Genomic DNA, 72,089 nt, shown 5'->3' with positions numbered 1-72,089 from the left:
CACTCCCTATACTCACACTCTTAGACCAAAGATAGAGAAGTTCATGAATCAAAGTTAGTGGGAGTAGAATATGCTACAAGAGGCAGAAGAACAGGTGATATCCACGACTACCTCACAAACTCCAGTACCTCAAGGAAAAAGGGACAAGAGGCCAAGGGAGGATGATTCCCCTTCAGTGACAGAGGTTGGAGTCAAAGAATTTCTAATATACAAGAAGAAGCAGAAGACTAATACTAAACCATTTTTCTGTAGGAGGATGAGTAGAAAGCCACAATTGTCCTAACATGCCCTCAGGTTCTACAAGGGAAGAAGATATCATCACAGGATCCCCAACATCCTTAGCTTCCCAAGATCCCCCAAATACAGTTCAAACAACAGAGTTGGTTCAGGACCAGGATGAACCAAATATTTTTGAAAAATATAGAGAAAATAAGAAGAAGAATGAGTTGCTCAAAGCCACCACATACTCCCAATTCTGGAAGCAAACAACCTCCTCGCAACATAGGATTCTTTCAGCCTTTGACACAGAAAAGGGGAAATGCATATTGTGTTTCTTCAATCACATGTCCCATTTACAAAGACACCAGCTGAATACAAGAAGTCCATATTTTCCTTTGATGCCAACTGGATTCACACCATTCACCAAATGGACATGCATAAAAAAACTGGTGAAATGTTTTACTCTACTTTGACCAACACTACCATGACAGCTTCCAAGTTGCAGGCCTTAGTCAGCAACATACAATCACAATTGAAACTTGAAAATATCTCATCTTTGGCTAAGGACACCAGGGTCAAATCATTGGAGGATTTGGTAATTAAACTAGGATATGCCCCAAAAATGTAAAAGCAGCAGAAGAAATTGTAAGGAGGAAAAATGCAGACATAGCAGCATTGAGGAAGAAACTCAAACGTCCCTCCACTGAGGATCCCCAAGCTAAGGAATTTGGGGAGCTTGAGAAAGAAAAAGAGGACATGTTCAAAATCATAATTAAACAAAATAGCTAGATTAAGGATGTGGAAGTGGATATGGAAAGACTGCTCACGAAAAAGGAGCAGTCTTCACAACTAGCAATAGTTCCTCGAACAAGAATTCCTATTTCAGTTGCAACCACAAAAAGAAAATCTACATCGACAACAACAGAAGCACAGACTACAGATTCCTCATATGAGTTGGTTAAATCTATAGAAGACATGTCCATCAGAGGGCAGGAAATTGAAAAATTAAAAACCCAACTTAAAACTTTGCAAGATCAGAAATTGAAGATAGATAATTCATACATAGCAGAACTGCAAAAATCTCACAGGATAACCCAAAGGATTGAGCAGCTAGAGAATGAGTCTTTGATGGCTCAAACACTAGCACGGGCTAAAGAATGCATATGGGTTGAGATAAATGAGGCCATCACAGAAATTTGGCCTTCAATTGAAATAATATTTGAACAGGAGGACTTAATACAGAGATCAAAGGAGTTAATGGAAGAAGTTATAAATAGCCTTGGATAGAGGCCATGGGAAGCTAACACTTTAAGTAAAATTTTGAATTCAAAAACCAAGGATGAGTTAGCAGATTTTGAAATTCCAGATACGATAGAGACTATCTTGGAAGTCAAGAGAGTCCTTACTAAAAGGAACTTACTAGTATAGTTGGAAAACAAGTGCCAGCATTTGGAGACCAACATCCAGATGTTTCATAAGAAATTCAATGCATTACATTTGAAAGGATTGCCAAGACTAAAGGGAATTGGAGACGAGTTAGTGCCCCTAACAAATTATCAGCAAAAGTTGTACTCAATCGCCCGGAACAAATCAAACTTTTCAGCTATCAAGGCTCAGTCACGAGAAAAGATTTCATGGAGGCTTTGGAATTCGATCTTCTTCTATGAGCTGAAATCAAGCATTTATTTTTGGTCAAACCAACTTTCCATAAATACACTGAGGTAGATGAGACTTACATAAAATTGGTTAAAATTCCAATTCCATATGAAGACAGATGGGACCAGCTATGTCAAATTTTGGAGTAAAGACTGCTTATCTTTACTAACAGAGCAACACTTTTCTAGGCCCAGTCATTAACAGCAAGCCTCGAAGATAGTGCCATATCATCACAACTGTTTCAGCTATCTATATTTTTGTTCTATTTTTACAAACAATTTAGGATATTTTGTAAAAAATCTTGAGGTTTTCACTCAAGATATTTTTTTATAATTTTGTATAATTACTTCCCAAATCAAAGTACAAAGGTTGGGACTTGTAGAAAGAAAGGACTACCATTTGATGTAAATTTGTTCATTGAGCTAAAGTGATCATTTCTCATTAATACAGACAATGTTCCAGGATTCATGTGTCAAGCTTAATTGGTGATATTTATTCTACTTATAATTTTGTAATATCTCTGTTTTTCATATGTGTTTCTTTTCTCTATTGTTTAAAAGAAGATTATGGGTTGAACTTGTTTAATTACACTCTATCCTGGCTTTTAAGAAATATATATGTTTTCCAACTTAAATTAAATATAGAATTATTAATTTCTCTATGTTTAATTAATTTTGAACCTTTTTCCTCCCTATCACTCCATCAAGCTCTGAAGATCCAACGGCCTGCCTACCTTGCCCTGTTATTTCTGGTCTGATATTTATGCACTTGATCACTCTAAGACTTTGACTCCATTTCCCAATGGCCTTACCTTACAGCCTCAACCAAACAATTCAAAAAACCAAACTCTGAACCTTACATCTAGCCTAAAATCCTACCACAACAAAGCTAAATCTAACAAAAGATCCCTCTCTAAGTTTCGAAGGGCTAGCTTCTAAACTTAAAAGTGGTTCTATGGTTACGTCTCGATTTCTTTCACAGCCTTAAGAAATTATGAAGTGATAAAATTTTCCATGAGTGCTTTTACTCCTACATGTATTACAGTTATAAGAAGAATTTCGGCGTAAATCACATGTAGAAAACCTTTTTCGATGCGTTTCGAACCAACTAGTGTGGTTCATCGTCAGGACAAGTTGAGGAGTCAAATCATGGCTGCATATTAAATAGGGAGAGCAGATCCTCCAAATGGCTAGGTTGACTAGGTTGACCATCAACGGTTAAATAGAAAAATAGCTAGATAATATTATAAAGTTAAAAAATAAAAATAATATTATAATTATAGTAATTAAATTATTATATATTCGAATGTAATACCATTTTATAAAAAACTAATATTATAATTATAGTAATTAAATTTTCTCCCTAATAAATAAGTAAAAATATTATAACATATTATATATTATGTATTACAGTTGTTGATCATTTCTCTTCATTAGTCACTACCATCATGGCACTAAAGAGGTTTGGTTCAAAGGAAACCACTAAAAGCAGTATCAGGGAGGAAGTTGAGAGTACGCCAGTGAACTTGCCAGTTTACGCAGATACTCAATTGTTCATAGAAAATGAGTCAGATATCACATGACACAAATTAAATGAAGTTTTCTCAAAAAAAATCTTCAAATTAGATCTTGAGGACCGACATGTGTATATTAATTTCCAAAAGTCAGGGCTACATAATGTTGCATGAAGGTACCCGACTTTCCCATGTGCAGATATTTTCAATTGGATAATATCACATATAGATTCCAAGGCTATGACTCTAAACAATGCCAATGGACAAAGGCTTGCTTCTTTTCTGGCACCAAATTATCATCTCATATATCATTTGTCAGAGTCAGAATCACTCATGGATTCTTACTTCTATGCTGCTACCAACTACTTAAGCACAAAGGAGGTTTTCAAAGGCTAGGTGAAAGAGCCAACAAATTTATGTCGGACACTTGCCAACACCTACAAGACAAATTTCTCAGGAGGGCCTATCAGTTGTTGATAGTTCTATGTTGAATAATATATGGTCAACAAAGTACTGAGACCTTTCCTAAAGGGTGGGCATGTTTGCTGAATCAAATTGTGAATGAAGGAAAACTATTTAACTAGTCAAAATTGTTGGCTCAACAAGTGAAGATCCATGTAGCTAATGCCCAAAATCCTCCCAAGGGAAAGCAAGCCGAATTTTACATGTTTATCTATCTATTAGATGTAAAATGCGTTCACAATTCATTTCCTAGAATGAAATGGACCTCAACACTAAGGGAGATTGTTGTGCACATTTACTACAAGTTGCTTTTAGAGTGCAACCAAAGAGGAGTAATAAAAAAGCTGGTTGATCCCTTCCTCATTCTATTGTACAAGTTGATCTTTGAGGAAGAGATACCTTACATGACACATGGGGAAATGGAAGCAGCGTTGGAGATAACAGATTTGTTTACCTCACCGGATGGCACTTTCCTCAGAGTATTCGACGGATAGAAGTCTCGGCATCTTCTACTAATGTATGCCACCAATAAGCTAGTCATGCAAGAAGTTTCCTACCATCTTTCCATAGAGTTATCAACAGTTTTGCACATGAATAAGAAATCACCTTGGCCCACTCTTATTATGCAGATTATATTGTACGAAATCAAGAATCTGAAAGTTGCAGACACCAAAGGTAAGGAGATAGAAAAATTCACGTTTGGTAATTTGGAATTCAACCCGTATGATCCTAGGAATGTTTGCAAAGACCATTGTGCTAGGATTCATTATCAGTAGCCAAGCGGGACCTTTCACAGACCCGAGGAGGAAGCATGGAAAATTGTTATAATACCTCCAAGTCCCACAAATTAGTCAAATTTGTTGGAACATCACAGGTTACTCTACATGAAGAAGTCACCCTAGAGGAAGTACCAACGAAAAGGCGCAACCCAGTGCATGAAAAGGGAAAGAGGAAGATTTCATGTAACCCAAAGGGGAGAACAAAGCTGCAAGATGAAAGTGGATCCAATCATCTTGAAAGCAGTCATAGCAGTAGAAAAGAGGAGGAAAGAGAAGAAGCAGGAGGAAGAGATGAAGCAGAGGGAAGAACAAGAGTAGAGGAGATTGGAAAGAAAGATAAAGGCGAGAAGAAGAAGAATAAAGATATAGACAAGAGGAAGAAGAAAGGTGAAGATTAGAAGAAGAAGAAGAAGCACGGAAACAAGCCAAGGAACCAGAGCAGAACCGGCGACTATGAGAGGAGAGCGAACAATAGCAAGAGAAGGAGCTCACTCAAGAAATTGAGGATTTTATTGTGATTCAAAACATGGAGGTGGAACCAAAGCCATTGAACCAAGATGTTGATCTAATGATGAACACTCACTAGGTCACCATTCAATCTCCCCCTCCTCCAATAGCAGAGGAAGCTCCAAGCGAGGAAGAGGAACTTGTTCCTCTTGAGGGTTTGGTTATGGACACGTACAATCTGACTTATGGTGAGCTTCAGAAAATGATTGTACAAGCAAGGAAGAAACATTTTTTGGATGACCTCACATCTTTTGCATTCATTAGAGAAAGGGTGATTGTGACAAACACCAGAAGGAATCTGAATGTCATTGTCGCAACCAACTTGGCCTTTACAGGTGCTACAAAGTAAAACATGGAGTATCTGATGGCCGAGAAAAAACAATTGGAAAAGGAATTACAGGCTATAAGGCAAGAAGTTGAACAACTCTGAGCAGAGGTCTAGAACGTAGCTTCCACATGAGTATATCTAGAAGAACTTCAGGCAACAATACTTGGTGAAGTATTGGCACTGGAAGAAACCATGCAAAGCCTTTATGAGGAGCTTTTCATCATGCATAAGGCAGTTGTCCGCTTGCACATGTAGAAGAAATGTAAGAATAATGTAAAATCCCTCAAGGTTATCCATACTTCCATTATTGCCATGTATGAGTGTTCAATGCAATACAAAGGGGCACCACCCGAATTGGAAAATAAAACAAGGCAATGGGCAGAGTTGGAGAATCACAAGTGCGAATGAGCATTCAGAGTAATAAAAAACTCACCTCGTTCATCGCCAACATTCAGGCCTGATATGCATGATTGTATAACAGCATGGATTTCATGGTGAAATCACATCAGATCCCTTCAGTTGGCTAACTCACTGAAGCCAAATGCAAGAATCAGATCAGGCAAGAGATTGAGGAATACTTGGAGCAGTTGAGACAGATCACCACCAAGGAAGATCTTAAAGTGAACATGCAGAACATGCAAAAGTACATTGGTGGCCGTATCCATATCAATACTATGTTGCTCTTGCTCAAGAAGGAAACACAAACTGGTTCCAAATAAGTGTACTCGGATGCCATGGAGGCTAGAGTCCGCTTCCACACTGATCCCATCGCACATTTTGGGGAAGTCATTACGCAATACAAAGCTTGGTACCATCATGTGACCGGGAACCTACAAGTCGAAGATAATGAGTTGGAGTTTCCCCAAACTCAAGCTTAACTTGTTTGTCTTATTGGGTTGTCTAGTTGGTTCTACCCAATTTTGTCCTATATGGGTACGACTGTATTGTAATATTCTTTTGTAATTAATTTGTAAGTGAAATTCCAACTGTCAATTGTGGGATGTGAAGAGTCATATGTAAATAAATTAAGAGTCATGAGGGAAGTCCAAGGGTCACAAAAGGGAGATGAATAGTCACCCCTTTTGTTATAAATATGTCCCCATAACTCATGTAAATGGATTTTGGGAGCCAAGCTTTTGGCTAGGATTTTTGGCTTAGGATCAGGAGCTTCGAGTTTTGAGCCTTGGCTTCTCCGTAGCATAGAGGGAGTATCTTTATTTGGAGGAGAAGGTGTAGACTTCATGTTCCACTGTTGGGACTAGTGGTTCATCAATGGTATATGTATGTTGGGAACTTTCACTTTAATAAAAACTCAAAGTCGTCACATTTTCATGCATATGTTTTGAATGTAGTAGAACTATTCTTGTTATGTTTACAATATACGTTGTTTCACTTACGCTAATGCATATGAACTACTTCATTTGCATTAGCATGAATCTTGTTGAATGTGTGTTGTTGTATATTTCTATCACAGTTAACTTGTGAATTATTTTACAGGTTGACTTGTGATGTATTTTATGCTCATGTGTTCCTTTCAAGATGATTATTATTACAAGCTTCTAAGGGGACCACTCATTTCCCCTTTTTTGTGTTAGAACCTTTCATACATCAAACTTGACCCTTCACAGAGTCACACACTTGCTCACCAAGGTCACGAATACATCATTCTATGTGTTATTGCAGCCAAGGCACATCATTAAAACCCACTGCTTCGGCAACTGGGTTGAATTCGGAATGGGGCTCCTACTCCAAATAGTGTGAGGTCTAATTGGGACTTCATATCGGGGAGACCCCCTAAATGTTGGCGGCTCCAACACCGTCAACAAATCCATGAGGTTGGGACATGTATTTTTTTGAATAATTTTTTACTATTGTTCTAGCCACTGAGAGGATCTAGGAAGATCCTTCAGAATACACACTTTGTTGTGTATATAAAAAATGTAATTTTATTTATAATTATGAATGGAATTACGAGTTTTTTCCCAAGAAGAAAAAAGGTATGGTGTGGTTACTATATCATGTTGCACCTTGCATCCTAATGCATTGATGCTTTTATAGGTATATGCCATGCCATAGATATTTAAAAATATATATTAACCTACTTTAATGTGTGATAGGTTTACACACTTATATACTTAACCTATTTGGTGCATCAATAATTTTTTTTTTTTGAAAAATGGTAGCTCTAGCACGGTGCGCATGGTATTGTACACAATTGTCATTAATTTATGTAAGCATCACCATCTATTTTTTAAATTGTTTTTATGATATTTATGTTTCCTTTTATAACTAAAATTGATGTGCCTTGTAACATAAAGCAATGATGATTTTTATTTATTAATAGGCATCGATGTGTGTATATTTTTGGTACATGCAATATAACAATATTTTTTAATGTTCGTATTTTACAAAATTTGAGTGTGGGATCAATGTTTTTTAATTGTTATATTCAATGCATTTGTGTGCAAATGTATGTGTGTGTGCACTCACATATGTAACAACACAATGTTTTATATGATATTAAAGTCCATCAATCATTAGGGGAATTTTGAGGTCTAAAATCACTCTCCTAAGGAAATTATAAAATAATAGAATAATAAATTTTAATATTATTTTATTATAAAATAATAAAATAATATTAAATTACATCATCAAATTTTAGAGGGAAAAAAATAAAAAATAAAAATATTTTTTCAACTCATATTTTCAACTTATCTCCCTATGGGTTTACTCAATTTTTGAGCATAAATACTCATTGGATGCAAAATTTGATTCCTCGTCCAAGGAGTACCCATGTTGCATACTTTTGATGGACCTTGCTACATGAAAAATGAGAAATACATGAAAAATGTGATTGCAATAACATTTTTCATGTATTTCTCATTTAACGTTTTTCATGTATTTCTCATTTTTAATCACGTTTTTTCATGTATTTCTCATTTTTAATCACGTTTTTTCATGTATTTCTCATTTTTAATCACTTTTTTTCATGTATTTCTCATTTTTCGTGAAGAAGGGTCCATCGAAAGTATGCAACATGGGTACTCCTTGGATGAGGAATTAAATTTTGAACAAGTACTCCCTCTCAAAACTTGAGTAAAATCTTAGGGAGGTAAGTTGAAAATACGAGTTGAAAAAGTAGTTTTATTATTTTTTTATTTGTTTATCTTTTTACTTTTTTACTCCAAAAATGGTGAATCAACCCCCATGGTTGACATCATCATCTTGAATCCTATTGGTTCTTATAAAGTTTATTTTGGTTGACATTTTTCATAGGAGACCCGTTTTAGACCTCAAAATTCCCCTAATGACCCCATAATGATTTAGGCACAGTAAGAAAAAAGTCTTTGATTACTTGGATTTATTAAAAATAAAGAAGAAAAAAGTAATTCAACTAAAACCTTTACTAATAGATTCTTTCCTTATAGTGAGAGTTTTAAAATGCTACATTGGTAAATATTTGGGAAGAGTGTATTCATTCTCTTTGTAATTATCAAGTGTTAATGCATGGAAATGTTGTAATGTTGTCTAATGAGCACGTGTATTGATACGCTTAATACAATTGTAAATGTACATGTAGTGTCTAAAACCACCATTTTTGGGGCATTTTTATACATGTAATGAGACATCAATAATGAGGGTTTAGCATTTATTTGTTAAGTGGCCACATTTACAAATATAGTCAATTCCATTGTGAACAGTTATAACATTCCAAGATATGACATTTATGTACATATAATGCCACATCATTAAACTTTTTGAGGTCCTTTAGTAGGGTATTTATGTGGTTCCGTGTTATTTAATATAGGTGTATAAGTGACTTGGTATGTGATTTTTTTACTATCTCATATTTATTCATTACGTGAGTGTGAGTATGTGAAGTAATATTTATAATGTTAAAACTTGTATATCTGATAGGTCTCTAGGTCATTATCATCCATTAAGGTGGCCTTGTTCTTGAGGTGTATCTATGGATTTATTGTAGGAAATTCAACTTTTCTAGCTCACTTATAAATTGTAGGGTTTTACCGCTAATCTTTAAATAGAATTTGGAATTAAAAAATTATATGACGACATTACCGATGAAAATGTCATTTGGATAATACTCACAATCATTCTAAATTTGTTTTAATAAATATAAACATATTTATGTTTTTCATAAGAAAAACATACAACAAAATACATGAATGATAATATACTTTGATTATTAGTTATTTTGATTACTAGTAAGTTTAAAATTAAAGAGCTAAATCAAAAGAATATGCATAAAGGACATAACTACCTTTAAGCAATGTTTTTTTTGTAAGCAAGTATGTTTTTTTATATTATCAAAATATATGTAGATTACGGGCATGCATGTTTGGATTTTTCTGAGTGCAGCACCTCATTGTGAGCAAAGGAATGTAGGGGAGGCCATATGCCCATGAGAGGGAAACCAGGTGGTCTCCCACCCAACTTAGAGTCTAATTGTGAACATAGAAATAAAAGAAATTAGGAAGCTTGATGCTAGAGACATCTGCCTAAAACTGGGAAACCAGATGGCTTTCCAATAAGTTCAAATACAATACATAGGAAACCAAACTCAAAATGAATATAGATGAAACTAGACTTACTAGAATGATAATGCAACAAAAAAGCAACAACATAGTAACCTCTGAGAGAGACGAATCTTGGAGAGAAGCCATGCCTAGGCCAAGTTTGGGTTGAATTGACGTAATGCTAGACCGACTTTTCCACCTAGGCATGCATAATATCAAATCACCTACTTACCCTTGGAGACAAATGGAGCAGGTTGCACATTATTGTTGTCTTCTTCATCTTCCTCAACTCTTAAGCAGCCATAAGACCTAGTATCTTGTTGGGAGGGTGCTTTTGCAGCAGTTTGCACAGCGTTGTCAGGCGGAAAGAGTCGATTGTGCGGACACAACCAACCTCCCTAGGAGCCTAAGACTCTCTAGTGACAAACAAGACAAACTAGAACTATCCTTCTCTAAACATGCATTATAATATGAGAAATCAAGTGTTTTGTTCTTACCTTTGTCCAAACGTTGTTGTAGAAGTCCAAGCTTTGTTGATCTGGATGAGCTCCTCCTTTTCTCCAAAACCTGTAATCACCAACAGTCAAACAATTAAATAGCACCTGATTATAACATAAAACAAAGCATATTCAACATGTAGACCAAGGAGTACATGAAATAACCCATAAACAACAAGTTATTGAGAAGAATGGACCAATTTGCATTAAAGGTAATCAAAAGGAACCATTACAACCTGAGCCTTGGTGTTGTGCAAGCTCCTTCCAGGGTCCACAAGAGTTCTCCTTTACTTTGAAAAAGCTCACCCACTTCCAAATAGAACAAGCAAAGATGGCAATCTCTCCTCACAAGCTTCTAAATGGGAGTCCTAATTCCTGCAACATTTACCCTTAGAAAATGTATAGCTTCAACCTCTCCTCCTTCTGGCCCAATGCCTGTATTTATAGTGCTCAAGAGGAGGTTAATCAGGTCCACCATCAATGGGATAATCCCCTCTTTGGGTGGGATAGCTCCCTTATTGATGGGATAAGTTCCTCTTTGATAGGAGTGCATGAACCATCTGGAGGCGCCCAATACACGTCGAACAACCTTCTAGAATGCTCTAGAAATGACCACAAGTAACTTTTTAAAGATGAAACTTGTGCATTCTAACCTTTACAGGGGGACGCACCTGTCCCTTTACATACAGAGCGTCTTTGGACGCAGCTTTTGTGAACATTAGGAGCGTCCCCGCAGGTAAGGTTGAGAGAACCTGCGTCCCCAGAGATAAATACATTTATACAAGACTTTCTCTCTTTTTTGGAGTTTTGACATGGAGAGCAGAGGCATAAGACTTGCCTAAGAGGGTAGCATGACTGTTGATTGAGCCATACTAACTGTAAATAGTCATGGTGACATTTTTTAGTGTAATAGATTGCCCCCTAAAGTGCGAAGCCTGGAATAGATTAGGGTTTGTAATATCTAGGAAGGGTGAAGCGCTTTATCATTTCAAGGATTATCCCGTGGAGAGCCTGGTCAGAACCTGCAATTTTCAACACAAAATACATGTATAAGATTATATCATCACTGAGGTAGGCATTCCCATACTCAGATCAAAACTTTAACTAACAGACTAACTACTCTGATACAGGAATGATCTTGCAGTACATCACAATCATAGACTTTTGTAGACACAGTATGGACGCAGCCACCTGTTTATGATTAGTCTACTTAGATAATGAATACAAAACTCCTCGCAGCCTGGATGGTGGAAACTAGATCCAGGGTCTTCATTTCTACTTCCCGAATTGGTACGATTCTAGCCATGCGAATAAATGAGTTGATGTCGAACATGGTAGAAACCACTTGATTACCAGTCGATGATGTAAACTGTTAACAAGCGTGAGAGAGACCACCAGTAATGTCAATGGTTCTCAAAGTACCCAGTACAATCCATGAGATGTGAATGAATGAGTTGATGTCGAACATTTCACGGAATCCTTCGATCGAAAGTCAATGATGTAAACTGACGTCAAAGGCGAGAAACCTGCCATTGATCCATGCAGACTTCAAGGTACTGACGATTTCTAAGTCATCTCTCTAGATAATGTGCTGATATCGATAGAAAGCGACCCGTTGCAGGCAAGCCCGCAACACGAAATCATTGTTCAAGTTGAAGAAATGTTGCTGTAAGGACTGACTCAGGGATGGTCAAATGGATGACAAGTATTTTGCAGATGAAAGTTTTGCTTGCAGACCTCTTGAACACATAACGACACGACAGATGGCTTGGTGACGAATAACTCAAAGTTAATCCCCGGAACCCGGTTAAAGACTTTCAAAGTGGTTTGATCAACTGTGAGGTAAAAGATTTCCCAACCCAGGTGAATGAAAAGTGTCGTGTTCAAGAGTGGTAATAAAGTTTCTTTTGAGACAAAAGGTAACAAACAGGTTCATTCTTCTCTCTTTTCCCCCACCATTTCTGGCAAGTACCTCTTTATTTTTAACAAGCTTGAGGAGGATAACATATGCTTGATTATAAGCTCATCCTTCGGATGAGTCCAACCTAGTTTTGATTCGAACCCTAGGAAGGAGTGGTTCGTTCCTGTTTGTAATTGAACAGGTCCTTTACTGTGAAATGTTTAACGAGCCCAGTATAGGAGAAACTCGGTGTTTTTCAATTTTAGAGAGTCTGAAAAACTTAAGAAGACTCCAAGTTGAACTTTTTCGTAGATTTGTGTCCCTCAAGCCCGAAAAAGTATAAAATAATACCTGGGGGAACCGCTTGATCTTGCGACCAAGGAGTACTTTCATAATTAGTGCCACTGACCTGAAAAGTAAAAAGCGATCAAGGACACGTCGTTTTATTTCCGTATCGAGTTTGAAACGACAAAAACCCGGCAATCTTTTCCTGTTTTTACGGTCAGAAAAGGGGTATAAGGGGACCGTCTTTTAATTCCATTTTAACGAGTGTAAAAGAAACGCTCGGCAATCTTTTCATATTTTAGGAGTCAGAAAAGGGCTTAAAAGATGACTCTGAGGTTTCACTTTTTCGTAAGTTTTAACGAGTTCGAAAAAATGATAAAAATGTACTCATATGGCCGTCTTTCAATTTAATTTACGAGCAGGAAAAGACAGAAAGAACTCGGCATTTTCATTTGTTTTACGAGAATGAAAAATAGCAAAATAATCTCGGGATTTTCATGAGTTTAACGAGTCTTGAAAATAACTGAAATTGACTCGAGATAGGTTTCATTTTTACAAAAGCTTGAAACAGAGAAAAACTATTCTTTAAAGTAGTTTCATTTTTTACACAAGCTTGAAACAGAGAGAAAACTGTGCTTGATGCCCCGTAAGCGTAACTGCTAGAGCGCATGCCCCCCAGCCTCATTTCATTCAACTACGGTGGATGAAAATAAGGTTCAAGTACGAGATCATTTGAAAGACCCGACCTAAAATTACGTAAAAAACTGAAATAACTAACCTAAACATACAACCTAACATATATGAGATCTAGTCAATCTCTCGACTCAAATCTGAAGGAGGATTTGTTTCATTTTTTAACGAGCTTGACACAGGAAAAGAACTATGCTCGAATCTGGTTTCATGTTTACGCAAGCTTGAAACGAAAAACTATGCTTGTTATAAGTTCACATGCCCCCAGCATAATGACGCAAATCGAGGTACATGCCCCCAAGCTTCATTGCATTCAATGAGGTGGATGGAATGAAGCTTTACTTTCAAGATCTTGGAAAGACTTGTGGGAGGTGTTTCATTTTTTAGTGAGGTTGACACAGGAAAAGAACTATCCTCAAAACCCTTGTTTCATTTTTTAAACGAGCTTGACACAAGATAAGGAACTATGCTCATAACTACTTTCTACAATCTACCTAACAAAAACTCTACTCTAAAAACCTTGATTCATTTTTTAACGAGCTTGACACAAGACAAGGAACTATGCTCTAAAATCCTTGATTCATTTTTTAATGAGCTTGACACAAGACAAGGAACTATGCTCATAACTACTTACTTAACCTACCCTTGTTTCATTTTTTAACGAGCTTGACACAAGACAAGGAACTATGCTCAAAAAGTTCGCATGCCCCCAGCATAATGATGCAAAGCGATGTACATGCCCCCCAGGCTTCATTGCATTCAACCGGCTGGATGAAATGAAGGTTTACTTTCAATATTTAACTTGAAAAGGGAGTTGTTTCATTTTTAAGGAGGTTGACACAAGAAAAGAACTATCCTCATACCTGATTCATTTTTTAACGAGGTTGACTCAATAACAGGAACTATCCTCAAAACCCTTACTTTCTATAATCTACCTACATATCCTAAAAACTACCTGATTTATTTTTTAATGAGGTTGACTCAGTAAAAGAACTATCCTCATGACCAACTGATTCATTTTTTAACGAGGTTGACACAGGAAAAGAACTGTCCTCGTGGCAGCCTGTTTCATTTTTTAACGAGGTTGATACAGGAAAAAACTATCCTCGCAACTCCTTGTTTCATTTTTTAATGAGCTTGACACAAGACAAGGAACTATGCTCATGACTTCCAGTTTCATTTTTTAACGAGGTTTAGACTAGAAGAAACTATCCTCACACTCACTGATTCATTTTTTAACGAGGTCGACACAGTAAAAGGAACTTTCCTCACAACATTGATCATGGCTTCCAAATGGAAGAAAGACATGTCAATGGACACACCTTGATCATGGCTTCCAAGAGGTCTTCATCAGAAGGAAGAATAGTTCTCTGGAATGAACACATGTCAAGGGACTCAAAAGGGATAAGAACATCGTGTTCAAATAATCCCATAGAGTTTTCCATGTCAATTACCGGATCTAAATCAAAGGAAGATGAGCAAACAGTGAGAGGCTCACTTACATCGGTAACTGAAAACATGGGACCAGTTGCCACATAATTAACCCGTGGCAGGGTAGATACCACTTTAGAATCAGGAACATTTAGGGGTGTCATATTATTGGTAGTTGAGACAAGACTAGGGAACGAAAGCTGGTCTACAGTCACAATATTTCCATTGTGAGGGAAAGACATCACGCGAAAGAGTGGCGATACGACAACTTTCATTGCATAAACATAGTCTCGCCCAAGGAGTAAATTGAAATCCAAGGGACCTCGAACTACCATAAGATCAATACAGACAGTTTTACCTTCCAAGGTAATAGAAAACTTAGGAAGGATCCCTAAAGGTTCACTAATGGTTCTGTTAAAAGCTTTCAGATTCTGCGTAATAGGCGCAAGCTGAGGGGAACCCAAAGCTTTCCAAACAGTTGAGGATAAAATACTAACAGAAGCACCTTCATCTACCTGAGTACGATGTATGTCCCTACCACCAGCCTTGACAATGATTTGGAAAGGGATGGAGGAAGGAAGACGAGGTTCTGTCAATCTATTCCAATCAAAGGGAAAGACCTCAGTACTTGGAGGGGGTTCTGTAGAAACAAGTGAAATGCCCCCCGGCATAGAAGAATCCGATGTAACAAGAAGAACATCAGCGGTATGAAATTTACTCTCGAAAGGGAGAGTGTGATCGACCGAATGTGAAATTGAATCGACCATTTGATCAACTAGTGGATCATCAACCTGAGTGACATGAGTTTCACTCTCCAATGGAAGAGTGTGATTGACTGTACTTGAAATTAGATCAATCACTCCGTCAGTTGACGGTAGGTTGGGAGAAAGTTTACGGTAACCAGTTGGAAATTCTTGCTGTGGAACAGTAAGGTTTTCCAACAGTTTTGAGGCTTCATCCATGTGAGGGCAAATGTGAGTTTGATGACTGCCTTTGCATAACTTACAAGGAAACCTAACTTTACCCTTTTTCCCAGGAACCTGACTATCACTGGTTGATGGATCAATGGAAAGTTGATGAGATTTTTCTGACCATACTTCCAAGACCTTTGGAATACCAGGACAATTGACAAGGAAGTGGTCACCCTTACAAAGCCTACAAGGGTATTTGGGTTTACGATGCATGTCGGAATTTTCCTCAACACAACTAACACTTACAGCCACGGTTGGTTGGTTGACTTCTTTCTTATCTTGCTTCTTCTTCTTCTTCTTCTTCTTCCCTTTCTTCTTCTTCTTAGACACCTGGTTACTAGCATCAAGGCTTTTACCAAGCGAAGAGGAAGAAATGGAGGAAGAAAAATTAGGCGAAGAAGGTAAAGGGTCAACAAAAGGTTGGTTATGTTGAGATGGTGAACTCTGTGAAGCATTCGGCTGAGGTGGAACAATTGGAGTACTTTGGGCCAACGAAGTTGAAAATAACCATATCGGTAATCCTATTGTAAATCCAGGTAATGACAAAGTAGCCATATAAGGAGGACCAACATTTCCAAAGTAAGGAAAAGTACTAGGATTCTCGTTAGGAGGGGTTCCTAGGTTGATAAATTCCGGAACATTTGCCATTATATTCAACTTCAGTGAATTTTATTAACAATTTAAAACTAAAATTAACAATTCACAATGCACACCTAACAATTAAAATTCACAATTCACACCTATGGTCTCTAAAAGTAAAAACAAACAAATTAACACACGCTATCAAATCTAGGAGTCAAACCACACACAAACAGTAAGCTCTCCGGACCGAAAACACTAGTTGGTGATGAAGCCCAACCTCGCAGAATCCAGTACAGAAATAGTGGGTGGAACAGTTACCCCGGCAACCTGCTTAATGAATAGACTGGACCAAGTTCCTCCACTTTAACCGTCTCGAGTGAAGTGAACCCCCAGAAAATCCAAGTGAGTATAACCGACGTCTGCTCCAGGTACAGTGGGATCTTCCCTCCACCGTCACCTTGGGTAGAATCCTAAGATAATGGTCACTAAGGTTACCAACAGCAACAAATGCACCTGGGGGAACAGTCTACACTCCGACAGCACGCAAGGGCAGAGTATCAAGCTCAATCCCCTTGCCGGCTCCTTGACAATAATCCAAGGTTTACCGACAAGTGACCCCTGGCTCCTCGACAATAATCCGAGGTTTACCGTTTGTAATACGTGCGTGTCTGGCGTCGTTCCCAACGAGGGAGGATTGATCCCCTCACTGGTTCGGACACGAGCTCGTGCTTCTCCTTTAAGAGGAGCTTTCCCAGAGTACAAATGAAACAGTTGGATTTATCCTACCACAAGATAAGCTACTTGTTTGGTTTTGCTGTCTTGGAGAGTTAATTACTCTCCTACTCCAAGACACTAGCCTAAGCTATGTTGGTGTTTCAGAGCCCTAGAAATGTAAAAATTACTAGATGAATTTTAATTAAGCGCTGTGTTATTAAGGCTGTTATTACTCAAATGGGTAAATGGATACGAAACCAATGGTGTTATGACCCGACTCAACTGAATGCAATCGAATATGATAATGTAATCTTTTCAATTCGATGAATCCTAACTAAAGTAAGGAGAGAGTTTCCATTCACTTCCAACAATGCAAAAAATTGATCACTAAGAGAAAATTTAACAAATTCTCTAATGCACTAATTTCATCAAGAAAAACTAATGCAAATCAATTCCAAACCAATTTTTTATTTTTATTTTTGTGTAAATTCAAATCAAAGAAAGCTGATCTAAATCTACGATTGATTTTTCAGAATGTAAACTATGCAATGGTAATCTAAGCACAATTCACTTGAAAAGTATGCAAATGTAATCTATGCACATTTTTCAATAATATTCTGAAAATGAGAATTCTAATTATGCAAATGTGATCGATGCAAGAGAATCCTCAAACACAAGATGATTCTAATGTAATCTAAGAACCAATCAAGTGCAAGTCGAGAAAATTGGGTGAGAGTTCCAAAGATCAAAAAATAAAAACACTCAAAGGCGATTAACACTCATACACAATTTAGCCCCCCCCCCCCCGGGCGAATGAGGGGGAAATTTTTTTGCAAAAACAGAAGCAAAAAGATGCAAAATTGTGAAAAGACTGAGACAAACCTCCAAGTAATGACCAAAGGAAAATAAATCAAGAATTTCTCAAGAAAGAGACTCAAAACACCCAATTGATGAAAGCTTAAAGCAGGAATGCCAATGAAACAAGCTTAGGTGAAGATCTTTGACATGAGACTAATGGATCTGGGCAGTAAAAACTAAGAAAAAGCAAAATCTAAGAGCAAAAATGCAAAAAATGGAATTTTCTCAAATTTTAGCAGGGGACGCAGGCAACCCGTTAGCACAGGTGCGGGCCCGCTCTATGCACACAGCTACAGTGCGTCCTACTGGAAAATTCAAGAAAAACCAAAATGAATCTAACCCTAAGCTAACCCACCCAAAAACAAAGTCACAGAGCCAAAAACCAGAAAAATAAACCAATTTCTCAGAGCAAAGTTCACACAAAGGAAAAGACTTTTCACGTCAATGGAATCCCCAGTGGAGTCGCCAATTTGTCAGGCGGAAAGAGTCGATTGTGCGGACACAACCAACCTCCCTAGGAGCCTAAGACTCTCTAGTGACAAACAAGACAAACTAGAACTATCCTTCTCTAAACATGCATTATAATATGAGAAATCAAGTGTTTTGTTCTTACCTTTGTCCAAACGCTGTTGTAGAAGTCCAAGCTTTGTTGATCTGGATGAGCTCCTCCTTTTCTCCAAAACCTGTAATCACCAACAGTCAAACAATTAAATAGCACCTGATTATAACATAAAACAAAGCATATTCAACATGTAGACCAAGGAGTACATGAAATAACCCATAAACAACAAGTTATTGAGAAGAATGGACCAATTTGCATTAAAGGTAATCAAAAGGAACCATTACAACCTGAGCCTTGGTGTTGTGCAAGCTCCTTCCAAGGTCCACAAGAGTTCTCCTTTACTTTGACAAAGCTCACCCACTTCCAAATAGAACAAGCAAAGATGGCAATCTCTCCTCACAAGCTTCTAAATGGGAGTCCTAATTCCTGCAGCATTTACCCTTAGAAAATGTATAGCTTCAACCTCTCCTCCTTCTGGCCCAATGCCTGTATTTATAGTGCTCAAGAGGAGGTTAATCAGGTCCACCATCAATGGGATAATCCCCTCTTTGGGTGGGATAGCTCCCTTATTGATGGGATAAGTTCCTCTTTGATAGGAGTGCATGAACCATCTGGAGGCGCCCAATACACGTCGAACAACCTTCTAGAATGCTCTAGAAATGACCACAAGTAACTTTTTAAAGATGAAACTTGCGCATTCTAACCTTTACAGGGGGACGCACCTGTCCCTTTACATACAGAGCGTCTTTGGACGCAGCTTTTGTGAACATTAGGAGCGTCCCCGCAGGTAAGGTTGAGAGAACCTGCGTCCCCAGAGATAAATACATTTATACAAGACTTTCTCTCTTTTTTGGAGTTTTTACATGGAGAGCAGAGGCATAAGACTTGCCTAAGAGGGTAGCATGACTATTGATTGAGCCATACTAACTGTAAATAGTCATGGTGACATTTTTTAGTGTAACAAGCGTTGGTGAAAGGATTCTTTGAAATGCTTGCAATTGCTTCAGGCTTTTGGCATGGAGAGGCATGAACTACCAGATCTTAAACCAAGCATTTCTCTAGTTGGGGATCGGTGAGAGGAGGGGAGCCAGGCTGGCGAGAATAATTTATGTTATGAGATTTATCCAATGAACTTGAACATGTCAAAGAAAGAGGAGTAGGTGACAAGTCAATACCAATAGACGTGGATAAATTGCTTAGCGAGAGGCGAGTTATGTGGAGTTGAATACTTGTCTTAGCCACCCTTTGTTCAACATTGTCTCTGGCTAACTTCGTGGTCTAGAGGTTGCGCGCAAGCAAGTCCCAGATCATCCAATGACCATCGCTTAATCATCTTAATTCTTCTACTTCCATTGAAGCTACCATGCATTGAATGTGGACAGGGATATAACGGTCAAATAATTCCACATGTTTGTCATGCTAGGGATTGTGACGAGGACACACATGACCTCTGCGTGCACTTCGTGCCCTGCCTCTTTCCCTGACCATGGCCTTAGACTGTGATTCAATGAACCTAGCGTGAAGACTTATGGAAACAATGGTAGGAAGAGTGTTTGAATGGAAGAATCTATCAGTTTCAAACATCTGCATGAAGGGATGAAGGGGGAAACCAAAAGGTTTAGGCCGGTGTAATAACTGATGTATCAGAGTGATCGTAAAGCCAACCATAAAGAAGATGCAGGAGGAATGAACCTGACACTTTGCCTTAACTCGATTATCAATCGCATGGAGACTAAAAACGATGCATGGCTGCCACTTGGAGGTCTTAATCATGGCGTGAATGAATGTTGTCATGCCTCATTTGATAGGGCTCATTGTTCAAAGAGACACCCAGGCCTGGGATCACCTTTAAGCAATGCTACTATTTAGTGTAAAATACTATTATTGAATAAACTTAGGATTTACATCTCAAACCCATTTTTTTAATAAACTTATTCTCATTTTATTGAAAATATTATTGCATCAACTTGGAACTTGTATTTGGAAATTAATGTTTAGATAAATCCATTCTCACCTCGTAGAAAATGTTAATAAATCAACTTAAAAAGTTTTTTACCAAAAAATAACATTTGAGTAAATATATCCTCGCCTAACCCTTGCCTTATTAAGATAATATCACATCAACTATAAATTTATATTAGAAAAGCAATTTTCATATAAAAGTATTAGTCACCTCATCAAAGATGTTATGAAATCAATTTAAAAATTATCCCCACAAATTAACTTGTAGGTAAATCCATTTTTTTGTTAATTAAAATGGTATCCAACTAAGAAAACACAACTCAAACTCTTTAAAGTACCTTAAAAATATATTATTACACCTTAATAAAATATTATATTATTAAATCATATACATCAAAATTAAATATATCTTTTAATCAAAAAAAATTGTTATCAAATCCACTTGTCACTCCATAGCCAAATGAAGTAGGAGAGAATGTTTTAAATCAATTTAACACCTACATTTCAAATCAACTTTATGATAAATTTATTAAAGAAATGCTATCAAATCAAGTAATGCCAAAGCCATTTTGAAGAATCCATTTCGAACTTGTACTCTAAAGTAAAATGAAATATTTAATTAAAGAAAAAATATATAAAAAGGAATTTTTTAAATCAAAATTAATTTAACATTTATATTTTAAAATCAATTTAACATTTATCTTTTAAAATCAATTTTATGATAGATTATTCTTATTTAATTAAGAAACATTATTAAATTAATTAAAGGTAAAATCAGTTTTGAAAATTTTAAACCTGACCTTATTGAAACCTTAAAGTTGAATAAATCCATTATTGTTTTATGAAAAATAATATCACATCAACTTACTATTTGCATCCCAAAATCAATTTCTAACTCAATCCATTCTCGTTGCATTGAAAATATAAACAAATCAACAACTCACCATCTAAATAAATCCATTTTTGCATATCAAAGACATTATCAAATCAACTGGTAACTTCCATCTCCAAATTAAATTCCAAAAAAATCCAATAACACTTCTATCAAATATGCATATCCAATCAATTCACGAATTATGCCCTACCCAACTTCTAAATAAATCCATGCCCACATAAAATTATGTTTTAATGTGATTTTATATTTAGAATAATGTCTTCCAACTTAGATTAATTGCTTTGATTTAGGATTTTATGAGTCAAATTACGATTTTAGATAATACCCATATAATATAAAAAGCACCCTAAAAGAAAATGAGTTTTATTTTCAATCTCTTTTAAATTGTATAGATTATTGATTTATTTTTTTGAAGAATTTTTAAGAAGAGCCCATTTGCAAGTTTCATTGTGCATTTCTTGTACGTTCTTTAGCGTTGATCATTTTTTGCTTAAGGCATGCAACGTTATTATGTTGGCCACATTTTGAAATTTATAAATTTTTATAATAATATAATTTTTTTCTTCTCTTTCATATCTTCCCAACTTCATAGAAATTTAGACAAATTATTTTAAAATATTTTTATTATAGGATAAGATTATATTCTCTTAAATATCTCAAAAAATTTAATTATTTATCAAAATATTTATATCAACAATGCAATATTTAATGAAATATTTACTATAAACACACAATATATATAGATAATAATGCAACATTTAAGAAGTGCACTTTTTAATAACAATATGTAAAGAATAACGCAACTTTTAACATGTGTTGCATGGTAGCTTATCTTAGTTAAAAAACTTAGAAAATACATAATGAATAGTCAAACTTAATATCGTACACAAGTAATGAGTGTTCTTTGTCAAAAGACAACTAAATTACTCATAGTTACTACAAACGAGGATTGAATGATCTATCCTAAAAGCAAAAGTAGATTTAAGTCTTCTAAAAGGCAAGTTCATATGAATAGTTATCAATTATAAATTAGGAATTGACACCATCATAATAGCTAAATATATTCATACTATCCAATATATATTGGCTATTAATAATGTGCAGCTAGTAAGAGGTTTTATATTATAATAATTATATTATATACATTAATGTATATAATGTTGCCAAAAAATCTTCACAATATCAATTTTTTTATAAGTTATACTAACTTTGTTTTAGTAATAAAAAATAAGCATTATAAGTATATATCTTCTAGTTTACCACTAGGGAAACCAGAGGAGAAGTATAGAGATAAGTTTACAATCACAAATATCACACCAAGAGTTTTTAAATATTTAATTAAAAACCTAAGTCTATAACTATTTAGATAGGTAGAATAAAAACCAAAGTAGTATTAAGTCTACAATGATATCATGCTTGTGAATTATCCTAAAGAGCAAAATAAATAGAAAAATATCACAATTAACCATGAGAACTAGTGTCCACCTAGGTGGTAACTAGAGCTAGATCATCTTCTTCCCTGCCAGGGAAGTCCAAGTTGGCTAGTTTCTTCGTTGGCATTGAAAATTTGTTCCCACCTTGCTAACATGTTGCTACAAGGTATTAATGAACAAAAGAATTTCCTCCTGGACTTCATTTATTTCAACAAATAATTTCTCCATATGGCCTTTATTTCCAATATAAATCCATAGTATGCATTGAGCTTGTCTAGAACAGGTGTTGCTTATGTCAGGAATGCACTACTTGACATTATCCTCCACCTCAATATCTTATAATAACTTCATTCAATTTCTGCTTATTGTTGTGCAACATATATCTATTCATGAGTAGACTGAGTGGTAAACTCGTAGTAGCGACTTGCAGAGGCCTCTGCATTAAACTAAGTTCAAGTTCGAGGAGGTATCACACACCTATTGCAACCTTAGAGAGAGTGAGAATTTCATCGGAAAGGCATTGTAAGACACATGGAGTAGGATAGGAAAGAGATAGATGGATAAACACTTTGAAGAAAGGGGAGTTGACAACCAATGACAACTATGTAAAGAATGAATAAATATGGAATACAACAGAAGAATAAAGGCCATAAATTAGAGGAGAGGCAATGGAGCACAGGAAAAAGCAAGAGAAAAGCACTGGCAGAATCAAGGGAAAAAGTAGAGGATGGAGTCTATCAAGGAGTCGACAAAGCCTCCTAGAAAAGAAAATTAAAATATGGAAACAACAGAGGAAATAGAGAAATGGAGATGTACTTACCCAAAGCAGGTTCCATGAGAAGAGATCAACTTTAATTGTAGATATTTTGGTCACTTCATACCATGAGTAGTTTTGGAACTCGATCCTTAATGAATGACTACAACCACTCCAAATGAGGCGATTTTTTAATGTGGCGTGAATCACAGAAGTAACCAAAGAGAGGTTGAAATGATTGGCCTTACCATCAAGTAATGACCTTGTTGCACACATGTTATTAAATGATACTAACCCTAATCCATGAACAAAGAAGGTGGTGTTATTAGTGTACATGGGATCATGTCTTATTATCCTTTATAAATACCCATCATGGGGGAGAGGCATAATCATCTAAAGCAATTTGACAGAATTGGTCCCTTAGGAGGGGGGATGGACTCATTCCATTGAATATCAATGGGGGATTGATTATGAGACAGACCTTAATTTGCTTGTTTACTAGCAAGCTTATTCCCTGAGCATATAATGTGGGAAGGGAGGATAACAAGCATTCATGAAAGAAGTTTGCTAACATTTTTAATGCCACTTGTAAGGAACCAACTATTTGAAACCTTAGAGAGAGGAGTACCATTCAAAATATTTTCAATAATTTGAATAATAAGTTGTGAATCCCCTTCTATGATAAGAATGGAGAGGATATGAAGAAATTCAATGTGAAGTTCGTGATCCAAAGCATATAACTCCACAAAATCATTAGTCTTTATGCCTAAGGATCCTATTGTGTTCTCAATACTCTACCATAGCTTTCCTACCTTATATTTTCTTTTGAGGCACCATCAAAGACTATTTTGGTAAAACAAGGAAGAGGGGGTTGCCATGTATTAGGGATGTAAGAGAGGGGAAAGTTATGGGGGACAACGAGAGGGATAGGTGGAGGGAATTAGTCTAAAGAGTGGAGGATGATGGATAATGAGGGATTACTCAACCAGTCCTGGGTAGACTAATGATTCAGATTGGATCATTATATCGTTTTTCATCCATCTTGATGCTTTTAGAGTGTAAAAAGTGGAGGAATCAGCTCACGGGACCATTTTTACTAGCGGGACCAAATTTGACAAATCGAGGTTTAAAACCTTCTAAGAGCATTTTAAGGCATCAAACGGTGTTTTTTTGGGGGTAAAAATTTTATGCTTTAGCACTGCACCTTATTTTCATATTCTACACATGGAGAACTTTCCAACGATGCAAGGATCACCTCAATCGGAGTCTATATGAAAACATTATGCCACTCAGAAGTTAATCTTCTTGTTTTCACCACCATAATTGAAGAGGATGCCACGTTGGCCCCCATTATTCATGGAAAATGAGCTAGCCATGTGACTATGATGAAGACGACTCTAGAAGAGTCCATATTATGACTTTAGTTAATATTTGAGTATCCCATGGGCCACAAGAAATACTTCCTTGTACTCGCAACCATTTTCTATTCAGAGAGAGAGTAAAGTGGCCTACCTTCTAGCTGGGTTTTATCCAGAAAGGTTTTCCCAAGTCATATCTTGCATCAAATCGTGGTTTGTGAGTTTTTATTTCATTGTTCTCTATTTTTTGCATAATTTTAATTTGCATACATAGACAACTAAGAGTAATCTAAAGATCTAGAAATATAAAAAGAAATAAAACCCTAACAGTGTAGATTTCAAATTTTTAAATTTATTTTTATTAGATCTGTTGCGATGAAATGTCTAGTGGAATATCTATGGCCTTATGGTTCATATTGGTATCAGAGCACGATTATTTGGATATATTGGGGAGATTTATAGGGGATTTAGATCGTCTAAGCCAAAAATCATAAAACCCTAGATCATCTAAACCAAAAATCAAAGCAAAGAATAGGTTTTCACTACTGGAAGCACAAGTCACAGATATAAACTGTAATGTAAATCTCTTCATGTTGGCCCTAAGAAATAGTCTTGGGCTATTTGGAGAAGATGGGGATTCTAATACAGAGGACAAATTAGAGGGGATATCAAGGGGTCGGGAAGAAACAAAGCATCAGACGAAGAAAGGACCTAAAAAAGATCAACCTAGTTCAAGTGTCATGAATCATTCACAGTCCCTATTCAAAATGGAATCAATATCAAGATGTATTAAGGTTATATTGATGCTTTGAAGCTAAATCATTGGTTGCAACAATTAGAAGTGTAATTCAATATCCAACATATTGAGGAAGAACATAATATTTTATTTGTGAAACTAAAATTAGAGGGTCATGCCCTGGCTTGGTGGGAAAGCCACATGGAAGCCTTGAGGTTGGAAAGAAATCCTCTACTGATTGAGTGGTAGGACTTCAAAACCCTCATAATGTCACAATTTTACCCCATTAGGTATAGAGGAATAGAGGATCTAGTGGCACTACTTCAGGAAGAATCTGAGGTAGAGCATACAAGAGTACACCACAAAGTTTAGAAAGATGACCATAATGTTGGGAATCTCACAAAAGAACCCATATTTACCCCTCAAGCATTTGGGGCCCCTACACGAACATTTGTAGATTCATAAAATGATGTTATTCAAGCCCATATTGATGGACGAGTGTACAGGCACAATACCCAGAGAACATAGGCCTGAACAAAGGGAAATCAAGTGGATCGAAATAGAAGGAGAAAAATAACACTTCTAAGGAGGGGAATAAGAAGTGGAAAATGGGAAAGATAAAAAGACAACAACCACAACACACCAATGCAAAGATCCCATCAACCATTGCAACCACTACAACATTGATGTCCATACATAGGAGAAGTGATGGAAGTTGCATCCATAGCTTAACCCAATAAGCAAAATAAAGATGATAAGAATAAGAATCTCATGGCCACTGATTCGAGCAACCAGGTTGAAAGAAGCTTGGATGTGGATGAGAATATCCCTTGTACGCCGGCGTAGAAGGAGGTGAATCTGAGTATCCTCAAACAATAGGAAGAGAAAGAATGATCCAAACTTATGGAGGAATGAAACAAAATACAGATATAAACATAAACACAGAGATGCAGCAAAAACAAATTTTCATTTCATTAATATCAAAGAATTGAAATATGCTTACATAAAGAATGGAAATAAAATCGCCCTCCCGATGGTAGCTTATCTCTGAGAAAATATCTAGTGGCTACATGCCTCTGAACTATGTTACAATGAGGCTCAAGGGCCTTTTTATTATCGAACAACAAAGGTAAACAATAAACAACCAAAACCCTAACCCTAGGAGATGGAACGCCAAGAGTTTGTGGGCCTCGTTGGGGTTAGTTGGACATCCAACTTCCAGGGGTTGTAACTTGGTCATATGATCTTCATTTGGTGTGTATGATACCTTGTTAGAAATTTCTCTCTAAGTACTACAATATTTTTAGTATACCCCTACCTATGGATATGGGCCTACTAAGGACCTCAAAAAAACGTCATTTAGGAGGTCAAAACAGTTCCGGAAGTTCAAGACCCTAAAAACGGCTAAAAACAGTAAATTGTGCTATAATAAAGGAAAATGATGAAACCAACTAGAGGTCCAGGTGGATAGGTAGGTGTACACAAATATCCACCTGGATCATTCCTCCCCCATTGTGTGTAGAGCCTCCATGAAGTGAGGATTTTTTTGTTCAACCTGGTCCCTGGTGAGCCACTTGTCCTGGTGAAGGAGTTGGACTGCTTTGACAACTCAATATAGCTTGATCCTCTACTGTAAAGTGTTCTTGATATATGTGTTTGTGATCCTATTGATCGTGGCTTGTTTGATATAGCTTGGGTTGAGATTTGTTGTTGTCAGCTGCTCAACAATGTCTGATGTTTCCAACAATCGGGGAAAGTATGGCCGCAACCAATCCGTATTGAATACTAGGTGTGAGCCAAGGAACAGTGGAATGTTGAGCTCAAAAGAATTGTATCCTACAACCTTAGTGATGGTGTAAGGCCCATATCAAAGCGGTCGAAGCTTGTAGTGGACGCCAGTGAGGTGCTCCTTCTGCAAATGTAACCAAACTTTTTCGCGCACCTGGAACTTCTATGTCACCTGATGTTGATCATGACTTTGTTTGTAAACATTTTCTTTGTCCAATATGTCATGGATCTACTGGAGGATGTCCTAAATGTGTTCAATCAAGTCGGTAGCTCTATTAGCTTCAAACTAGACATGAGCCGAATTTTCCTGGGTAGCTGCAAGTGGTATGGCAACATCAATGGGACATAGTGATTGGAATCCCAACCCCACCCGAAACGCATTGTGGCTAGTTGAGTTTTGGAGAGATATGTTGTAGTTGTGTTGGACATAGGGGAGGATTTCATCCCATTTGCATGGATGCTTCGAGTTGTACATGCACATGATGTGCACGATCATCCTGTTGATGACCTTTGTTTTGCCATCAGTTTGGGGGTGGAAGGTCGTGGACTTAATGAGCTTGGTATCCAACAACGACCAGAGGCTTGACCAACATGTACTTAGGAACTTGTTATCTCAATATGAGATAATGGACTGTGGGATCCCAAAGTGTACGCATACTCGTTCAAAGAAGAGTTTGGTAGTGGCTTCTATTGTGATACTCTTCTTGCAAGCCACCAAGATGGCTATTTTAGAGAATTTGTCAACGACCATGAAAACACATTCATTTCCATGCTTTGTAGAAGGAAGGCCCGACATGTAATTAATGGAGATTGATTCCCAAGGCCAGAAAGGAGTAGGCAGAGGAGTATATCGGCTTTTCTTCTTTATTGTAGGTTTAGAAATGGCGCAGACAGTGCAGGATCTGAAGTACTTTTCAACATCCTGTCGAAGGTTCGACCAATAAAAATATTGTTGCATCACTTCCATTGTCTTTTCTACCCCAAAACGTCCAGCGACCCGACTGTAGTGCACAAATCATCTTGGCATGCTTGCTTGAAGGAAAACAGAGATGTCCCAAGTGGCATAACAATGTGTCCTAAAGGTGAATGTATGGAACTTGCTTCCCTTCTAGGAGCATCTCATATGTGGTACCAAATTATGAATCACTCTTGTAAACATGCAGCAATCCCGAAGTCTCATTTCCATAAGAGTTTAGCACAGTGGTCAGCACCATAACTGGCGATCAGCTAAGGTATTCTGTAACATTATTGGTGTTTCCCTTCTTGTACTTAATGTTCAAATGGAACTGTTGTTATTGAAAATGCAGCAAGAAAGTCTCAATTTTTATTTTTTCCTTAATAAAATTGAGGAAATTCGAAATTCCACATCAATAGACAACTTGGAGGAGTTAATTGAGGTGACATGGATCTTGTCACTTAGTTAAGAACACTCAATTCGAGTTAATGAATTCAAGTGCAATTTACTTGCGTTGATTCCTAAAACATAGGAGTCTAGCTCAGTTAATTCAAGTTAGGGGCATGAAGTTCAGTTTTTTGCAATGATTCCTAAATTTTAGGAGTCTAAGTTGAGTAATTTCAGTTGTAGCAATTTAATTCAGTTAAGTTGAGTTATGGTCAGTTAAAATAGCTCTAACTATTGGAGGAACTAGTGGAAGGTCAAGCTATGGAAGTGGAACTTCAACCACACCCAGTGATCATCCAGATAAATGACCAATCAACTTAAAGTAGCTCATGCATGCATAGAATTCGAGTTACCTAGTTGAGATGGAGATTCTAAGGCAGTGTAATATAAATTGTATACTATTCTAATGTGTACATGTGGTGCATGCAGTCAGAGGAAGGGCTTAAATGAATTGAGTAATCCAGATGAGGGAATTTCCTAACTAATGCATAATTCCTCGAGGAACAGCGCAAGGAAATAGGATCTTGGAGGGCTTGAAAATTGCCTAAGTGTTGGCCAGAGTCACTCAACGAGGAAGAGGGATAGATTATACACTTGCAGGTTGTGCTCTGGCTTGAGAAAGCTTATGTATTCATCTCTATTCTTTGATTAATGCAATACATATAGGAAAGGGTTTTGAGTTGTTGCTTTCCCCTAGATAGATATTTGTGCATGTGTGATTTTTCCTTTTTCATGTCTATGATTTGTGTTCTAGATGGTGAATTAACTTCCGCAGATTAGTAAAGTAGCTTCGAGTCTTATGATTTAGTAAATTTCATGAGCAATTTCGAATCTACACATTAATTTATTCATGGTGTCATAGTAGAGCAAAGATTTCGAAGTTGTTATTGCAGGAGGATCGTATTTGTAGGATTAATTCTTCAGAGCTAGAAGGATGGATTTTTATGGACTAAGAATCGAGTATTCCCTTGATGGGAGCTCAAATTATGTTGCTTGGAAGGGCTGCATGGAGGAAATGTTGGAAGATAATGGATTGAAGGAATTCATTGACGATGATATCCCGAAACTATCATCATTTCATGCTCAGGATCTAGCAGAATGGAAGAAGTGTGTAGCCAAGGTGAGGAGAATCATATTGGAGGGAGTACGAGAACATATTATCTCAAATATCCACGGGAAAGAGACTATGTATGCAATGTGGAAAGAATTAACAGATCTATTCCAAAATAGTAGTGACCACAAGAAGCTGGCACTCAAGGATAAACTTCGAAATATCAAGATGCAAAAGAACAAGATTATTCTAAAGTACCTGATTAGGTTCACACAATGTCGTAATGAACTTGGTCAAGTTGGTGTTATTGTAGCATAAGATGATTTGGTGAGCCTAGCACTTCTAAGCCTTCCTAAGAACTGGTACAGCTACCAAGATTCAGTGAATGGGAGGGAGAAACTACCAAATTGGGAGAGCCTATGGTCCAACTTGGTGCAGGAAGAAATAAAGCGAAATACTAGATATGGGACCTCATCCAAAGAAGAGGAAGAGGAAGTTGCATTAGTTAGCAAAGGAATGAAGACAAAGGGGAAGAATTCCAAAGGTGAGGCTAATTCTAGCCAAGAGGGAAAGAAGAAAAACTTGTCCATAATCAAGTGCTTTCATTGTCATGAATTAGGGCAGTATGTCACGAAGTGTCCACACAAGAAGGAAAGCAGGAAGGAGCCTGCAATAGCAACAGCAGGTGAAGCCTTGGTGTCACAATTCAAGATTGACTTCACTCTCATCGCATGCATGGAGAGCACAGTGATGGGGAGTGTGTGGTACCTAGAAAGTGATGCCTCATTCCACATGACGGGGAATAGATAATTTTTCAGTGACTTCGAAAAGAAAGATCTCCAGATGAACATTGAGTTTGGAGACAGCAGAAGGTACAACATGATCAGGATTGGTACAGTCACCTTTTAGAGGGAGTCAGGCTCCCCTCTTAAACTAAACGATGTCATGTTCATTCTAGGACTAAAGAAAAATCTCATCTTTATAGCAGTGTTTGAAGACCGTGTTTACGATGTGATTTTCAACAAAGGAAAGGCATTCCTGAGACACATAGCCATGGGAAAAGTGAAGCAGAACGGGGTTTGAGTCAAGAACCTTTATGCACTTGAGGTAGAAGATGCATGAAAACCCTTGAGGAGCAAGGTAGAGACTAGAGACATGGTGGTTTAGAGGCAACATAATTTACCTCTCAAAATGGATCCTTAGAATCAACCTCAAGAAGTTATGGAGCAGCCACAAATGGAGAAGCAAAGAGGAGGAAGTGTGGAGATATCCACTAAAGAAAAGACCTCCAATGAGGGGACAGTTGGAGCCAAGTGGGCAGAGGGATCACATGTAGTTATACCTCCAGGAGTGAGGTGGAGCAATGTAGATCCTTAGTCCAAGAGTTGTAGAAATTTGAGAAGGGTCCATTGAGGTGTTCTCCTCATGGATCATTACCTTGCTACAGGGGCCCATACTATTCAGTAGCAGGAGGATCAGTGTCATTCAAATATTGAGGAGTGCAAAGGAGTGTTGAGAGCAGAGCAAAAGGCTCAGTAGCAAAGTCAGTAGAAACACAGTTTTCCCAGTAGACAGTTGCAAACACAGTTGATTTAGTTTATTTTTTAGATACTTCTCAATTGCAGATGTTGCAGTAGCAGCAATAATAGTGAGAGGTGTTGAATGCAAGTACATTCCATAGGTGCAGGATAGGGATGGTTGATAATCCCTTTCTTGTTGAGAGGGAGTGTTGAAAATACAGAAAGAAAGTCTTAATTTTGATTTTTGCCTTAATCAAATTGAGGAAATTCTAAATTCCACGTCAACGGACAACTTGGAGGAGTTAACTAAGATGACATGGCTCTTGTCACTTAGTTAAGAACACTCAATTCGAGTTAATGAGTTGAATTTTAGTTTACTTGAGTTGATTCCTAAAAAAGAGGAGTCTAGCTTAGTTAATTCAATTTAGGGGCATGAAATTCAATTGTGTGTGGTGATTCCTAGATTTTAGGAGCTTAGGATGAGTTAATTTCAGTTCTAGAAATTTAATTTAGTTAAATTGAGTTATGGTGAGTTAAAGTAGTTATAATTGTTGGAGTAACTAGTGGAAGGTCAAGTTGTGGAACTGAAACTTCAACCACACTCATTGATCATCCAGATAATTGATCAATCAGACTAAATTAACTCATGCGTGTAGAGAATTTGAGTTACCCAGTTGAGATGGAGATTCCAAGGAAGTGTACTATTAGTTGTAGAATATTCCAATGTGCACAGGTGGTGCATGCAGTCAAAGGAAGGACCTGCAGGAATTGCGAATCCAGATGAGGGAATTTCCTAATTAATAGGGGCATAATTCCTCAAGGAATAGTGCAAGGAAATAGGAGTTTGGAGGGCTTGAAAAATGGGTAAGTGTTGACTAGAGTTAGTCAGTTAGGCAGAGGGATAGACTATACACTTTCAGGTTGTTATCAGGCTTGAGAAAGCATATGTATTCATCTCTATTATTTGATTAATGCAATATTGATAGGAAGGGATTTTGACCAGTTGCTTTCCCTATATAAATCTTTGTGCATGTTTGATGTTTTCTTTTGCATGTCTATGATTTGTGTTCTAGATGGTGAATTAAATTCCATGGATCAGTAGAGTAGCTTCAAGTCTTGTGATTTAGTAAAATTCATGAGCAATTCCGAATCTACACATTAATTTATACAATTGCAAATATGTGTACCAATTATGATGGCGACCATTTTGCAACTTTCCTTGTGTCTGTATGAACTATAGGGGTCGATGGTCTATGTGGATGACCATTTCCTTCCCCGCGATGTAATGCTTCCATTTTCGGCAGGCCTGCACAATGCAATACATCTCTTTGTCATAAGTGGGATATTTTCAGACTGTATATGAAAGTGTCTCACTGTGATATGCCACCGGATTCCCCTGCTAGGTAAGAACCGCACCAATAGAATAATCGAAGGCATATGTATCAATCTGAAATGGTTTTTGTAGGTATGATAATGTGAGCATTTTTGCAAAGTAGAGATGATGCTTCAACTCCTAAAACACCTTCTGTTGGGAGTCATACCAAAAGAACTTTTCTTTTGCTCCACCCTTGGTGACTGGACTCAAAGCCCAAGGGATATGAGAGGATCCCAAAATGAACCTACAATAGAAATTGGCAAGACCCAGAAAGTTGTGAATCTCTGTTAGAGTAGTTGGGGCTGGCAATCTTGAATAACTTAAATCTTGGTTGGGTCGACATGAACACCCCGCTCATTAATGATGTAACCCAGATATTGAACCTAGGTCATACAAAAAGTGTGTTTCTCCAAATTGGCACACAATTTGTGTTGTCGCAGGGTTTGGACGACCTATGCTCTTTCCAACTCTGGTTGAAGATCAAGATGTCATCAAGATACACTACCACGAATGAGTTTCTAAAGGGCTGCAAGATGATGTCCATCAGTCGCATGAAGTTTGTGGGGGTATTCTTCAACCCAAAAGGCATGACCAGCCATTCGAAAAATACCTCCTTGGATTTGAAGGTAGTCTTCCACACATCAAAAGGTTTGATTGGTACCTGGTGATGATTAGACTTCAAGTCAATATTGCTCAAATATTTGGCACCCTTGAGCTGGTCCAGAAGGGGATAAATCCATGGGATTGGATACCTATTCCAAACAATGATCTTATTCAATGCCCAATAGTCAATATAGAACCTAGAGGTTTCATCCTTCGTCTGTACCAACACGATCAAGATCCCACTGGGTGATTAACTTGGCTTGATGTGCCCTTTCTACAACAACTCATGAATCTTCCTCTTGATTTCGTCATTCCCTGAAACAGAGCTTGGTAGATCGATCCATTGGGTAGCAGCACACCCGAGGTTAGATCGATGGAGTGCCTAAATTGACAGTGTAGTGGTACCCCTGTGGGTGAGGTGTAGATGTCCCTCTACTCCTCCACTACTTTTTCCATTTGTTGCTACCGTGCGGAGGAGCCCTATCTGGAGGTTGTGGATGTGGCCATAATATTCCTCTTAATCTGAGGGTGAATCATAAGGAAGACAAATTTCCCGGTTTGGGAAATGATATTACTACTTTGTTTAGTAGAGATCAAAGAAAATGAGGTATGTTGTGCTACCTCTAGTATCCTGTATAATTTTTGACCCAAAGTAATAATAACAGAACGAGGTATAGATTCATATACAAAATGACGCTTTCATAGGTATGGATGACCTAATAAAACATCATGGAATACCAAAGGGGAAACATCACACAATACCTCATCTATGTTGACGGTGCTAGAAATCCATCAACCAAGGCGGTCTCCCCGATGTGAAGTCCTAATTAGACCTCACATCATTTGGAATAGGATCCCCATCTGGGATATCGGCTCGGATGCCATTTCTTCTTATAGGTTTGGCTTGGCTACAAAGTTTAGCACAAGACAATTATGCACAGATAATATTGGATCGGCAAGTGAGTATGCCTGGTGAGTGTTCGGTTGTAGGTGTGTCAAGATTCTTCTACTACGGAGGGAAAGGAAAATGAACCTCTATGAGAGAGGTAATAGTACCACCCTAGTAGAGACACACACACACATAAAATATCCATATAACATCTAGCGGAATAGTCTGTAAGGTGCGACGATCATTGCAACCATTATAAACAAGAAAGATCTATCTAACATCCAGCAAAATAGTCCACAAGGATGTGATAGTTATAGCAACCATTGCAATACATCCTCAATATGATAAGTACTAAAATAACTGAAATAGTTCAACTAATTTAGCACAGATGAAAGAAAAAATGAATTACAAACATCCACAAAATAGCATAAAAAATATTCATAATCCATGAAGGAAGAACATGTTGGCCATGAGGCTTCTAATATTAAGTAAAAGTCACAAGACACATGTATACAACAAACATCACTAGCCCTAATAGTGGAGCATTAGAGCCACTCCTTGCTCCCCAAAAGAACTAGCTTGACTCTCTAATGCCTTGCAGGATGAGCCAAGGTGAAAAAGTCCTTTCTCATACAATGAGGGTGTATATATAACCAATGGGGTGATGCTTCACCTCCTTTGTGACTCTTTGACTACCCTCATGATTGTTTGACTTCCTATGATTTTTCAACTTTATATGAATCTTTATTTTTTGTACATTTCCGTTAGACTTCCACTTTACAATACATTTTGAATAGGTAATTATATAATCCACAATAATGATGTGGCATATGACGACTCATGACATGACACTGCTAACATGGACTGCATGATGACATGGAAATTTCAAGCCATTCTTTGTTAATCCTCGTCTTCAACAATAGATGTGAAATGCTTCATCTTCATGATAGATATTATTTGTTCTTCATACACAGCCTCTAAAGGGTTGTGAATCATATGGAGTCTCCATGTGGTCCTAATATTTGATCTTTTGTTGTAATCTAGTGTTCCTTCGTCTTCTCGCATAATGATCATCTTATTTCTTTAGCTCCATATGTGTCTTCTAGCATGTCCTCCTTCTCCATCTCCTTCTTCATCATCTTTCCATAGCATGATAGAGTTCCTACATCTACAATCAACTCATGACAAGACAAAATTAGTCCTATAAACCCTTAGTCTCAGATGATGCATATTGATCCACTCGCTAAGTCGGAACTAGTTTGCAAGCTAAGGAAGAGACTCAATGACTACGCAATTGTGCATCTCAGGCAGTCATGGGTGAATCATGAGTCTTGATACTACGCAATGTGTAGTTCAGGATGGAATGGGCAAGAAGATTGTGCAGTTTTGGGACTCAATGAGTCGGGATGAGGGGTTTCATATTGTTTCATCCAACTGCGCAATTCTGGAAAGCAAAGCAGACTTGGTGACTATGCAATTGCATATCTCACTAGCTCAAGAGTTGGGGTTAAGCTCAGATATTGTGGAATGTGTAGTTAGGGCCAGGCTGGAGGGTTCAATTGTGCAGTTTTGGAGACCAAAGCCTGGGCTTGAGCACTGAAAATGTGAAATGTGCAGTACTGGAAGGACAGGAGGCCAGGTGATTGCACAGTTGTGCATTTCAGGGGCTCAAGACTGATGCTTAAGGACTGAGACTGTAAAATACATAGTGTTGGGTTCGCTGGTGAGAAATATTGCACAGTTATGGGACTCAAGGGCACTCATGTTGCGAAATGCAAAGTTCTGGGAGACAGAGACTACGCATGGCGCAGTGCTAATATGCAAGATTACTTCTTAAGGACTAAGACTGCACAGTGCATAGTTTAGGACGGTTGGATGAAGCTGAGTGGCCCGGTCTAGAGTTTTTTCCAATTTTGACTAAGTGTTGGATCAATGAGAGGAAGTTGAATAAAAGAAAGACTTGAACATGATCACACCCTTAGTTCACTTGAAGACACAACGCGAAACACTCATAACACATAGACAACATACTTTCCTCAACGCAACAACATTTTGACATCCCATTCCAAGTGCGACACGAAAGATACACTTTGCGACAACAATGACGACACTTGTGCGACAGTGTGTGAAAAAATGGAAATGAGTGCGGAACATGTCTACATGATAATAAAAACTCATTATAACATGGATTTCCCCTTGAAACAAACCAAAACTCCACTTTACGATAAGTGACAACTCCCACGCCAAAAAACAACACTTTCTATATGAAAATAAAAGTGCAAACGATACTTGTGATATGCAAATCATGGTGAAAACAACACATGCCAGGGTGAAGATAACATGAAAAAAACAGTAATTAAAGGGAAAGCAAGTGAAAGTGACAACCAAAAACATGAAAATGACACTCACGAAAACAAAGGTGTGAAGCAACAGTTTACAAAACTCACTGAAATGGAAGTACAAACGCAGCTAGAAGTGAGAAATTGTCGATGTCAGTGCGCACTGACTGTCGACATGGATTGGACATTGCGTGAGCACAGTCTTGAAGTACCTTGCTATACTTGTTCAAGCTTGCGTAAAATAATGCACTCATGCACTTGTTACAGACTGAGAATGTGCAAGCAAGTGACTTCGATGCTTCCAATCCAAGAAGGGAGCTCAAAATAATCGACTGACCGAGAAGGAAATACGGAACGACTGATCGCAATATCCAAAATAGGCTCCAAAATTTGAGTGTAGGAAAAATTTAGAGGGTGTTTTTCATAGTTGCAACACTTGGCAATACACTAGTATAACTCCAACTTCTCTACCTTGGTCCATTATTTCGTGCAGGGTCTAGTTCTTCAAGGAGTATTGATTCATAATTGAGATTAACATGGCTTCCCCATTTACCCCGTGCATAAACATAAGGTCAGTGATCACACAATGTTTCAAATCAGAAAAGGGTAATGAAGTTCGTGAGCTTTAGATATTCATAGTGTAGTTTTTCACCGACAGTACCCCAATGGAGTCACTTCAGGAACACAAACATTGCTCTATTGCTAGCAAGCTTGGACAATACCCCAGCAGAGTTGCTTGCTTCACCTCTCTGCGTAGTAAGACCTTCTCTTCTTTCACCTTATTTGTTTATTTATATATGATTGTGCACCGACACTTATTTATTTCATCGGCAGAAGAGGGATCCCAACTTATTGAGAGCAAGAGAGGTTATCCCTTCAGAGAAGCATATATAAGACCTTTGTATTGGTTTGCTAGTTTAGATTTTCCTTTGCCCTTCTCTACTCGATTGGATCAGCCTGAAAACACCAAAACGTAAAGGTCGAGTGTAGGCATGAGGTTTCCAAAAATAGACGTGGAGATCATGGTTTGACACAAGGCTTTCATAACACAAGGATCGTATTTTCCATCAGAACATCATCGACCAAAAGGAGTAACAAAGAAAAAGAAGAAGGATGGAGAGTTAGCCAAATGTTGCAGTGTCACAAAGTCCTTTTCTATTTTTCCATATTGTCTTTTTAGCCAATAGGAAGATCCTTCAAGAAAATCCTTATTAAAAAAAACAAAAGAAAAGTCAACAAATAACAATGGAGCAAAACCAAAGACAAAATAGAATGCGAGACAAAAGTTAGAAAACAAAGAAAGACTACAAAAAGAAAGTGCATGATGAATGCAAGAAACGGGAAACTAGAATGCAATTAGGCCTACTCATAACCTAAAAAACTAGAAGGTCATGGTCACATATAATGAAACTTCCAATGTAGCCATTGTAGTTGTTCCCTACTTGCATCCACAAAGATACGAAAAATTAAAAAATATATAAAGTAATGTGCAACAGAAAAGATAAGAACCTGAATAACTTACACAAAAATTTGAAGGTCCCTTATGTCGGCAAAAAGATAGGACATAACCACTACTTCTAACCAATTTACATTCTCACCTTTTCAATGAGAACCATCATTGAACAAACCTTGAAAGCTTCTCACGAATGTGTCTCTATCTACACCGAACTCCTTAGCAAATTGAAACTTGTTATTTGCAAGGGAGCTTGCGAAGTAATATTTTTCCAACCATTCAGCAATTGGATCGTAAAATTCATGACAATCCTCTTGAAAACCCCAAAATATTTGAAATGATGAATTTTAAATTAGAGGCACGGGATTATAATGAGAATATTGTGAGGAGAAATAGATCTGATCATATTCAGCAGGCGTGTCAAGACAGTGAGGACTTGACATAACCATCAACGAGTGCGGAAGTGCCTCAACTACTTGACAAGTACCCAAATAGTGCGATGTTAAACCATAAAGATCGAAGGGTGTAAGACAACTATCATTGGATGTGCTGATGGGAAAATGATAAGCTAAATGACAGTCATTAGAGACAAAATCATGATCATATGGGTTGATTAAAGCATTATATTCCCAGCTTGTAATTAACAAAGATAAATCAATTTGAGCAGCTCTACAAATGCTTTGAACAATAGAACCAACTTCCTCACATGTCAAATGTGACACACCATTTTCTTGTAACTGGAGACAAACTGTACAAGCATCGTAATCATTGAAAGAATTTAAAAGGAATGCCAACACCACAAACACATGAGACTAGTCAGGACATAATGAATGAATAAGAATTTGATTCGTGTGATAAATCGTGCATTCATTATCACTCAAGAGCATTTAAGGTGTGGTGAAGGGAAAGGTTTGAAATACAACATTTGCAAGAAAAACGAGGAGTGGACAATTAAAAAATGAATCTAATAGGCATGATCCCTTCAACCAAAGATAGTCTTTGAAATGATCAACTTCACAATTCCATGAATCTATGAGAGATACACATTCCAAACCCGAGTTTGATGCGAGAAATTTTCATGAATATGGATCAACTGAAGAAGATTCGTGAATCCGATCAAAAAAAAAATCTCAAAAGTTCAAAATATTACATCTGAGATACCATAAATCTTTCAAAAATAGATTTACATTGAGTGAAACCGGGAAAAGAGAAGGATTGTGCGAGAGAAACTAGATCTAACATAGTTTGAGGGTCTTACTAGAGTCGCGATATATTGACATAACCATCAATAGAAGTTGAAGTGCCTCGACTTCCCAACAAGTCCTGAAACTTTCAAGGATTGTAAAATCGCATCCTGAAGATTGAACCAGATCGTGCATGGTGTGAGGACAGCTACTACCATTGGTTTCAATAAGACCATTTTTCACCGGATGGAAGCCATCTCTGTTATTGACTTGACTGGATTTTTAAACTTAAACAACCAGATTATTCAAGTTAAAAGATTCATCTGATCACAAACCTGAATATGTATGAATCAGAGAAATCTGATGAGAAAGTTGGTTTAGAAAGTTGTCTTCATGCAAGATAAGGGATGATGAGGGAAGGAAAGAGTACTCAATGATTCAATTTTTTTAATTTTCATCACAGATAATCTCACCACCTTGTGTCAATTGGTAAGTTAACTCATTGGATGAAGAACTTGAAGAGCATGGAGTATCTCCATCGCAAGTAGATGCATCTCAAACGGTAGAGAACAATGGATAGTCAGATGCAGAGGAAGTTTCGATAAGGACATCTTATTTGACCGAATCAGATTCTAGATCTAAAGTAAATTCTTCATGAGAAACTAAAAGATCAGATGATGCACCTAGGCATTCGTGATCACATACATCAACAAAGTCATCATCATTGGAATGATTGTTTCCCAAGGCTACAAATTGATTGAAAGAATTGATTGCATTTGATTCACTACCGATATTAGGAGATTGAAAATCATCCAAGAATGGAAGTGCATCATCTTCACATGGAGGATTTTGAAAAAGAGAAGAAAGATTGAAAGCATCTTCACCTTCCTTCTCCTCTACCTATGTAATGTGATTGCCTTGTATCTTATCACAATTTGAACCAACAACTCGAAAATCAAGAGATTGTGAAAAACTAATTAGTGGAGCTAATTGATCGAGTTGATCAAGGTACAAATAGTCATGTCATGTAGATGATAGAGGATAATAGAAATCCAGATCAGATTTGAGACTAGAGCTATGAATAGTAACATTATCTTGTAGAATGGAGGAGTTAGTCTCGTCCATGGGCCTCATGAGCCATTATGAGATTTCCTCCATTAAATCTGATTCATGAAAAGTGGAAGAAGAATGAGAATATGGATTAGGAATTTGATTAGCATATTTCCAAACTTTATTATCATCGTAAGGAGGCACCCACATCTAAGATCAAAAGGGAGGGGGGCAAGGAACAAAAGGAATTGTAGATTCCTCGTCTAAAATTAGAGATGCCTCATGATTTACAAGAGTTGGGGAAGTAGAAACATCAGTAGGTTCAGATTCACCATGTAGAGAGATGTAAACCAAATGCACAAACTTTTTCTTAAATAAATTCCAAACTGTGTGTTCTTTAGGAAATTCATAACAAAGGTGAAGGAATCGATCATAGAAATCCTCAGTTGATTCATTAGGCTTCATTCTTAGCTGATTGATTCTTTTAATAACATCTAGGTAATCATACCTATCGCAAACTTGATAAAGATCCTTGAGGGAATAATCAAGAGAATGGATGGAAGCAAATGGTAAGGTATGAAGCCATCAATTAACACAAATGTCAAGGGTGAGGGAGAAAGCCACACAAGCAAAATCTTCATTATTGACTTCATAATGTTCAGAAAATTTAAGAAAATTAGAAATGTACTAGATTATGGATGTTCCATCCTCACCATTAAATTTCAACTAAGACAAGTGATAAAGAGGCTCATCGAGGATTAACAATTTACCTAGGGATAGGTTGGAAAAGCACCCCGAGAGTATTATTTGAGGATGATCCATTTATGATAAGAGATTCAAAACAGACTCAACAAGCACAACTTGTCATCTGGCCCTCCTTCTAGCACCATTTTGTTGACAGTGCTGGTGAGTATGCTTGGTGAGTGTTCAGTTGTATGTGTGTCAAGATTCTTCTACTACGGAGGGAAAGGAAAGTGAGCCTCTAGGAGAGAGATAATAGTACCACCCTACTAGAGACACGCACACCGATAAAATATATGGCTAACATCCAGCAGAATAGTCCACAAGGATGTGACAGTTATAGCAACCATTACAACACATCCTCAATATAATAAGTACTAAAATAACTGAAATCGTACAGCTACTTTAGCACAGATGAAAGAAAACATGAATTACAAAAATCCACATAATAGTCTTACAAATATTCATAATCCATGCAAGAAAAATGTGTTGGCCATGCAGCTTCTGATATTAAGTAAAAGTCACAAGACACATGTATACAATGAACACCACTAGCCCCAATAGTGGAGCACTGGAGCCACTCCTTGCTCCCCAAAAAAACTAGCTTGTATCTCTAATTCCTTACGGGAGGAGCCAAGGTGGAAAAGTCCTTTGCTCATATAATGAGGGTGTATATATAACCAACGGGGTGATGCTTCACCTCCCTTGTGACTCTTTGAATACCCTCATGACTGTTTGACTTCCTATGAATTTTCAACTTTACATGACTCTCCATTGTTTGAACATGTCCTTTGGACTTCCACTTTACAATACATTTTGAATAGATAATTACATAATCCACCATATTGATGTTGCATATGACGACTCATAACAAGACATGACATGACACTACTGACACAGACTGCATGATGACATGGCAATGTCAAGCCATTCTTTGCTGCTCATTTGTCTTCAACAAGAGATGTGCAACAATTCATCCTCATGAGAGATATGTTTTTTCTTCATATCCACCTTCCAAAGGGTTGTGAATCAGATGAAGTCTTCATGCAGCCCTGATATTTGATCTTCTGTTGTAATCTAGTGTTCCTTCATCTTCTCGCTTGATGATCATCTTATCTCTTCATCTCCATATGTGTCTTCTAGCATCTCCTCCTTCTCCATCTCCTGCTTAATCATCTTTCCATACCATTATAGAGTACTTACATCTCTAATCCACTAAGGAAAATATGACATCAATATGATAAATCCGTAGTCTCAGATGATGCATGTTGATCCACTCACTTAGCTGGAATTAGGATGCAAGTTGAGGAAGAGACTCAGTGACTACACAATTGTGTAGCTCCGGTAGTCAAGGGTGAATCTTGAGCCTTGAGACTGTGCAATGCGTAGTTTAGGTTGGACTGGGCATGAAGATTGTGCATTTTTGGGACTCAGTGGGTATGGGGTGAGGGGTTTTGCATTGTTTTAGCCAACTGTGCAGTTATGGAAGGAAGAGAAGACCTGGTAATTATGCAATTGCACATCTCAGGAGCTCAAGAGTTGGGCTTGAGTTTATAGACTGTGCAATGCACAGTTGGAGGCAAGCTAGAGGGTTGAATTGCATAGTTTTGGAGGCCAAGGCTTGGGCTTGAGTACTGAAAATGTAAAATGCGCAGTTCTGGAAGGACATGAGGCCATGTGATTGTGCAATTTCATAGTTCAAGAGCTCAAGACTAAGGCTTGAGTATTGAGATTGTGCAATGTGCAGTGCTGGGTTGGCTAGAGAGAATGATTGTGTGGTTTTGGGACTCAGGGGTTGGGCTTGAGCACTAAGGTTGTGAAATGTGTAATTGTGGGAGGCAGATATTATGCATTACAAAGTGGTAAGAGGAAAGGTTGTTTCTTGAGAATTGAGACTGCACATTGCATAGTTTAGGAGGGTTGGATGAAGTTGAGTGGCCCAGTCAAGAGTTTTTTCCAATTTTGACTAAGTGTTGGATAAGTGAGAGGAAGTGGAATAAAAGCAAGACTTGAACATGATCACACACTTAGTTCACTTGACGACATTACATGAAACACTCGAAACACATGAACAACATACTTTCCTTAATGCAATAACATTGCAACAACCCATTCTAAGTGAGATACTAAAGATACAGTTTGCGACGACAATGACGACACTTGTGTGATAGTGCATGAAGCTTTGGAAATGAGTGCAAAACATGAACTCATTATCACACATATTTCCCCTTGAAACAAACCAAAACTCCACTTTACGATAAGTGGCAACTCCCATGCCAAAAGGCGGCACTTGTTATATGAAAATAAAAGTGCAAACGACACTTGTGATATGTGAACGACGGTGAAAACAACACATGCCGGGGAGAAGATAACATGAAAATGACACTAATTAAAGGGAAAGCAATCATAAGTGACAACTGAAAACATGAAAATGACACTGGTGAAAAAAAATATGCGTGAAGCAACAATGTATAAAACTCACTGAAATTGAAGTAAAAATGCAACTAGAAGTGAGAAACTATCGATATTAATGTGCATTGACTATCAACATGGATTGGGCATCACACAGGCATAGTCTTGATGGACCATGCTATACTTGTTCAAGATTGCATAAAATAATGCGCTCATGCACTTGCTACAGACTGAGCATATGTGAGAAAGTGACTTTGACACTTCCAATACAGGAAGGGAGCTCAAAAGCATCAATTGACTCAGAAGTGAATACAAAATGACCAATCGTGAGATCAACAATAGGCTCCAAAATTTGAGTGTAGGAAAAATTTTGGAGGGTGTTTGTCGCAATGACAACAATATGCAAATGGATTGATGCTATAAGGAAAGTGACATTGTTGGGTGACACAGAGATCTCTCCCTTGGTGGAGCCACCCAATGGTGTATTGTTGTGGGTGCGCCATTGTTGGCAACTTCAATCCATTGACGACCTCGGCTAAGAACATGTTCTTTTGGATCCTGCTATCAATGATGAACTGCATTGGAGAACAATTTACCCACATATGCAAGTGGAAGAGTTTCTCCCCCTCCTTTGGATCCTCAGGCTCCACCTTTTGGAGCTTGGTGGTGGCTACCGTCACAGTGGGTTCAACATTAATGATCTTATTTCCCTTGTTGGTTCGCTTGTTGGGTTTTGGCTCAGAATCAGTGCATGCATCCATCTCTAAGTCATTTAGCTCGGCCACCAGCGCTTGCTTCGTGTGACATTAGTCCATGTTTTGAGTGGGAGTTTTATGGAACTCACACCACTGATCGGTGTCTTTCTTTTCCTTCCCATTCTTGTCACTGTTGTGTTAGCATTGATGTCAACAAGGTCATGGTCATACTTGTCATATGCATGTGTGATGGATGTTTGACTTGGTGGTCCTGTTAGTGCTTATCAGTCCTGTCAGTAACCAGTGATCAAATGTACTCTTTCAAAGTTGTTGATAGGGTTATTAAGTCAAATTGATATATTTTCAAATAAAATTTGATCATTAGTGTGTCTAGGCATGTTACTACTCCCTATGTTTCATGGTCAAGATTGTTATTTTGGTCGTGTCATCACTCATTGTGATGTGTCATCAGTAAAATGTCTTGATCACCATCTCAGTCTCATCTCATGGTCATTCATGTTTCAAGTTCCAAATCATCAATTTCATACCCCATTAGATGTCATTATTAAGGTCAAGTCAACAAAATGATCGAAAAGAGTCATGACATCACCTAGGTCATCATCATGGGAGTAGTATTAGTGGAAAAAAATGTTCAAAGAGATTTCAGCTGGTTTTAACACCCTCATTCATACTCCATATACCTCCCTCAACCTTCCCTCATGAATCCCCTCATTCCCTCTAAAACCCCTTTTTCCTTGGGAAAATCCTTAAATCCTAGCCAAAACCCATTTTTCTCCTTTGGAAAAACTCATATTTAAACTCTAGCTAAAATCCATTATCACATTCCATTTGATGTTAAATCTAGCTGCATACCATTTAACAGTTAAAAACCATTGCCAAAGTCCCTTTTAAAGGGTTTGGATCTGCAGGCCACGTGTCGCCATATCGTATGATCCCACAAAACACATCGCTATCGGTGCATATTACATGAAACAATATAATAGTGCTTGTCTCCCCTTCCTGATTGCAATTACGATTTCACATATCGCACGCTCCTCCATCGATAAAGTCCCTCCACCGATAAGTCCCGCTCGCCAATAGTTCCTGCCTATTGCAATAAACTACTTCCCCTCCGCGATACGATTGCGATCAAATCCCAGTGGATGCAATAAGTTATAGAGTTGTATTTAAAGAGGTTGTCAGGTCCACCTAATGGAAAGTCCCATTTAAATGGCGCACATATCCCTACTCCCGATCACAACACCTTTTTCATCGGACAACTCTCAAGCCTTTTCACACCCCTCCCCCCCGCCATGTTTCCCTCTACTAGCGGGGGGGGGTCCAAAAAGCAATTTCCCCGCTGCTATGTATCTTCCCCTCATCATTCTGCACCCCCCTTCTCAGTACCGTATACCACTCCTACCCCCTCCAAAAACTACTCATCCTCACACTCTCTCCTCCCAAACCCCTTCCCACTCCCCGATGGCGATGTGCATTTTCCTTTGGACGCAATATGTTATATATTGCGATTTTTTAATTTTCAGGTTTGTCTTCTTTATGAAACAGGAAAAATCCATGTAAAGGCTCCTTGTTGTATTGTGATTTCGATACGATACAGGCCCATCCCGGATGCGATTGCGATAAGGATCAATGGCCCAGATTTGATCGGGCTAGATCAGATGGCTCAAATCAACAATTCACAATCTTTCCCGATGGTCAAAAACAGTTCATTGTCTACGCTCTTGGCCATAGTTTTCTCGCTTGTTTTTCATGTAATTTCCAAAATAAATGATCATGACCTCCATTCACATAGCACCATATCATCCTTTATGCCGCCACTCAGAGGGCAGCAAGGACATTTCGATGCATTTAAGTTTCACCTCTGCTCAAACAGAATGTAGAAAAAAAGGAACAACCGCACAATTCATTAGCTAGCAGGATTAACAGAAATGTCTATTTGAGGCCTCAGTTACACCAGAATTCCCAGAAGAGCACCAAAGCTCAGCTAAATGATATTTTTAGCAAGTTTTATCTATTTTTATGAATTTTTGTAACAAATCTTGAATTTTATTTCAAGATATTTTTATATAAATGATTGTATAACTACTTAAGATTTTGAAGTATTGTAGGTTGGATGTTTTTGAATCATAGCTTTGGAGCTAGTGTACATTTTGCAGTAATATAATAGACAATTGCAATTATTATCTTTGAATTCTTGTGGTATGTTTCTATGAGAGTGTTTTCTCTTATATTTCTTTTCCTACCATCTCTATGCTTTTCTTGTGATCATATCATGAGTTTTAAACCGAATTCATAGGTTATATGCTCTATTTTGTTGAGATTTCTAGTGTTCTTTCTTCTTGATGAATGAATTCATGGTTACATGTTCATTCTGATCTTCTATATTTTCATCTCTGCACCACCCCAACAACCTATTTCTATCACTGATCATGCCTACCTTTCCGCATTATATCTCTGCAATTGATCATTAGAAACGTTAGCCTAGTGCCTAGATTTATGATCTTCATTCAGCAAACTCTAAAATCAAACACCGTTGAGCCTAATATCTAGCCTAACATCTAAATTCCCTCTCCGGTCATTTCAATGGTTGTGAGATTCTTGACAGAGCCCTCTCTGATTTGGTAAGGCTATCTGCCTAGTCTAAAGATTGGTTTGAGGTTACCTCCTTGGCTTCCTTTCTCAACCTTGGGACACTGAGAAGTGCTAACATTTTTGGTGACAATACAGGGGACACGAACAATTTAATATTTCCCGGGAAATATTATCAAAGTTTAGATCTAATTTGTTGATGGTGGACAACAGTCAAACACATATGAAGGATGAATCATTCGCTTGGTGACTCCAATCAAATTTCAACATGTTTTGAAGACTCCACTGGAAGATGAACCCTACCAACATAAACATGAAAAGATAATATGGAAATATCAGGTATTCAAGTGGGAATTTCATCCAAGACATTATATGTTTTATTATAAATTATTTCTTCTCTTTCTGTGAGAATGTCAAGAAGGTTTTCCAAAGTATACTATATTTGAGAAAAGATCCCAGACCTACATTTGATTCCTTTCCTTTGAATATTGTGAATACAAATTCTCCTTACGCTTTTTATTTTGATCAAGACCCTTCATCTGAAACCTACGTTGATCATATTCAACTTGATGAGCCTCAAGAGATCAAGAATAATCCCATAGCTTCTATGCATATTCCTACACCTTGTAAAATTCTAGATAGATACAAGCCACTCATCTTACCTCCTATACTCCATGATTTCCCTCAATATTATTACAAATATCTTCCCAGTTTTGATGGGGAATATGGTAACATCACTACTAAAAAACACATTCAAAATTTTGAAAATTTTCTCAACCTTTTTGAGGTTGAAGAAGATGATGTCAGTATCAATATTTTTGCTCTATCTTTGCAAGGTGAAGGTAAGAAATGATTCAAAAACTTTCCAGCTGCAAGAATTTTCGATTTCCATTAGTTTGTGAAAGTATTCCTTAATAAATGGGTGATCAAGAGGAATCATTTTCTGATTCTAGAAGAATATAATCGTTTGAAAAGACAACCAGGAGAAACAGTGCAACACTTTTCAGTAAGGTTCAATCAAGTATACCATTCAATCCCTGCTGATATCAAACCACCTCCTGGTTTAGCTCTCTTACACTACCCGGATGCCTTTGATCTAGAAATGGCATTTCAATTGAGAGAAAGGGACCCTACCACACTCAAAGAAATGCAGGACAATGCAATAGATGTGGAAGCTAATCTACTGGTCAAAAGGTCAAAGTTGAAGGAAGCAGAGAGGGAGAATATAGAGAAGGAGCACCTGACATCTTCAGAAGTGAAGCTCGACATTTTGGTAATAATTATGGAAGAATGATGTGAAGAATCACCATGAGAGATGAACTTTTTGTTCAAAAACACCATGTCCCACTTATTGCAGAAGAAGAAGAGGTTATTAGTCCTAACCATTTTGCTGCTAAACCCAGTTACCGTAGATCAAAAAATGATTGTTTTTTGTATTCATTTATGGACAATCATGAAAATGGATTTGTAGATCAATCTTTGGAGAAGAAATCTATTGATCTAATGTGCGTGCTTGATTTCATTCCTTATATTGATGAGTTACCCGAGTATGATCAGTATGATGATGGCTATGTTGTCGAAATCGAGGCTGACTCTTCAAAGCAATCAACGACATGTTTTTGGGAGGAGGAAGTTCAGTTACAAAAACTTGAATATAGTACTCAACCTGTGCATATCAATTAGGACAACAATGAAGAAAATGCAGAATTTTTGAAAGTAAGTGAAAGGTCTTCGCCCTTATGTTTCAATTCATTTCAATTTCTGAGAGAGAATTTTCCCAAAATTAGAAATCAACATTCTTTCAGTTTTGATATTGAGCAAGAAGAAGACATTGAACTTCTTGATAGGGAATCCTTACCCTTGCGTTTCTCTTCATTTGCAAAAATAAGAGAAAGTTATAAGAAAACAGATCAGCGAGTTGTCAATAATATAAATGGGAAATCTTCTCATGAATTGGTTGAGGATGTCACTTGTGATATGGAAGCTTCGTTCATTCCAAAATCGCAGTCACTAAGTTACATTGAGTTTCAAACCACATATGAAAGCTTAGAACCTGAAACATATTATCAATTGATGCGATAATTTTGTACCATTAATTTTTTATTCATTTCAGTTTTTGAAGAAAATTTTTGATAATATCTCTGAAGCAAAGAATGACAAGCCTATAGAAAATCATGTAGTCTCATTGGAACCAATATATAACAAGTTGCAGCTGATGTTTTGGATTATATCTGTAGTCAAAGTCCTCCTCCATTATACGACTATGAGCTTAAAAACAGAGATGATAAAAACTTGATCAGACAATCGGCTTCATTGTCATGTTCAGCGTGTGTCTCATTACAAATCTCATCCAAAAATGTGTAGTCATATCAGGACAATTACAACTTAGAATGGTATGAGAGTAAGGATGAAAATGAAAGTTTATATTCATGGTATAAAGACCACCTAGAGCATAATTCAATCTTTTGGATGAGCTAAAACTCAGTGCACATTTGTTTGAAGATCCTTTTGCTAATTTGTTGCAGTCATCGGCGAAGGGAGAATTTTCCAAGTTCATCAATACAACTATTGGATTCAGTAGACACTCGTAGTTGCTTAGCTTTTGTTTTTTCTGCTTGCTCAAGGAAAATGTGAGCAAGATTCAATTAAGTAACAATTTCATGGGTTGGTTACACTGGAGGGATCGTATCACATGATTGTATATATATCTTCAGCAGGTGGGCGGTTATCATCAGGATTTGAAGCACGAGGTGAAGGCCCTAAGATCTCGATGGTTTGCTGCCATAAGTAAGTCAGTGTTTTGTAGTTAAGACAGTTTCAGTGTCCTATGTTTTGTCAATCAGTCATTTTCAGTGTTGATTTTTGGGTCTGTTTATTCTTCTTGACTCCATCCCCCAATGGATGAGGCTACTTGATCTACAGTGTTCTTGACACCTCCTAAAGGAGTTGCCATCCCCAACTGGAGCCCATGTTAGTGTTTGTCAGTCCTGTCAGTCACCAGTGATCAAATGTACTCTTTCAAAGTTGTTGATAGGTTTATTAGGTCAAATTGTTATATTTTCAAATAAAAGTTGATCATTAGTGTGTCTATGCATGTTACTACTCCCTACGTTTCATGGTCAATATTGTTATTTTGGTCGTGTCATCACTCATTGTGATGAGTCATCAGTAAAATGTCTTGATCACCATCTTAGTCTCATCTCATGGTCAGTCATGTTTCAAGGTCCAAATCATCAGTTTCATACCCCATTAGATGTCATTATTAAGGTCAAGTCATCAAAATGGTCGAAAAGAGTCATGACATCACCTAGGTCATCATTATGGGAGTAGCATTAGGGGAAAAAAATGTTCAAAGAGATTTCAGCTGGTTTCAACACCCTCATTCATACTCCATATACCTCCCTCAACATTCCCTCTTAAATCCCCTCATTCCCTCTAAAACACCTTTTTCCTTGGGAAAATCCTTAAATCCTAGCAAAACCCCATTTTTCTCGTTTGGAAAAACTCATATCTAAACTCTAGCCGAAATCCATTATCCGCATTCCATTTGATATTAAATCTAGTTGCATTCCATGTAACACTTAAAAACCATTGTTGAAGTCCCTTTTAAAGGGCAGGGACACGCAGGCCACGTGTCACCATATCACATGATCCCACAAAACACATCGCTATCGGTGCATATTACATGCAACAATAAAACAACACTTGTATCCCCTTCCCTATTGCAACTTCGCTTTCGCATATCACATCCTCCTCCGGCGATAAAGTTCCTGCGTTGGTATCAGTCCTCCCTCGATAAGTCCCGCTCGCTGATAATTCCCGTTGATTGCGATAAACAACTTCCCCTCCGCAATGAGATTGGGATCAAAGCCTGGTGGATGCGATAACTTATAGAGTTGTATTAAAGAGGTTGTCGAGTCCACCCAATAGAAAGTCTCATTTAAACGGCGCACATCTCCCCACTCCTGATCGCATCAGCTTTTTCATTGGACGGCTCCTAGGCCTTTTCGCCCCCCCCCCCCCCCCCGCCATGTTTCCTTTTGCTAGTTGGGGCGGGGGGGGGTCCAAAAAGCGGTTTCCCCACTGCTATGTGTCCTCCCCTCATCATTTCACACCCCCCCTTCTCAATACCATATACCACACCTACCCCCCTCCAAAAACTACTCATCCTCACAGTCTCTCCTGCCAAACCCCTTCCAAATCCCCAATGGAAATGTGCATTTCCCTTTGGACGCGATATGTTATATATTGCGATTTTTAATTTTTTAGGTCCATCTTCTTTATGAAACAGGAAAAATCCATGTAAAGGCTCCTCGACGTATTGTGATTGGGATACGATATAGGCCCGTCCTAGATGCAATTGCGATAAGGATTAACGGCCCATATTTAATCAGTCTAGATCAGATGGCTTAGATCAATGGTTCACAATCTTTCCTGATGGTCAAAAACAGTTCATTGTCTATGCTCTCGAACACAATTTTCTCGCTTGTTTTTCATGTAATTTCCAAACTGAACGATCACGGCCTCCATTCACAGAGCACTAGATCAATTGTTCTGCCTCCGCTCAGAGGGCAACAAGGAAATTTTGATGCATTTCTATTTCACCTCCGCTCAAATAGAATACAGAAAAAGAGGGACAACAACACAATTCATTAGCTAGCAGGATTAACAAAAATGTCTATTCGAGGCCTCAGTTACACTAGAATGCCTAGAAGAGCACCAGAGCTCAGCCAAATGATATTTTTAGCAGTTTTGATCTATTTTTATGAATTTTTGTAATAAATCTTGAATTATGTTTCAAGATATTTTTCTATAAATGATTGTATAAATACTTCATATTTTGAAGTGTTTTAGGTTGGATGTTTGTGAATCACAGCTTTGGAGATAGTGTACATTTTGCAGTAATATGACAGACAGTTGTAGTTATTATCTTGGGATTCTTGTGGTATGTTTTTGTGACAATTTTTTCTCTAATATTTCTTTTCCTACCATATCTACGCTTTTCTTGTGATCATCTCATGAGTTTTAAACAGAATTCATAGGCTATATGCTCTGTTTTGTTGAGATTTTCATGCTAGTGTTCTTTCTTCTTGATGAATGAATTTATGGTTGCATGCTCATTCTGATCTTCTATCTTTTCATCTCTGCACCACCCCGACAACCTATTTCTATCATTGATCATGCCTACCTTGCCCCATTATATCTTTGTAATTGATCATTAGAAACCTTAGCCTAGTTCCTAGATCTATGAGCTTCATCTAGCAAACTCTAAAATCAAACACCATTGAGCTTAATATCTAGCCTAACATTTGAATTCCCTCTCCAGTCATTTCATTGGTTGTGAGATTCTTGAGAGAGCCCTCTCTGATTTGGTAGGGCTAGCTGCCAAGTCTAAAGATTGGTTTGAGGTTACCTCCTTGGCTTCCTTTCTCAACCTTGGGACACTGAGGAGTGTTAACATTTTTGGTGACCATATTGGGGAAGCGAACAATTTCATATTCCTTGAGAAATATTATCGAATTTTAGATCTGATTTGCTGTTGGTGGACAGCAGTGAGACACATACGAAGGTTGAATCATTCACCGGGCGACTCCAATCAACTTTCAACCTATTTTGGAGACTCCATTGGAGGATGAACCCTACCAACGAGAACATGAAATGAAAATATGGAAAGATCGGGTATTCAAGTTGGAATTTAATCCAAGACATTATATGCTTTATTATAAATTATTTCTTCTCTTTTCCTCAGAACGTCAAGAAGGTTTTCCAAAGTATACTATATTTGATAAAATATCCCAGACTTGCATTTGATTCCTTTCCTTTGAAGATTGTGAATACAAATTCTCCTTACGCTTTTGATTTTGATCAAGATGCTTCTTCTGAAACCTATGTTGATCATATTCAACCTGATGAGCCTCAAAAGATCAAGAACAATCCCATAGCTTTTATACATACTCCTACACCTTGTAAAATTCCATATAGATACAAGTTACTCATCTTACCTCCTATACTCCATGATTTCCCTCAAGATTATTACAAATTCCTTCCCAGGTTTGATGGGAAATACGGTAACATCACTACTGAAAAACACATTCAGAATTTCGAAAATTTTCTCAACCTTTTTGGGGTTGAAGAAGATGATGTCAGTATCAAGATTTTTGCTCTATCTTTGCAAGGTGAAGCTAACAAATGGTTCAAAAACTTTCCAGCTGCAAGAATTTTCAATTTCCATCAGTTTTTGAAAGTCTTCTTTAATAAATGGGTGATCAAGAGGAATCCTTTCTTGGTTCTAGAAGAATATAATCATTTGAAAAGACAGCCAGGAGAAACAGTGCAACACTTTTCAGTAAGGTTCAATCAAGTATACCATTCAATCCCTGCTGATATCAAACCGCCTCCTGGTTCAGATCTCTTACACTACCTAGATGCCTTTGATCCAAAAATGGCGTTTAAATTGAGAGAAAGGGACCCTATCACACTCGAAGAAATGAAATACAGTGCAATAATTGTGGAAGCTAATCTGTTGGTCAAAAAGTCAAAGTTGAAGGAAGCAGAGAGGGAGAATATAGAGAAGGAGCACCTGACATCTTCAGAAGTGAAGCTCGACATTTTGGTAAGAACAATGGAAGAAATGATGTGAAGGATCACCATGAGAGATGAACTTTTGTTCAAAAACACCATGTCCCACTTATTGTAGAAGAAGAAGAGGTTACTGGTCCTAACCATTTTGTTGCTAAACCCAGTTACCGTAGATCAGAAAATGATTTTTTTTTGTATTCATTTATGGACAGTCATGAAAATGGATTTGTAGATCAATCTGTGGAGAAGAAATCTGTTGATCTAATGTGAATGCTTGATGTCATTCCTTATATTGATGAGTTACCCAAGTATGATCAGTATGATGATGACTATGTTGTCGAAATCGAGGCTGACTCTTCAAAGCAATCAATGGCATGTTTTTGGGAGAAGTTCAGTTACAACAACTCGAATATAGTACTCAGCTTGTGCATATCAATCAGGACAATAATGAAGAAAATGCAGAAGTTTTCAAAGTAAGTGAAAGGTCTTTCCCCTTATGTTTCACTTCATTTCAATTTCTAAGAGAGAATTTTCCCAAAATTAGAAATCAGCGTCTTTCAGTTTTGATATTGAGCACAAAGAAGATGTTGAACTTCTTGATCGAGACTCCTTACCCTTGTGTTTCTCTTCATTTGCAAAAATAATAGAAAGTTATAAGAAAACATATCAGTGATTTGTCAATAATATAAACGGGAAATCTTCTTATGAATTGGTTGAGGATGTGACTTGTGATATGGAAGCTTCGTTTGCTCCAAAATCGCAGTCATTGAGTTACATTGAGTTTCAAACCACATATGAAAGCTTAGAACCTAAAACATATTATCAATTGATGCAGGATAATTTTGTACCATTAAGTTTCGATTCATTTCAGTTTTTGAAGAAATTTTTTGATAATATCTCTAAAGCAAAGAATGAAAAGCCTATAGAAAATCATGTAGTCTCATTGGAACCAATGTATAACAAGTTGCAACAGTCTTCTCAGGTTCTCCATGATCCAATAGCTGATGTTTTGGATGATATCTGTAGTCAAAGTCCTTCTCCATTAGCTAACTATGAGCTTAAAAATAGAGATGATAAAAACTTGATCAAACAACCAGCTTCATTGTCATGTTCAACAGGTGTCTCATTACAAATCTCATCCGAAAATGTGTAGTCATATTAGGACAATTACAAGTTAGAATGGTATGAGAGTAAGGATGAAAATGAACGTTATATTCATGGTATAAAGACCACCTAGAGAAGAATTACGATCTATTGAATGAGCTAAACCTCGGTGCACATTTGTTTGAAGATCCTTTTGCTAATTTGTTGCAGTCATTGGTGAAGGGAGAATTTTCCAAGTTCATCAATACAATTATTGGATTCAGTAGACACTTGGAGTTGCCTAGCTTTTGTTTTTTCTGCCTACTCAAGGAAAGTGTGAGCAAGATTCAAGTAAGTAACCATTTGTTGGATTGGTTACACTGGAGGGATCATATCACATGATTGTATATATATCTTCAGCAAGTGGGCAGTTATCATCAGGATTTGAATACCGAGGTGAAGGCACTAAGATCTCGATGGTTTGCTTCCATAAGTAAGTCAGTGTTTTGTAGTTAAGACAATTTTAGTGTCCTATGTTTTGTCAGTCAATCATTTTCAGTGTTGAGTTTTGGGTCTGTTTATTCTTCTTGACTCCATCCCCCAATGGAAGGGGCTACCTAGTCTACGGTGTTCTTGACACCTCCTAAAGGAGCTGCCATCCCCAGCTGGAGCCAATGTTAGTGTCTGTGAGTCTTTTTAGTCACCAGTGATCAAATGTAATCTTTTAAAGTTGTTGATAGGGTTATTAGGTCAAATTGTTATATTTTCAAATAAAATTTGATCATTAGTCTGTCTAGGCATGTTACTACTCCCTACGTTTCATGGTTAAGATTGCTATTTTGGTCGTGTCATCGTTCATTGTGATGATTCATCAGTAAAATGTCTTGATCACCATCTTAATCTCATCTCATGGTCAGTCATGTTTCAAGGTCCAAATCATCAGTTTCATACCCCATTAGATGTCATTATTAAGGTCAAGTCATCAAAATGGTCAAAAAGAGTCATGACATCACCTAGGTCATCATCATGGGAGTAGTCTTAGGGGAAAAATGTTCAAAGATATTTCGGATGGTTTCAACACCCTCATTCATACTCCATATACCTCCCTCAACCTTCCCTCATAAATCCCCTCATTCCCTCTAGAGCCACTTTTTCCTTGGGAAAATCCTTAAATCCTAGCTAAAACCCATTGTTCTCCTTTGGAAAAACTCATATTTAAACTCTAGCCGAAATCCATTATCCACATTCCATTTGATATTAAATCTAGCCGCATTCCATTTAACACTTAAAAACCATTGCCGAAATTCCTTTCAAAGGGTTGGGACCCATAGGCCACGTGTCGCCATATTGCATGATCCCGCAAAACACATCGCTATCGGTGCATATTACATGAAACAATAAAACAACACCTGTCTCCCCTTCCCGATTACGATTGTGATTTCGCATATCACACGCTCCTCCGTTGATAGAGTTCCTCCGGCGATATCACTCCTCCATGGATAATTCCTACTCGCCAATAGTTCCCGTTGATTGCGATAAACTGCTTCCCCTTCGCAATTCAATTGCGATCAAATCCTGGTGTATGCGATAAGTTATATAGTTGTATTTAAAGAGGTTGTTGGGTCCACCCAATGGAAAGTCCCATTTAAACGGTGCGCATCTCCTCATTCCCAATTGCATCACCTTTTTCATCGGACGGCTCCCGGGGGGGGTCCAAAAAGTGGTTTCCCAGCCGCTTCGTGTCCTCCCCTCATCATTCCACACCTCCCCTTCTCAATGCCGTATACCACTCCTACCCCCCTCCGAGAACTACTCATCCTCACACTCTCTCCAGCCAAACCCCTTCCCACTCATCAATGGCGATGTGTGTTTTCCTTTGGACGCAATATGTTATATATTGCGATTTTTAAATTTTCAGGTTTATCTTCTTTATGAAACAGGAAAAATCCATGTAAAGGCTCCTCATTGTATTGCGATTGTGATACGATATAGGCCCGTCCTAGATGCGATTGCGATAAGGGTCAATGGCCTAGATTTGATCAACCCGTATCAGATGGCTCAGATCAACGGTTCAAAATGTTTCCCAATGGTCAAAAACAGTTCATTGTCTACGCTCTCGACCACGATTTTCTCGATTGTTTTTCATGTAATTTCCAAAATAAACGATCACGGCCTCCGTTCACAGAGCACTAGATCATTCCTTCTACCTCTGCTCAGAGGGCAGCAAGGATATTTCGATGCATTTTTGTTTCACCTCCACTCAAATAAAATGCAGAAAAAGAGGAACAATAGCATAATTCATTAGCCAGCAGTATTAACGGAAATGTTTATTCGAGGCCTCACTTACACCAGAATGCCCAGAACAACACCAGAGCTCAGCCAAATGATATTTTTAGCAGTTTTGATCTATTTTTATGAATTTTTGTAACAAATCTTGAATTTTGTTTCAAGATATTTTTTTGTAAATGATTGTATAAATACTTCAGATTTCGAAGTATTGTAGGTTGGATGTTTTTTAATCATAGCTTTGGAGCCAGTGTACATTTTGCAATAATATAATAGATAATTGCAGTTATTATCTTGGGATTCTTGTGGTATTTTCTGTGAAAGTGTTTTCTCTATTATTTCTTTTCCTACCATCTCTATGCTTTTCTTGTGATCATCTCATGAGTTTTAAATAGAATTCATAGGTTATATGATCTATTTTGTTGAGATTTTCATGCTAGTGTTATTTCTTCTTGATGAATGAATTCATGGTTACATGCTCATTCTGATCTTCTATCTTTTCATCTCTGCACCACCCTGACAACCTATTTTTGTCACTGATCACGCATACCTTGCCCCATTATATCTCTGCACTTGATCATTAGAAACCTTAGCCTAGTTCCTAGATCTATGAGCTTCATCCAACAAACTCTAAAATCAAACACCATTGAGCTTAATATCTAGCCTAACATATGAATTCCCTCTCCAGTCATTTCATTGGCTGTGAGATTCTTGAGAGAGCCCTCTCTGATTTGGTAGGGCTAGCTGTCAAGTCTAAAGATTGGTTTGAGGTTACCTCCTAAGCTTCCTTTCTCAGCCTTGGGACACTGAGGAGTTCTAACAGGTCCTATTGGTTGGCTTTGATGTATTGATCGTGATATGGTTTAATTGTCATTGATGTCAACACTAAAGTTCATACACTTATGTCAACCTCATGATGCTGCAAATTGATGGACCATGGTGTGTGTCGGTATGTGTTGGCATTGATGGAGCTTGATGGTAGCATGTTGGTCTTGCAGGAGTCAGCATGTCTTGGCATGTACATTGATGGACATGTCATGATATTTGTTGATGTTGCTATAGGTAGAGGAGGTTGCTACATGTGATGATCATAGATCCAAGTGATGGAGATGGTTCATGGCACACTATTTGAGTTGTCAACTAGGTATTCATGTCTATGCCTATGAGGATAATTGTTTTAGTGATGTTATAGCTTGATGATGGTGCTACATAGGTTTCAGAGGTGCTTCAGATGTGTTGCAGCTTGTTCATAGGTCTAATGGAGAGTGGAGGACTTGTTGGAACACTTGCCAACCTTGTTTGTTGACCCTTGTAGGTAAACTTGGCAGTGACACTTGGGAGGCTTGTTTGATCCTACATAGGTGTTAGAGGCCATGTCAGAGATATGGATGCATCTACAGATGCAGGGGAAGATGATGCAACATATGGCAGAGGTCTTGAGCTGAAGGACTGATGGTTTTCCTCATATTTAGCCCTAGCCACATGCACAGAGGCCTATGGGAGCGGTTGGGATGATCTAGTCACATGGACGACAATCTATGGGAGCAGTTACAAACCCAATTGAGTTCAGACTCCGTCAAGGGTACGAATAGGGGAAAACATGAGAAAAGCTTTGAATTTCCTCGCATTTTTCGGAAGAAAAATAGCTTGGAAATTCTCAGAGGCTTCCAAAATTGTTTGAAAAAGTCAGAAATTAATTGAAAATTTCTTCTCATGATGTGAATGTATTTAGTGCACTAGTAGTGACCTTAGTGGTTTGATTTGGTCCAATTTGTGCACTCTTGATTCTAGCCCCAAGCTCAAATTCCCCCTACAGGTTTTATATATTAGATCTTGGAGTTATGTGATGGTTGATTGTGAGTTGATTTAGTTGAGGATGTATATATGAGAGTGAGAAGGTATTAGAGAATGAGTTTATGCTTTAGACCTTGAGTAGAGCCTAGATGTTTCAGCCCATGAGTGTTAATGATTGAATAATGTGCAGATCTGAAGCATATTTCAGTATAGATCATAATTGGAGTTCTTGGTGTAGAGATTTATTGGAGAGTTGTGTATGCTGCTAGATATATTTTTCGTAGAAACTCTCACACTTGTTTTTGTAGGAGTTGCTATTACTTTTGGTGCATAGACTTAGTGTTGTATATTGTTAATTATAGTATGTAGCAGTTACATTCTGATGTGAGGGTTTGATATCATATTTGTGTGGCCACAGTTTTACTATTGGAGAGCACATACTTTGTGCATTTGTTTTATTTATATTTGATGATGAGATCTTGTTGCTAAGAGCATGTATGCAGAGTTTATTTCTTATTGAGCATAGTGTCTTGGGATCTAGTTTGAAAATATATGAAAGGAGGTCCGCATAGTGGAGAGGAGCAGTGACTTCATGAGAGAGGAGCAGTGATGGTGAATCATTAGCGAAAGGAAGAAGTTTCTCAATCCAATGGTGGTTGGATAGTCCAATGTTAGTCGGGCGAGGATCGATTGATCATGGTGGCTTTAAATGGATGGTGGCCCGTAGAGATCAGTAGAGAACAAATTATTCTAAGTTGATCAGTAGTGTCGAGTCTCCTAGCCGATCGGTGTTGGCATAATATATATGAGGTCAAGTATCTATGTTGATGGTAGTAAACCAGCTATGTAAAAGATCAATTGCTTGAATAATAGAAATTTAGAGCAGAGTAACAGCAACAGGGGTGGTTTTTCTCCCAGAAGGGTTTCAACCATAAATCTTGTGTCTCATGTGTGGTGATGATTTGTGTGGTTTCTCTTTTATTGTTTTCTTTTATTATGTGTTGAATATATGTTCACATGTTCATTGTTTACTCATATGCTGCTAATATATTGTGAGTTGCTACAATAATATGTGTGTGATTAAGTTAATAAAAGGAAAAAATTGATAAGTAGATCAAACTACTGATTCACCCCACCCCCCAGTAGTGCTCAAAGGTTTCAAATAGTTGGTATCAGAGCAGGGCTCTTGGTTTCAGCTTGATCACTGGAGAGTAGATATGGGATCTTGTTGGCGAAATCTAAATTATTTTTTACAGAATGGGAAAAAGCAAGAGGAATCAATTTAAAAAAAGAAATGGCCTTCAAAATAAGAAATCTTAACCAAAAGAATCTCATCTTCCTAGTGCAAGCGGTTCAGCAAACAATGTGTAGAAATCAAAAGATCAAGAACCAAAGGTATTGCAAAATAATGAATCCAAAGGTATAACAGTTAATGATTTTCTTTTGAGTTACAATTTTAAGGATTTAGATTTTGATCATGTTGCTTTGCCTAGTGAAGATGATGATAATGTTAAAAGGTTTAGAGCTGAGGTTTCTAAACAAACAGCTGCATGCAAGGATCAAGAAAAACTATTGCAGATTTGTGATGATAAGGAGGCCAAACTCAAGGAAGGTATTGTCAACTTAAAGATTGAGTCGGTTGAAGCAGAAAAAGTTGAGGAAGGTATGTAGAAGCAATACCAAGTGAAGGTTGAGGAGGTTGATAAATTGGAAGCTGAAATTGTTTCCTTGAGAAAGCAGTGAAAAATGGATGAGAGCATTGTTGCCTTGGATAATTTGCTTGAGATCCAATGATCACCATTTGATAAATCTGGTCTTGAATTTCAAAAGGGTGAATCTATTTTGCATGTAGGTAAGAACACCAAAGAAGAACTCAAGAAACCTGTAGCAAACAACACCAATAAAAAAATGAGATCCAAGGAAATAAGAAGCAAATCCAGCAGCCAGTTAGCAAACAAAAGAACTAGCAACAAATCAAGCAACAAAACCAGCAGCGGAGAATAAAATCTCAAGGAGCACCTATATTGAGAAGATCTTTTGTTCCTAGAGATAATCGTGACAGATATGTAAGTTTTCAAAGGAATCAAAATCCTTTTGTTTGTTTCGTGAATGAGATACAATGCTACAATTTTCACAAGTTTGGGCATATTGCGGCAAATTACTGGAGTAGATCGTATAGACCATATCAATAGAGATTCCAGTAATTCCAGTAGCCAAGGAGAATGGCTAACATGTATAACTATTATTTTTATGGTTATTGATACTCATGTCACATGTTTGGCCATAAGGAATCTTATTGCAGATCTAACCAATGGAGGAGAGCTGCATTTCAGGCACAGTTTAGATATGGAATGAATAGTAGGAGAGTTGATCCTTTTAGCCATGTGGAATGTTATATTTTCCATAGATTTGGCCATATGGAAAGAGATTGATTTTTGCCCATTACTCAAGGAAAAACCCACACAAGTAGCAAAAACCAAGACGATCTAGTACAAAGCAAGAGAAGAAGCATATCAAAGAGGAGAAGAAGAAGCCTAAAACTGTGTGGAGAAAGAAGGAGCTTCAACTTTTCAACTAGTGAAGAGAATTCCCTCCTATAGTCCATGGTTATTTCATGCATACTTATAAACAACTGCATATCATGAGAGGTGCACAACCTCAAGGGGAGCGTATGTTGGAGTTTACAGCAGCATATGATGAGTTCATTTCAGCCTCATGCACATTCAAGTCCACAAGATCAACCTGTCTATTTGAGGTATATTGAGCTCATGGGGAGATATGCATGGTAGGTAGACTCATGATTTGTTTTGTCTATTTCACTTCTTTTCACTTATGTGATTCTAGTAGCTTTACATATGTATTCATGAGTGAATATGAGCAAATTTTTCAGCCATGTATATGTTTTTGGTTTCCACAAACAGCTGGTTGAAAATATGTGCAACCATGCATAGATTGTGGTCATGAATCCAGGATGTTTTGAGATGACTTGTAACATGGACCAGCCATGTATGGACTATTATATGAAATTTGTTACAACCATGTTTTTACTATTGTTTCATCATTTTATGATGGTATTGACTCTAATAAATAGTATGTTGAGTCATCATGGTGATAGGCTAGTTTTGGAGGAGTCTTGTGGAGTCTGTTTTGAAACCACATATTTGGGCTAATGATGATGTAATAGTCATGATGTATCATGTTTTTGAGTCATTGGTCCATAGGAAATGATTGTAACAACCATGTATTTCATTGATATATTCATGTAAAATTCTCATGGAGTCATGTACTTATGATGTACTATCTTTTGGGTCATATAGCCATGAGTCATGAGGTCATGTAATGGTCATATGAGATATGTATGAGGTCTTATGATGTTGCAAGAACCATGTACATATCATTGTATATGTCATATGATTCATGGTCATGTGTAGTCTTGGTCCATATGGTGCTTCTTTCTTTGCAAGGAAGCAATGTTTGCAGCAGAAGTGATTCACTGTAGGTTGGAGTTGCTTTGGTGATGACATGTGTTCAGGGGCAGAATCTATTTGCTCTTGTTACTCCAACCATACACTTTTGGAATTATGGTCTGCTTGGAGGTGTTCATGGCATGCCTCAAGTTATGATCATGATTGTTGGATTTTGGCCTCATGTTATGAGTAGAGAGGTTGATGATAGTCATTGATTTTGCTACTCTGTGGTTGCTTTATGGAGGAGTTTTCGATCATACTCATGTGCATCTTGTTGCTATATTTGATGTTGCTCTTCATTGCACAAGTTGAATATGTTGATTATGGTTGCCTTTATGTTAGCATGTTGTTGCTTGCTGCTAGAGGTGTTGGTGGTATGCTGCTCTGAATGATGTGGATATATTTGTTGCTAACTACTACTGATGTGTGGAGAGATAGAGGATGATTGTTATAAATTTTGCTTGTTGCTTATATGGATGCATGGATGATTTTTGATGCATTATATTTTAGCCATGTAGAGATGTATGCTCCAGTATGTGCTTCAATTCTTTCTATCGATTCATATGGAGTTTACCCTTTGCCATTGATGTGAAAGGGGGAGAGAATTTGGAAAGATTTGGATGGATTAAGTGTAGCATCATTTTTGGAGAATGTATGGAGATCATCCTCACATGTTGATGAGGTTGACATCAATGCCAAAGGGGGTGTTTGTTGGCATTGATATCAACAAGGTCATGGTCATGGTCATACTTTTCATTTACATGTGTGATGGATGTTTGACTTGGTGGTCCTATTGGTTGGCTTTGATGTGATAACAGTGAGATAGTTGTGTTGGCATTGATGTCTACTTTTGATATGCATGTGTGATGGATGTTTGACTTGGTGGTCCTATTGTTTGTATTTGATGTATTGACAGTGAGATGGTTGTGTTGGCATCGATGTTAACTCTAGAGGTCATACAATTATGTCAACCTCATGATGATGCAGATTGATGGACCATGGTGTGTGTCGGTATGTGTTGGCATTGATGGAGCTTGATGGTAGCATGATGGTCTTGGATAGAGTTGGAATGTGTTGGAATATACATTGATGGACATGTCATGATGTTTGTTGATCCTATTACAGGTAGAGGAGGCTACTACATGTGATGATCAGAGATCCATGTGATGGAGATGATTCATGGCATGCTAGTTGAGTTGTCAACTAGGTCTTCATGTATGTGCCTATGAGGAGACTTGTTTTATTGATGTTATGGCTTGATGATGGTGTTATAGAGGTTGTAGAGGTGCTTCAAATGTGTTGCAGCTTGTTCAGAGGTCTGATGGAAAGTGGAGGACTTGTTGGCACACTTTCCAACCTTATTTGTTGGCCCTTGTAGGTCAACTTGGCAGTAACACTTGGGATTCTTGTTTGATCCATTTGTCAAGGTGGAAAAGGCCATGTCATAGGTCTAGAGGCATGTACAGATGCAAGGGAAGATGATGCAACAGATGGTAGAGGTTCTGAGCTGAAGGACTTATGGTTTTCCTCAATTTTAGCGCCATACATAAGCTGTTATGAAACCAGCTCAAGAAAAGATAGAAAAGATAGATCAACGCCTTAGAATTCAGCCTCTTCGAGGGGGCAACTTCCTTTACATTACATAAATGAACAATTCTTGGATGATACAAATGACAAAACCTCCTTTCTATATATAGGAGTCTAAGGAGTCACAATATAATCCAGCTGACCTAACAATAATAATATAAAGCCACAAAAATAACAATAGAGGGATTATGTGGGGCACAGAAATAACAATATGGGGCTAATAGGGGCACAACAATATAAATAAGGGGTATAACTACAATAGTAATGGGGTATTTACTAGTATTATAGGGACCCAACATGCCCCTCTCCTTCAAAAAAGTGTTGTCCTCAACACTTGAGTAGTTCTGGATACTTCTGCATAAAATTCTCATCCTCCCATGTGGAATCTTCAGTGGATAAGTTCTTCCACTTGATAAGATACTCTGAAATTGATCGATTTCGTAGCTGTCGAGTTCTTGTTTCTGTGACTGCTTCCGGTTCCAATATAATTTTTCCTTCCTCGTCAAGTTCTGGCAATATTGTTTGAATTGGGAGCTTGTCACCTATAACCTTCTTTAAACATGAAACATGGAAAACTGGGTGCAATCCAGAAGCTGCAGGAAGCTCCAATTTGTATGCCATAGTACCAATCTTTTGCAACACCTTGTACGGACCATAATACTTTGGTGATAATTTATTATCCTTCTTAGCTTGCTTTAGGGACATTTGCTTATATGGTTGTAGCTGTAAGAATACCCAACCACCTACATCAAAACTTCTTTCACTACGATGTTCATCTGCCTGTTGTTTCATTCTATTTTGTGCCAACACGAGGTTATCCTTTAAGAGTTGGAGGACTTGTTCTTGATGTTCGATGTGATGTTCCACTGCCTGAACCTTAGAATTTTCTCTTAAATATGATGTGATGGATGGTGGTTGATACCCAAAAAGTGCCATAAATGGGGTCATTTTTGTTGCTGTATGGAAGGAAGTGTTATACCACCATTCAGCCAGAGGCAACCATTTGACCCATTGTGTATGTTTATCAGATACAAAGCAACGAAGATATCCTTCCAAACATTTGTTTACTATCTCAGTTTGCCCATCAGATTGAGGATGATAAGATGAGCTATGAGCTAACTGAGTACCAAGACAAGAAAATAATTATGTCCAAAAATTTCCAGTGAAAATGGGATCTCTGTCACTTACAATAATCTGTGGGTTTCCATGTAGCTTTTGAACTGTTTCCATAAATGCAGTAGAAACTGTATTGGCTTTAAATGGATGTGATAATGCACAAAAGTGTGCATACTTGGTAAGTCTGTAAACTACCACCATGATGACACTCTTTCCCTCAGACTTGGGTAAACCTGTGATAAAATCCATTGAAACCTCCTCCCAACGTTGGCTTGGAATGGATAAAGGTTGTAATAGACCTGGTGTCTTAATTGTTTCAACTTTATTTTGCTGGCAAACCAAACATTCCGCCACAAACTTTTGAATATCTAATTTAAGGCCATCCCAAAAAAATTCCTTCTTAACCCTGTGGTAAGTTTTTAAAAATCCTGAGTGCCCTCCTAAGGGAGAAGTGTGCAATTCCATAAGAATCTTTTGTTTTAGCTGGGAATTCTTATAGAGGTATAAGCGATCTTTGTACCATAATGAATCATTTTGCCAGCTAAATGTATCAGAAGTACTGGAATCTTGTTGTAGCTTTCGAATAAGTGCCCACACTTCTGGCTCTGATACCATAGGCATGGAACCCCGTTGACGGGGGCTTACAGGCCGTCCCACGGCCCTGTAAACCCCACCTACTCTCGTACCTATCCACCCTTGGTATCCATGCGGGCTGCGGCCCCTGTTTACACTTCCTCCTCCGGCCGTAAACCCTCACCCTCACTTTTTACCCCGCCCACTGTCTTTTTCCCCTTTTACCTCGGCACTTTACCCTTACTGTTTTACCTGTTTCTCCCCTGCATCGGAACGGCGCCCTCACTCCGGTTCGGCCGACAGCATCTCGAAGGCGACGTTTTTTATTCGGTTGGCGAGGCGAGCTACCTGTCACTATATACCTGCTAGGGTTTTTTCTGGTTTTTCCTTTGACGGCTACCGGTGATCACCCCTTTCGGTTACCTGGTCTCGAGGAGGGCTCTGTTGGACGGTTACTTTTTTTGTGGAAGGCTTAGTGCAGCTGTCGACATGGACACAGAGGAAGTTGATTACTCGGAGTCTCCGCTGGCGGATAGTTCCATCTGGCAATCCACGTTTTCTTCTTCGGGGGGTCTGCTCAATGGGAGCCTGTCTGCTGGCTTAGAAAACGTCTCCCCCCCCATAGACCCATCTCTTCCCTCCGAATTCTTACCCGGTGAGCCCTCAAACTGGAACTCATTCGCGATCCCCTCCCCGGCCACTTTGGGTTTTTTGGCCGACTGTCTACAACCCTCCCCGAATGGAGCTCCCACCCATCTGCTGGATCCTCCCTCCCTTGACCCTCCCCCTGTTACTGAGGCGACATCCCCTATCCCTCCTGCTGCAAACCCTCCCTCCTCGTTTACAATCCCCCCATCGGCTCCCACTGCCCCCTCCGGCAGCTATCATTCGGTCCCTCCCCTCCCCGAAGCTATCCCTCCCCCGGAGTCGTGCCCTCTTCCCCCCCCTCCCGTCCCTCCCCCTGTGGGCTCACAGGCTCCTGCAAGCCAGAGCCGTATGACCTCCCGGGCTGCCAAAAAGCAACGCTGTCTAAAAACTGCGGAGGACGCTATTCTGAGGCTGGAAGAAGATATTCGTTGGGGAGAAGCCATGGATCTGGCAGACTGCGTCCTGGTGGGTCGGATCAAGGGCAGACATGCATCGGCCGCAAAACTAAAGGAATGGGCGACAGAGATTTGGGGTAAATACCTAGTGGAGATACCTACGGTCCAGACCTTTGTGCGTGGTTGGTTTGCCCTCAAATTTGCACGGGCGGATCACACGAGTTGGGTCCTTTCATCGTTTTGGCACTTTGAAAAGGCCCCGGTCCTCCTCAAGCGATGGACGCCTTTATTCGACCCGGAGACGGAGATAATAGGGATCGGCCCAGTCTGGGTCAGGCTACCAGGCTTGCCGCTGCAGTACTGGTCAGAAGACATTTTTAAGAGGATTGGAAACGCTCTCGGTACTTTCATGGAATCAGATAAATCCTATCTTGCAACGGGCTCGTTGGCTTATGCGAGAATTTTAGTGCATATGGATACCAGAGGGGGGGTGCCGGAAAACATCAAAATACATTGGAAGTCTACTTCAAGAACACAGAAGCTGGATTATGAAGGCCTTCCCTACAGATGCAGAAGATGCCACCAGGTGGGTCACCTCTTCAAAGACTGCCCCCTCATTCAGAAGGGCCAGCAGGCGGCAACAGAACAGGACCAGGACACTGCTGCAGGACAGACCATCCCCCCTGTGGATACGGCGCGCAGAACAGACCTCATCATCACTTCAGATACGGTGGAGGCCCCCCCAGCACCTCGCCGCAAGAAGCAAGGCTCCCACACGGCTCGGCCTCCTTCTCCTCCTCTAACGAGATCCAGAGCTGCGAAGGGTGCGGTCTTCTCCTCGGGTACGTCCTCTATTTCGTCTGCCTCTGTTTCTCATTTTGCATCCATGAGTATTTCCACTTTGGGTGTGCCTCCCATCTGCTGCCCTCCCCCCTCCTCCCCATCTGCCCTTGACCTCGTCATGGGTACAAACCCCCCCCTCAACCCTTCGTTTTTCGTATCCTGCCCCATTCCGAAGCCACCTGGCTTCCTCTCACCCTCCCCCCTCCCTTCTTTCCCCCTCCCCTCCTTCCCCTCGCCCTCCCCATCTGTTAACTCCTCTCCTCGGTACTCCACCCGCTCGACCACCAAGCAAAATCTCCCGGACTCCATTGGGCTGTCGGTGGAAGCCCTCATCCTCTCGCCTAAACAGGGGCGGGGTCGACCTTCTGGCATGACCAAAGCTCGTAAACAAATGGAGGATGAGATTCTCCGCGGCAAGCAACAAACTCTTCACAGGGCCCTTAGAGCACAGGACACCCTTCACCACCCCCCTCCATGAAAATTTTGTCCTTCAACTGTAGAGGGTTGGCCAGCCCCGATAAAAAATCGGCCCTGAAGCGACTTCTTCTCTCATACCCTGTGGACATTATTTTCCTTCAAGAGACATTATGTAAAGCAGACTCCGCCACCTCCCTTCTTGGATCATGGCTGTCGGGGTGGTCCTTCTCAGCCATCGATGTGTCTGGCAGATCAGGAGGCATAGCGATTGGCTTCAAGAACATTTCCATAAATATTAAGAACATCTGGGGTGGAGTGGGTTTTCTAGGGGCCGAAATATATTCAAAAGACTTGGAGGAACATCTTAAAATTATAAATGTATATGGCCCCTGCCAAAACAGAGAACTATTCTGGCAAAAGCTGCTCGGTTCCGAGCTCCTTCACGATGAGAACATAATCTTGGGGGGAGACTTAAATTTCTCCATGGGTTTCTCCGAATCATGGGGTCACCAGGCGCAAATTGATCCACTCTCTGATTTCTTCGGACAACTGCTTGAAGATTACCGCTGGATTGACCTCCCCTCCGCAAAAATCCAATTCACATGGAAGAACAACAGAACAGGGGACCAAAGTTTAGCCAGGCGGCTGGACCGTTTCATACTCAAAGAAGGACTCAGCAATGTACATCCTAGAGCCAGGCAATGGGTGGGAAGCGGAGGGATCTCGGATCACAGACCAATATATTTGGAATTGAGTGCAAGACATCAGTCACAAAAAGCCCCGTTCAAATTCAATGCTACCTGGCTGCGGGATCCCACCTACATCAAGCTGATATCGGACTTCTGGAAGGCACATCCGATCCGGGAGGATGAAGACCCAGCCACTGGCTTTGTAAGGAACCTCTCAGAACTCAAAGTGGTCTCGAGAAATTGGGCTAAACTGAAGAGACAGCAGGATGACCAGACCATCTCCCTTGCGGAACAAGCTATAGAAGCCCTCGAATCCCAATCTGATGGTACATATTTATCCCCAGATCAGAAGTCAATGTATGATGATCTCATCAGTAGGAGAACCCAAATTCTCAGGGATAGAGAGGATTCCTGGCGCCTCAGAAGCAGAGCCATTTGGCTAAAGGAGGGGGACGAGAATACAAAATTCTACCACCAGTTTGCAAATGGTCGGAAGGCAATAAATACTATCTGGGAACTACAGGATGAGCATGGTTATTCGGTGAGCAGGCCTGGAGATCTAGCACAACTTGCCACTTCCCACTTCAGAAATATATACAAAGCTCCAGATCAAGCAAGCCTTCTCGAAATAATGAGGGTGGCAGAACTCTTTCCTAGATTTGTGGAGGAGGAGGATGCAGAAGATCTCACAAAAGATATTACATTGGAGGAGCTGGAATCTACCATCAAAGGTTTTCAGAAGGACAAAAGTCCGGGACCGGACGGCTGGACCATCGAATTCTACTCAGCTTTCTTTGAGCTGTTGGGGCAGGATATTCTAAACGTTATAAATCACTGCTGTCATAATGGATCCCTCCCCTCAAGCATAAAAGCCACTTTCATAGCCCTTATTCCTAAATCTGACAAGCCTGTATCCTTTGATGATTTTAGGCCCATCTCGCTCTGCAATTGCCTCTATAAGATTCTGGCAAAAATTCTAGCTAACAGGATCAAGCCCATCCTCTCGGCTAACATATCCTCTGAACAATTCGCCTTCCTCCATCGCCGTCAGATTCATGAAGCAATTGGTACTGCACAAGAGCTTCTTCATTCTATGCAGAGCAAAAATCTGAAGGGCATGATCCTCAAGGTGGACCTATCAAAAGCTTTCGATAGGGTAAATCTCTTATACATCAGAATGCTCCTCACCCATCTGGGCTTCCCCTTCCTTTTCATCAAGAGAATAATGAGCTGCATATCAGATGTCCCTTTCAGTGTCCTCCTCAATGGCTCCCCCTCCCCTTTCTTCACTGCTGAAAGAGGCCTCAGGCAAGGATGCCCCCTCTCTCCCCTCCTTTTTCTCCTCATTATGGAAGGTCTAAGCAGACTGATAGCATCTGAGCATAGAAGAGGAAGATTAAAAGGGATAAAAATATCGGACAACTGCTTCCTCACACATCTACTTTTTGTGGATGATGTATTGATCTTTTTAAATGGTAGTATGGCAGACTCTTCGGCGCTAAAATATGCTTTTGATCTATTCCAGAAAGCAACAGGAATGGTAATAAATATTCAAAAATCCACCATAACGGAACTTGGTTGCACTCCTCAGGAGGTCATCTACATCAAAAACCGCTTTCCTTTCCACTTTCATCCCTTAGAGGAAGGGCTAAAATATCTTGGTTTCAGGGTGAAACATGGAGGATACAAAATAGCTGATTGGATTTGGCTAATATCCAAAGTGGAAAAAAGGATAAATGTCTGGTATAATAGATATCTCACAAGGGCAGGAAGGCTCACTCTCATAAAAGCAGTCTTGGAAGCAACGCCGGTTTACTGGATGTCTCTAGCTTGGATACCCAGAGGGATATTAGCCAGGCTTCAAAAAATCTGCTGCAGATTCTTATGGCAGGGGAACAGACAAGGAAATCTATTTGCTTGGGTAAAATGGGACACCATAGCCAGACCAAAAAAATGGGGAGGTTGGGGGATTAAGAGACTGGACCTATTCGCAAATGCTTTGGCGGCCAAGTTGGGATGGCAACTTCTTACATCAGACAGTCTCTGGTCGAAGGTAGTTATGGAAAAATATATCGCCCCAGAAAGCATATACAGTTGGATCTGTAGGGAACAAAGAGGAGGAGGAAGGCACTCAATCATATGGAAAGCGGTTATAAACTCTCTTCCCCTTATTCGAGAGGGCCTCACCTGGAGAATCAGACAAGGAAACACAGTCCGAGTTGGTATAGACCCCTGGATTGGCTGTGGAAACATGCACACTCTCCCAGCACAGCTCATAGCCCATCTTAGGGTGCAAGGAGCCTTCCAGATTGCTCATATTGCAGACCAGGGAAACACTACTTTTCTCCATCAGGCCTGGAGGACAGCACGAGACCTACACATTCCAGAACAGTGGAGACGAGCATGGGAGTTATATACGGAGGCACTCACACAAGCACAGGTCAGATTGACGGAGGGAGAGGACGAAATTGTCTGGGCTCTGGCAAAAAGCGGATCATACACCCCAAAGGAGGGATACCTGCAGCTCATGCAGCCAAACAAGCCAGACAATATGCTGCAATGGTGGAAGACAATCTGGCATTTAAAAGCAGCCCCCAGAACACGCCTTCTCATGTGGGCAATTCTCTTCAACAAAGTACCAACAGGAGCAAATTTAAAAAAGAGATCCTTCCATGGACCTTTCTGGTGCCACTTATGCAAAAGCAATGATGAAGACACTGAGCACCTCTTCCTCACATGCCCGGTTGTCAAAGAACAGTGGTCTACTCTTGCTACAAGATCCCCTTCCATCCATCTATGGCAGGGCCATTCTATCAGCGATGCCTGGGAAAACTGGCAAGCACACCATTCAGGAAAAGAAAAGAACATCCCTCTCCTGATGTGCTGGACCATCTGGACAGCCAGAAACAGGGCCATTTTCGACCAAAAAAATCCTCTCTGGCCTACCCTTATTGCGCACCTCTTTGCTGACTTTGCCCTCATTCCTGAGGATCCTCCACCTGCTCCCCATAGGAACATCACCCCGGAGACTATTGACAAATCTTTTCCCTGGGCCTATTTTGATGGCTCAGCCCAAGAGGCTGGTTGTGGGGGAGGTGCCATCCTCTATCTGAGAGAAAACCATTCATACTCGCTGCAAATTTACCTGGGCAGGGGCACAAACAATTATGCTGAGCTCACCACTGCTAAACACCTAATTTCATTTGCACATGAAAAGGGTTGTACAAAACTACAATTGTTTGGGGATTCACAGATTGTATGCAATTGGCTCACCAGGAAATCATCATGCACTGTTTTCTCTTTGAGACACATACTGGATGAGGCACTCAGACTAACAGATGTTTTTGAAAAATTTGAATGTCGACATATCTACAGGGAGCGCAACTCTCGGGCGGACTACCTGTCCAAACAAGCAGCGCAAAGGCAGGAAGAGGACTGGCTAATTCAAGAAGACCTGGATGGGACCTTCTATCAGCATTACCATAGACCCTTTGATGACCAACAGGCACAGAGGGACACACAGATCTGAAAGGGGTCCCAATATGCACAAAGTGATGCTTTTTGTTTTTTCCATTACATACTATTTAGATAGACTTGTTTATATATGGACAGCATAGTTAAGATGAACTGTTATAGTCACCTTTCTCTATTTTTTGTGCCTCCTTATGGGGGGCAGCACTCACAGCTACAAAGCACAGAACACAGTATATATGTTTTTTAATTACTACACAGACAGACTCTTGTGACAGATACCTCTCTGAAACTCCCTGCGTGGATCAACAGTTCAGAGAGAGGACGGTGATTTTTTGTTATGATCGTACACCTGGTTCCTTTTTCAGTACTTTATTTTGGAACTATGGACAGCCTCTG

The 72,089-nt window shown here is 38.8% G+C and overlaps 2 protein-coding genes across 2 annotated transcripts; both read left to right on the top strand.

The window, feature by feature from the left end:
• The first annotated feature begins 65,716 nt into the window (after positions 1–65,716).
• LOC149258509 (uncharacterized) lies at positions 65,717–69,721 on the top strand. Its single transcript, XM_089420607.1, has 3 exons — positions 65,717–67,112; positions 67,712–69,375; positions 69,707–69,721. Exons 1-3 carry the CDS (start codon positions 65,717–65,719, stop codon positions 69,719–69,721), a joined length of 3,075 nt encoding a protein of 1,024 aa, XP_089276733.1.
• A 557-nt stretch (positions 69,722–70,278) lies between these two features.
• LOC149258508 (uncharacterized) lies at positions 70,279–71,748 on the top strand. The gene has a single exon (XM_089420497.1). The coding sequence runs from the start codon at positions 70,279–70,281 to the stop codon at positions 71,746–71,748; it is 1,470 nt and encodes a 489-aa protein (XP_089276623.1).
• The last annotated feature ends 341 nt before the right edge of the window (positions 71,749–72,089 follow it).

Source organism: Pinus tabuliformis, chromosome 6 (assembly GCF_031772625.1).
Source record: "Pinus tabuliformis cultivar Carrire ecotype Pingquan chromosome 6, CPIR1, whole genome shotgun sequence".
NCBI lineage: Eukaryota > Viridiplantae > Streptophyta > Pinopsida > Pinales > Pinaceae > Pinus > Pinus tabuliformis.
This window is presented reverse-complemented; position numbering and strand designations above follow the sequence as displayed.

Bases quoted from the DNA above. Each gene is read 5' to 3' on its own strand.
- LOC149258509 (XM_089420607.1), top strand. From the start codon at position 65,717: ATGGACACAGAGGAAGTTGATTACTCGGAGTCTCCGCTGGCGGATAGT. The intron at 67,113-67,711 runs GTACGTCCTCTA...TATGTAAAGCAG, and splicing joins GGGTGCGGTCTTCTCCTCGG to ACTCCGCCACCTCCCTTCTT.
- LOC149258508 (XM_089420497.1), top strand. From the start codon at position 70,279: ATGGAAAAATATATCGCCCCAGAAAGCATATACAGTTGGATCTGTAGG.